Source organism: Argiope bruennichi, chromosome 3 (genome assembly GCF_947563725.1).
Source record: "Argiope bruennichi chromosome 3, qqArgBrue1.1, whole genome shotgun sequence".
Taxonomy (NCBI): domain Eukaryota; kingdom Metazoa; phylum Arthropoda; class Arachnida; order Araneae; family Araneidae; genus Argiope; species Argiope bruennichi.
This window is the reverse complement of record NC_079153.1, coordinates 107,857,377-107,929,465: the sequence shown is the minus strand read 5'-3', so window position 1 is coordinate 107,929,465 and position 72,089 is coordinate 107,857,377. Positions and strand designations below refer to the sequence as shown.

Below are 72,089 nucleotides of genomic sequence, written 5' to 3'. Positions count from 1 at the left end.
TGTTATTAATTTGACACTTTAACTAGTTATTATATGAAATAACTAGGTATTCTATAAATTAACTAATGAGAGACAGTTAAAGTGTAAAATAAACAATTTATCTAAAATGAAATTAAACTAATGATAGACAATTAAAATGAAAAAGAAGCAATTTATCTAATTTATGCAGCGTATAAATGATATTTATGGAAACGTACCATAAAATCATTTGTTACAACAAGGATTACTAAAATGACACTTGGAATTACAAAGAACATTATTTCTAAAACAAAAACATTTCTTGTTGACACACTGTGTTTTACACCAACATTTTTTAAATCCCTGACCAGTACCTAAACTTGGAGCTGTAGTTCATAAATGCAGTAGGGGTGGAAGGTAAATGTATTTGGCGTGCGAGATATATGATATAGATTATTTTACACTTTAACGGGCTGCAGATCGTTATTCTATGAAATAACTAGTTAAACCATGACATACAAGAGAGTTTTACACTTTAACGGACACGATCAGTTATTTCATGGAATAACTAAGTATTCTATGAAATAACTGCATTATATACTTTAACGGTAACATATATGTGCTATATCAAAAGGATCATAGAAGATCATGCAAAAATGTCATCTTGCCCAGATAACACGATGATTTTGACCTCGAAACAAGAGAACAATCCCGATAAAAGTTGAATATATTTTTATTCTTAGAAGTTAACAATTAATTATTGTTTAATACACTTTCTGGTTTAGTATGTAATAAAAGAGTTATGATGTTTTAAAAAATAGCAAACTATTAGCTCATAATAAATTAATAAAAAGCTTTTTTTAATTGTTTTTTGTTCAAGCCTTTTGTTTTTGTTGCTTCAAATCAGTAGTTACTAACTAGTAAAAATCTAATGATGAGGACGACGCAAATTGAATCATGTCAATTACCCTCCATGGGGCGGCGAACTTGCTGATTGGTATGGAATTCTCCCAAGCAAAGGAGAATCCTGGGATTCCCCACGGATATTTTTTGAAAATTAGAATGTTATAATTGGCATTTTTTTTCACTTTTAGCTGTTAAAACGCTCAAAATTCAGGAAAGGTAGATGAAAAAACAATTCTATCAACAAATCCTCATAAAAAGAATATAGGAGTAACGTACTCACTTTTTTTATTTCTAGCCTTTGTTCCTATTTCAATCTTTAAAATTTCAAACCCTAAATCTTACCCCATTTTTTTTTTGGCAGTCCTTTTATTTGGCAAGTTTTTTGTATGTGATACTGAATCCTCCGGTGGCTAACACAAACAACTGGTTGGAAATTATTGCTATAAATGTTCTTGCCGTACCTTATGCTTCTTCTTTGAAACTGTCGTACCTTCCAACGTTGAGATTGTTAAAATATTACCCACAAGTCTATGCGATTTGCAGTTTGGTTTTAAACAATTTATGTATCCTATTAATAAAAATAATCGCACAAAATAAGTAATAAATGCAAATAAATGCCAAATAGTATTAAAATGTATTTTAGACTATTTGAGCAAACGTTTTCAAACATTTAAAGCAAAGGCTCCCATACAGTGCAAGAATACACCGATTAGCTTGCCTCGTTTTGGAGCTCCGAAAACTAACAAGACTAAGATACAAATAAATTTAATTATAAAAAGTGTATTGTCTAAGGGAGTCGTTTATAATAACGAATATATCACAGCGAAAACTTATGGTGCAGATTTTGAAAATTACAACACGCCAGTTAAAATACACGAACATCATCTAATAAACTAAGAAACACGGCCATGGCTTCATAGTGCGAGTTTTAATACATAGCTCTAACAATATTCAGGTGAAGATTCGAGTAATATAAATACAAACTAAGACATTTGTTATCTTGCTCTGATCTCTCCTATTTAGGAGAGATCAGGATTTCGGATTCAATGCTGATTTAAAAAAAAGAAAAGAAAAAAAAAAAAAAAGCTGATCGCCCATTTGCATTCTTCAAAGGCGCAAGTTATATTCCCACAGATAACACAAATTTTTAAAAAGAGAAACAAAATATATCTAACTCATAACCTAAAAATAATAAGAGAAATGTCTCCCCCTTAGGGTGCGAACACAACGGACGGATGTACCGCGATGGAGACGAGATTCGGGATTCGCAGAACCCATGCTACACATGCCACTGCCAGGGCAGTTCCATAGCTTGCGCCTTTGTTGATTGTTTTTTTCGGGTCGATTGCGCCCCTGAATATGTTCCCGGAGAATGTTGCCCTCATTACAATCACTGCGCCTCTATAGGTAAGGAAACGTGTCTTAAGTATCGGGTTATATGGTGTAGGAAACATAATAATAATATTACGGTAAATGAGAATTTTTTTTGTTTTGTTTTTGAAATGAGATTAAAGCATGAGGCTATACAAGGGAAATGTAAAAGATATATAAAACTGTTTAGCTTAGTAAAATTAACACTAATACCACAGCAGTGTGGGTAAATTTAAGCTGTATCAGATATTGCTGCTGATACTTCAAGCTAGCACCCCACTCTCCAAATTTTCTCACTACTCAAACAATAGAGCACTTAACCCTCTCAATAAGCTATCAATCCCACTGTATGAGGATCGGTCCATGTCATGAGGGTTGTTGGAATCCCATAAGCAACAGTTCTGTGTGTTCAAAGCACCATCTAAATAAACCTCATCTGTTGATAAGTTATGCGATGGCCAGGATTCATTTGCTTAAATCCTCGCCACTACACACAAAACAAAATCAAGATCTGCAGAACAACTTGCACTTTCAATTGTTGCACGAAATGCATCTTGTAAGGATATAGTTTCAGAATTTTGTGTAAAAACAAGTGTACGGTTAACCACGAAATATTCACTACTCCTGATATTGAGCTGCCAATGACCCTAATATTTGAAGAACTTGCAGATGCTTCAGCTGTTCAAATTTCCTCCTTAATTGATAATTCTGTTTCATGTCATCCTCTTTCCGATGTAGCATCTAAAGAAATGGTTACTTCAAACTTACTTATCATGCCCTTAACAGTATTTACAAACATGGATCTTTTTTTTAATTTTATTTTTATGTTGGCAAGCACGGAGCTCACATTTTGATAAAAGAGTTTTACGATCGATGAGCGCTGGTTCATTGTGGGCGAACGATTTCTTCGAACCATACGTATCGCTTTTATAGCGAAATGATGTAAGCTACTCGTAAGCATACAATTTTAAGCAGAACAGCGCCGCCAAATGGAATAATTTCACACTATTCTTTTCGTTGGAAACCTCGGACCCATGCTGAAAGTAACAAAGATATGAAATTTCATTCGTATCCGTTCAGTGCAAAATCTTAGTACTTGAAGTACTTGATTACTTGTACTTGAAGTCTCCATGTATCGTCAGTTAAATTTTAACCACCTTATATATTAGCACATAAAGTTTCTGTTTAATAAATTCTAATAGCCTAATGATCCATAAAAATAAACAGTCATAAAAAATGTGTGCATGATTTCAAGAAAATTTCAGGAAGTTTAGATATATCAGGAAAATTCCCTCCAGTTTCCTCTCTCTTTTTAGTCTCAGATTTTATTTCATTAAAAACTGAGTGCAAATACTTGAACGCTGTTGGACCAGTGATCAGCTTTTTAGAATTCTTAATATTTGAACTAACTTCATTTCAAAATGCTCTTAAGATATTTAATTTGTGTTGAAATATGTCTGAATGAATAAATTTTGAAGATGTCAGAATTTTAGAGAGAAAGATACAAATGTTGTTTTAATTATTTTGAAATGTCACATCGTAAGTTACTTCATAAGACTGATTCAATTTCTCAAAAATAAAATTCCGTTGGAAAAAAATACTTTTTTATTTTATTTTTTTAATTATTTATACTATAAATAAACTGGAGAAAACCATAATTTTTTTCATATGGTTAAACATTCTAACTAATTGATTAACTTCTTTAATTGTTAAAATTTTAAAAAAAATTACTTTATTTATTAAGACAAAAAGAAATTGTTATTTATTCTATTAAAAAATTTTACCGTAGTATTTTTAGAAAATAATCTAGTGAAATGGCAATTTTTAACAGAATGAATTTTAGAAAAATAAAATGAAATTTTAGGAATAATGTTTCCTTTAATATTATTATTTCTTTCAGATTCAGATAATTCAACCAACGTAGACTTTGCACTCCCTACAGAGAAACCAGAAACTAATGAAGAAACCACAGTAAGTTCAAAAACTTCTGAATCACCTCTATCTTCAGAAATACCAGAAAACATCGCAGATACACAAGTAACGAAGAAGGAAAATGATAAGGATTCCTCTGAAGTATTGCCGCCAGAAAGCTTAGATTCATCGCTTTTATTTTCTGCAAATGAAGAGGAAGAGAGTAACAAAGACACTCAAACCACCAAAAAAGATGCTTCCTCTGAATCAGTTTCAGATGAAAATTCAGAAGAAATGCTCTTAGATGCAGCAGAATCCAGTGAAGAAAGCAGTTCAGAAAAGAAAATAGAAAATGTAACAGAAATACTGAATGCCGACTTTGAGATTATAAAGGATGAGGAAAAACCCACAGAATCTGAAATTAGCCCAGAACAGGGTCCTTCAGAGGTAAGTGCTATTCCAGAAACTTCTGCTGTGACAGATAAGAACGTCGAAATTTTTCCAGCTGAGGAATCGACAACTGCAGAAGTAAAATTCAAAACAGCCCCACCAGCTGAAGTAACTGGCGAAACAACTGTCTCTAGCACTTCAATAGTTCCAGAATCTTTTGAAGATCCCGATGATAAAGATAATGAGCTCAGCAAAAGGCTCCGATCACTTAAAAATTTAACTTCAGACGATGCAACTGAATCTCCAAAAGAAAATGCCGAGGTGAAAAATGAGGAATCTAAGGATGACAGTACGAAAGAAGCAACAGAAAAAGTGGTCACATCCCCAGTTACTGAAAAGCCCACATTAGTAAAATTGGAAAAAGAAATTGAAGTAAAAGACGTTAAATCAAGCGATGCAACAACTGTAGAAGTCCCGAAAACTGAAACCCTTAATTACAATTCAGATGCTAAAGTAGCACCAGAAACTGTTGAAACTGTTACTACTGTCGTTGAAGTAAAAGAACAAACAAGCTCTGAAAAAGTAGATGTTGAAACTTCTTCAAGTCCTGCTGTTTCAAATGAACCTGAACAGGTACTTTTTAAAGCTTTAAGTGGCGTGGCAGAAGAAAATAATAAACAAGAAACTACAGTAAAATCAAATGAAGTAACGACCAGTCAAACGACTGTTGAAGTTTCAGATTCAGCAACCTCAAAGGTAGCAGATATCTCAACACCTTCAAGTCTTCCACCTGCAACTGATAAATCAGAAGAGAAAGTGCCTTTATATGCAGATGAGAGCAAAACCGTACCTTCGACTGAGGCTCCCAAAGTATCAGAAGGCGAAACTAGTACCACAGTAGTTGCTGAAGTAAGTTCTGAAAAAGTAGAACCATCTAAAGATTAGGAAATTAGATTAGATCTCATGCCAGCAGAATTTAGAACAAAAAAAAGCTTGGAAAAAGACTTATCTTATGATAGAAAAAAAGAAAAAAGAATGGAGAGTCTTACTTTTGAACAAATGGATTTATCTGAACTGGTTGAAGAGGCAGGATAAAAAAAAGAAATAGGGGTTGGGAAAATTCCAAAATTGTATTATCAGGAAGCAGGTTTGGAAGGGGTATACAATTTTACTTGGATTTGCATCATAGATAAAGGTAATAAAAAATGCCTAATTTATTTGCTGGTAATGGGATAAAAGAAGCAATGTATTTCACTTAATTCTTGAAATGAAATTGACTGGATGACATTTTTATATTTTTGTAATTTATTTGTTTTATATATACCTGAAAAGTATAAGTCTTAATGTTTATAACCAGAAAAAAAATATGTAAACTTGAGTAGATCTCATATAGTATATCCAAAATAAATATAAGAAAATTTGTGTATTGAGCAATCAAGAAAAAGGAATATTAATCATTTTAAACAAATTTATATTTCATGAAATGTTAATTGTATTTTAGAAAACTGTATGTGAATCTAATTTCTCTTTTGATATCAATATGATATAGTTTCTATGTAAATTTAGTCATTTTATAAATAAAAATTTTCAAAAAAATACATGGGTGTTTTTTTTTCAAGTTAACGATTTAACTATTTTAAACGATGAAATTACACAAATATGGAAAAATCAATTTTAAAATTACTTCTTTGAAGTTTAATAACTGATTTTTTTATATTAAAGAAGGTATGTGGATTACGAACATAATTACATTTTCTCTATTACATTAGGATTTTTACCATTCTTTGCATTTTTTTTTGTGAAATAAATCAGGGTGATATAATTCATGCTCTATATTATAGGAAAAATGTTAAATGTTAAAAAAAATCCGAGTATAAATACGCGATATAAAATAATTAAAAAACAGTATGATGAAAATATCCATCGTCATGTAAATTTACATGTTAAGCTCAGTACAAAATCTTCAACCTCCCTCTCTTCTAAATTTCTCCACTCATTATCACTATTAAAAGCAAAAAAAATCTCAGATTAGTTGTAAAAAAAATATTCAAGAAATCGCGCTTTTCTTCAAACCACAACAAACAGTGGAATGACAAGTTCACACCCGCTATAACGATTGCGACATTTGATTTTTTTTTTTTTGACAGCTACGTTCTTTATTGCTCAATAGGCGGAAAAAAAGTTGCCACCATCATCATGAAAAGAAGGGTTAAAAAAATTGAGGTTTCATAACCAAATGAATTTAATAAGCTTAAATTTGAAACTTTGCAACGCTCTTGAATTAACAATCAGTAAATGGAATACAAAAATCCCAAAACATTAAAAGATTTAAAAACAACTATGATGTTCGCATTTGTGTCCAGTCAACAGATCTCTATAATTTGAAAGTAAAATTCTTATTTCAATTATTCTCTTATACACCTTAATAGAGTTATTAGGTTTTTAGCAACCAATCAGGACCAGAAGGACGATTCCTCATTTATAACCTAATATTTTTTTTTATTGATTCTGAATTCTACATAAAAAGTTTTTAATTAAATATACACCAATTCAAAGCTTGTTAGGATTGTTGACTTGTGAATAAATTGGCAACTGCAAAACAAAAATCAGACCACATTAATTTGCAGAGAGATTAGAAAACTTGGAAAAAACCAGAGAATAAAGTTCTAAAATTTGTATAAACAAGTTCAAATGCATAAATCTTGGAACTGAAACCAGAGCACAATAAAATATCCTAAAATAATGTGAAAAAAAACCAGTGGGAGTGGTCTTCCCAAAACTTTCTCGCATACTTTAATAAATTTGTCATGACAGAGAATCCCTTACATGGCATTAGCATGTAATAGTTACGAAATATTAACGTTTGGTGTGATTTTAGCATTTTAAACTGAATCTATCATGTCATCCTTGGCGAGTTATTTGGCGATTAATCCCTAGAATGCTTTAATAGTATCCAAAAATCAAAGACACGTTTTTCTCAATGGGGTGAAACAAAAATTTGACATGAAATTGTACTTACAATCACAAAATCTCATACCAAATTTGACATTTCAAGTCATTGCATTTACTTGTTTCTGTAAATACAGACAATAGACAGTCAACTATTAGTTCGATTTGGCTTAAAATTTGGCAGGCACCTTCACTATAGATGTTAAATTTGTGTATCGAATTTCATTTATCTATATCCTTTCGTTTTGAAATTATCGTGTTAACTTATTTTCGAACAGCCGGACTTCCTCTGAACAGATTTTACTCAAAATTTGACAGAAATCTGAAAATTTGGTGTAAAGATCGTATACCAAATATCAACCGTCTAGTTGAAAGTATTTCTGAGTTATCTTTGTCTCAGTCAGATATTTACCAAAAAAGGATTTTTTCGAACTCGGAAATATCTAAAACGTGGAGGTTCATTAAAATCTCGAGTTCGAATTTTTTGACGGTTCTCTACATACTGCATATAAGTAAAAAAAAAAAAAAAAAAAAAAAAAAAACTTGAGGTTTTTGCTATAAATTATAATCAAAAAAAATTTCATTATTCCTAATATTGGCTTTCTCTTCGTTTCATATCTTGATTAACCTTAAATCAATATATTAAACAATATTATATATTAAACGTGGATGCAGTCACTTTATTGTCTCATCTTTAAAGACACAGAACTTTAAAGGATTTATATTTCTACACTTTACTGCTGAAAAAATCTATCCCAGCAGGGTAATTCTCATCTTTCTTTTTTCACAAAAACTTACAGGACATGTTTCTTCAAAACCAATTGAAGCATTTTTTTCAGGGGGAGAAGAAAATGTTTGTTTTAAAATATTTATCTTAATCAGTTATCTGAACTGTTGTCCAATTAACTCCACCCCCCTCGTGACAGGTTTGGAAACTTACAGGAGTTTAAAGTAATTATTATGTTCATCTGATATTTTCATAAATTACTTCATTAAGCCTAACTTAGAAAGTAAAGGAAGCAGAAAATTGTTTCAAAATATATATATATATATTTTTTAGATCAATATGGAGCTGAATGTGCAACAACATTGTACAAGATGTTTTAACAAATTTTTTAATCAATAAAATTCTTTACCAATCTAGATCACCCCAAAAAGAATAAGCAAAATATTTCTTCAGAAATAAGAAAATAGTGTACATGAATCGATTATAAAAGTAAAAATATTATCACAAAATCAATAGTAAAATGAACCAAATCCCATTCAATTTCGAAAAAGATATAAATTAGTAGGTGATCAATTTTGGAATAAAATTATATTCATTATTTTTCGTATTAACAAAAAGATTAGATATTTCCAACCTCTACTGGAATACAGCATTGAGTTAAGAAAAATAATCCATTACTTTTACCTGTTAAAAAATGAAAAAAAAAAAAAAAAAAAAGTTTTTGTGCTCATTTTTCTTTTTTAACTTTATTCTTGCCAGACATATAAGTTAGAATTTATCCCCGATTAATTTTATTAGAAAAGACTTACAAAATTATGCAAAGCCTATGCCATTTATAGTTAACAGGTTTATATTTTTTTTAATGAAGTTTTAAACATGAAGGGATGATTCTTTTTCTTTGCATCAAAGTTTCTTTTAATAATTTATATAGAATGAATACTGCTTGTGTGACTTTATACAATTCATTTACAGAGCAATTTCAAAGGAAAATTTTGGTATACCAAAACAAATAGCTTTCTAGTTTTAAAATAGATATGTAATGTTTAATTTAATCATGACACAATAATACTTTCTACTGCCGGAAATAGGTATATTCCTCCTGTTGCAAAAATGTTTAAAATGAAACAGAATCTTTTTTAAGTTGCTTAAGCATGTTAAAAAGTAGTGACACCTCAATTTTCCCACAGCTGCTCCCTCAGCTCTATTTGTTATATTAAATGAAATAATTTTGATACACTAACATTTTCAAAACAAAAAGTCCAATCATATACAAACAAAACTGATCAAGTTATGAAGCAATGCATTTCATAATTTCAGTCAATCAATTGTCATTTTGAGAAAATGCCGCTTATTATTAAAAGTGGACCCCCCCTCCCCCATTTGGTTGTGACGATCTAAACTTGTGATGTTCAAAGCTTCACGATTCAGTCAGTTTTAAATGCAGAAGGAAATTTTTAAAATGTTAGTATTCCAAAAATATTTTAGAATATCAAACTAAAATGAACAGGAAGTAATAGAAAACTATAGATTTAATAATCTTTTCATCAGGACATTTAATAACTTAAACATAATTATTTATTTCATTTAAAGTCTTTTTTTAGTAGAAAGTCTATGTCTCTCTTTAACATCAGATATTTTATCATATTTAATCATAAATTAATACATAAAGAATGCTATTTGATCTAAAGTGATGTGGTTGCATTAATTATTCCATAATAGGTAACCATACAATTGTGACAAGTGGTTAAATATGCATTTAGGATAATGAACTACAGAAAAAGGGTAAAAAAACTATTCATTTGTTTAGAGAAAGAGTGCCACAGAAATACAGAATGATTCATTTGCCAAAAATTATCTGATGCTTTCACAACTAGTAGTTATGTTTGAAACAGGATATTTAACCAACTGTCATAAAAGTATCATCAAGGCAACCAAACACATATTGAATTCTTGTACAACTTGCTTAAGCTGTCACAAATGATATTTGTAAGGTCATCTCAATTATTCAATTCAACTGCAACAAATTTTTTAAAGAGAATTCTTAAGAAGTTCTGTGTATGAAACTCGATATAACTTTAGATAAAAACTGTTTACAAGAAATAGCAATATGAAAGAAATTTGGAAAAAATTCTATGAATTCATCAATCAATGAAGTGTGGCTGCAAAGTTTTTGGTTAACAGTTTTGAGGACTATCAAAATCATTATATACGCATTACTTAAAAATTATGTTTTGTTAATTATACATAAATTCATTTTTTTCCCTTTCATTACCATTGACCACATGAGCCCTTATTTAATACTTGTTCCTATGTAAAACTGATGTAATTTGGTATAATTAATCTAGCTTTAAGACGTGCTTGCATTCTTTCAAATCAGCCCCCACATAAAAAGATAAAAGTTGTCTTCAAATATTTTCTATTCATTCTAAAAATTTTAAATAAGACTATGATTTCTGTAACACTATGATTTAAAGACTATGATTATTTTAGATAAGACTATGATTTCTGTAACACTATGATTTAAAAATTTTAAATCATATTGTTACAGAAATAAAATTTAATTTCTGTAACACTATGTTTTATTTCAAATAATACATGAAGTAATGCTGCAAAAGAATTATTAAAATACAAATGATCACTCAGTGATAATAATAATTCAACAACAAAATGTTTTTAAAAAATTAATTTATTTTTCAACAAGTATAAAACTAAAATTCTTTCCCTTTTGTTTTTTACCAAAATGTTTTAAATAATATATACACAATGATGATAAAAGCCAGTAGTTAGTCTTCATGTCTTTCTGATGGTGAAATCGAATTTTAAAAATAATTCAACACAGTCTATAACACAATTTTACAATATTAACTTTTATTTGGCCATGAATATAAAACTATTGAATTTTTAGCTTCTTTTATTCTCCACCATCTACCTAAACGATGCTCTTGACCTATTCCAGCTATTAGGTACTTTCCAGATGGGGAAAATTTCATACTATTTACAAATCCTTCCTGTTAGGAAAGAAAGAAAAAAATTAAATAATCATATCAATGAAATAAAACATGACAGACACAAAAAAATTACTATTTTCTTTGAAAAAATTCTGATTATTGTGAAGTAAAAATTCTGCATAATTTCTGAAGTTATTTAATTTTTATTCTTTAACAATAAAAAAAGTTTAAATAAATCTGCTTTTCAAGAAATTCAAGGAACAGGTGAATAAATATTCCATTTATTAAAACCGAATGTTCAAATATAATTAGCAAAGCACTTGGCTTTTAAAATACAAAATTAGAACTTAATTCATGCAATTTATTTTTTCACAGCATTATGTTAAAAAATAATGATTTAAAAGTAAATCTATCATCTGATAAGTCAGAACCTTGTAGCAAAAGAAAGAGTGGGTAACAAAAATGTAGAATTGCTAACAAGAAGAAAATGGTTTATAGAATGTGAAGCATTTTGATTAATGTTCAATAAATTATCTCAAAAACTGTTATAAATAACTTTTAAAAAGAATTCGAAATGAAAAAAACTTTTTTAATCATATTTATCATCTGGAAGGAAGTCAGGCAATCAAAGTTCAAGGACAGGATATGTTCTATTATAATATCTATATCTATTTTAAAAGAAAATTTAATTTACTTAAAAAAAATTAAGATACTAAGTCAATATCTCACAAATCTGGAAAATTCAGATTTTAGAAATGTATAATAAATAAATAAATCTGGAACATCTGGATCATAATCCTTCTTAAAAACAGAGAGGAAAATGAAAACTTACTACTGGTATTCTAGAAATGGGGACAAGTGTATGAGTATCATCATCTCGCCTCCATAATCTAATGAATCCATCTTTGGAGCCTGTAATAAGAATAATACAAAAATTATTTTTAAAAAAAACATAGAAAAGGAAAAATTAAAATAAAATGAATTTGAAAACACAAAAACACAACCTGAAATATTCAAATCAAAGTATTGAATTTCCAACATATTTTATTGGATGTAAAGATTTAAATACGCCAAACATCATGTTGTGTACAAATTAATATACATAATCAACTGCCCTATACTGGTTTTAATACACTAACGAATCAATTATTTCAATTTCACAACTTTTAAATAATTATTTTTAATGAATGAATTTAACTCTTTTTTGGCATATAATTTGCCTCTGATATCAAGAAAACTTAATTGAGGAAGCTTAAAAATATAAACATAAATAGGTTGCTTTTGAATTCAACATAAAAATAGAAAAAGCCTGTTTCAACCTTCAAAAGTTTAACATGCCAACAGCAAATGCAAATTCAGGTAGCAAACTACGCATCATTCATAAACAAAAATATATTTAAAACTATAATATAATGTAATACAAACAGAAAAATTTACTAAAAGAGATTCTGAGAATACATTTGCATGTATCATTGTTATCACAATTAACTTGAATTGTAATAGGGCATGAAAAAAGTTTTTAAGATTAAACTTGGCTCAAAAAAGGAGAATCATTCTAGTGACATTGAAAAACAACTCCCATGAATCAATAATTTTGCAAAGCAATCTCCTGTCTACAACATGGTTTTGAGACAACAGAAACAAATTAATTATATAATAAAAGGCTTGGATAAAAAAAAAAGTTAGAAGTTACAATTTTTTGGGAGGGGGGGGAGGGTAGGAATTACAAGAACTAATTAATATATTTCCTTAAAGTAAACCAATGATCCATTATATTATTAGTCAATATCATATTTTTTAAAAATATAACTGTCACATACAGCTTTTTAGAAGCATGCAAAATAGAGAAGCTCATGCATCAATTTCAGAAAAAAAATGATAATAGAAAAGATGAAGATTGCATAGAATTATAAAACAAATATTCCCATCAGTATCTTGATATGAATATTTTTGTAAATTACCTAATATCTGACAACAGTAGAAGCTCATAACATATAATCATGGTAATGATAGAGATTTAACTTTATACTGGCGAATGATGCATAACAACATTGGGAGCATTCTTGCCTCTTAAACAATTTAAAATAATATTAACTGCATACAAATTAATATTGTTATAAATCTATAATACGGCTTCTTTTACAATAGTCTCATAGTAGGACAGTATCATCCACAGATTTAAGGTATGCCATGACACTTGGCAATGAAGAGAGAAATGAAAGTTTCAAATATGATGGAATCTTAATATTATCTCTATTAAGAGACAAGATACAGGACCCTTTAAAATCTTTTGTGACCTTGTTACAAGAACTAAGAAAGCAAAGGTACATACACTAGAGATGGAAGTCAAGTGAATTCTGTCTTTGGAATGCTGATCTGCAGCAAGTTTCCTCTGAGTACTTTGTGCCATTATGATAATTTAATAACGTGTGGATGTTGGATGCATGCTGCTGACTTTAGCAAGTGCTGTCTTTGTGCATGCTTCAGTTACCTTTTCATGGTTTCAAGTGAAATAAAGCATCAATTTCAAATAAATAAGCTTGTTGAATTTCTCACCATATACTTACTGGATGGATTTTTATAACAATATTAAGAAACGTCTAATTCATATAAACAAAATACAAACATTACCTGAGGCAACAAGATCTGTGTTTTGCAAAGAAGCTACAGAAACAATCCAGTTAGGCACTTCAGATTCTTGGTCTTCTCCATGGGCCAATGTTATTTTAGACATGGGTTTCTTTTTTTGTGTACCCCAAAGAAGTAATGATCTAAAAAAAAAAAAAAAAGAAAAAAAGTGAAATATATATATACATACAGTTTTAAAAGAATCATACGCATACATAATTCTTAACTCAAGAAATTTAATGGATGCTCTTTTGATATACATATTCAAATAAAACTATTATAGCAATCACTTAGTAATGGAAAAAATATCTGACCTAGATGACTGTGAGATTAATGAAAATGATAGTTTAGATGAAATACATAATTTCTAAAAACAATGTAATATAACAATACATTGTGTAATAAAAAAATCTCTGTTTATTGCATAAAATAGACAAAATTAAATAAAAAATATTACAATATATGATTTTAAATATAAACATGAGCCTATTCTTTATGTCACATCAAGATAACTTATGTCACATCTGGATATAGTGATTTGTTTTCCATTTTATGCTTCCCACTAGCCCATCTGAAAATGTCAGAATATTAAAAGGACTGCATTATAGAAAAGTCAATATATTACACTGACAAACCGTTGTCTCTATTGATGGTATATGAGATTATTGGAGCAAAGTTAACAATGAATTTATGAATTAGGAATTAATAAATATAAGTTGTAGCATAAGTTTTATTCTCTTTGTAAAATAAATAAAACTGGTTTCACTTCACATCTTCTATAAATCTATAATTTAATCACTAATAATGCAGTCAGAAACAAGAACTCAATACATTTGAGGTCCTGATATAATTAAAATAAAATCATAAAATCTATAACAATAAATTCTGAAACTTGGATTAATTGAAGGAAACTAGAAATAAGAATCCTTATCCAATTAATTTTTAATTGAACTAAACCAATTATACATCAATCACTTTTAAATATTACACTACATGCATTAAGACAGCAGAATAAATAGTAATTACCCATCATCTCCACCAGATACAAAACTTTGAAAACTAGACACTGCAACACAATCGATGGAGGCTCTAAAAAGTAAAAATTCACTTTCCTTAATTTTGAATACTAAACAGGATTATAAAGCACTAAAAAGTAAAATTAATCAACCTATAAAAAGTAACAACACATTCAAGAACAAATTTCTTTTATTTATCTTTTCAGAAAACATACATTATATTTTTCATATCATTAATATTCCACATACAAAAAAATCAATAATCAGACAAAAAAAGTTTACATCCAGAAAATAAATTGTTACCTAATTCAAAAGTATTAAGACAAAAGTATGTAAAGAACGCTTCTCCTCACTACATATATCTTTATTTCTTAACTGCCGTAACATTCACTTAAAAAAAATATAACTTAAGAACAAGTTAAGCACAAAAACTGATTCAAAAATTAAAATAATGAAAAACATGCAAGAAAACTTGCCACATTCCTCTAATACTATTATTCCATTATTTTCTGATGTGCTTTTACATCTTATTAAAACAATGATGACTAATTATTTTTTATTTATTCATTCAATAACAAGAGATAATGTATTAAACAAACCCATGGCCTTGAAAAACAAGTTGGGACTCCTCCGCAATTTTCCATATTCTGACGGTATTATCTCGTCCACCACAAGTGACAACATTCTCTCCAATAAAACAATCAATTCCATGTATTTCATCTTGATGACCAAATCTATATAAAGTTTAAATTAAACAAAAACTTTAATTAATTTGTAACAGTTATTTAAGTTTTATAATAAAAATCAATAGCAGATACCTTAATATTGCAAATAATTACTTCAACAACTTTAGATCATACATATGAAATAGAATCTCAGATAATAATTCAAATTTTTATCTTTTAAAAGAACATGCAAATACTAAAAAATAAGTTTTGATAAAGCTTTGGAAATTACATACAAAGTCTCGACGTATCCCATTTCATCAAGATTCCATAATTTTAATGATCTGTCACTAGATGAGCTAATGAGTTGATGTGTATTTCTTTGAAAGACAAGACCCTGTAACAATGACAAAAGTAAATAATTCAAATGATTTTTCCAAAGAAATTTGCAATAAATTTGTTCTAACAAAAAAATAATAGTAATAAGCAACTCTGCAGTAATAAGTTAGCAACTTTGAGATCAGTGCAACAGATTTTAATTGCATACATAGAAAAAAGACAGATCTTTGAAGAATGAATCGTAGTAATAACAATAAGAAAGTAATAATCAAATTGCTTTCATCCACAGCTTCCAGGATTTATAACAATGCTATTATACAGTAGGTTCATTTAATTTGATCTAAAAACTAATCCCAAAACCATTAGATAGGTATATATTTCAAGTTGGCAAAATATTTTACATTGTTTTAGTGAATAAATGCTATGTTCAAAAAATTTAAGATATCTATATCTTTATATAATCTCCTAGTTTTATTTTCAAACATATTTTAGAAAAATATTTTTGCCATGAAATTATTTTAAATAAAAAACAAAAACAATTTCATATTGCTATGGTTAAAACAGATCAATTTATAAAACTTTGAATGTAATAGGCATCTTTAAGATCTAAATTTTCATATTCATTCTGTTGTCTCAATAGCATTCTTAAGAGATCATATACAAATTGAAGCCATACAATAACATGCTATTAGGTTTAGATTCCCTCCCAATATTTTTTGGGAAGACCTTTAATATCAAATTATTTGTCAAAAAAAGATTAAATATGCCCTTTTTTAGATTAGATTTGATTTGACCCTTCCTAGGAAATAAATCTATTTTATGATAAACTGACTTTGTAAAATAGGAAAATATCAAAATTTTGGTAATTTATTAACTTCTAAAATCAGAAGAGATAAATAATGATAATTCAGGAAGTAATAAGCATACTTATCACTGAGCATTAATAAAAATATCTTAGAATGTTCATAAATATGCTTATCACTTAATTTTAGGCAAATCAGCTTTTTTTTAATTAAAAAAAAAAAGAAAATATGATGAGATTTTTGAAAATAAGTATTCACTTAAACAAAATTTTGAACATTATTTTGTATGTAGTAAGATAGCCATACACATGAAGAGCTAGCTACATTATGAAAAAATAAATAAAATGGTAAGATTTGTTATAATTGAATTAATAACATCTTATGTATATATTTTATTGAAGAGCAAATTAAAGCAAAAACCTCAACTTCGTAATATACTTAAAATGAAACAAATTAATGTATAAGAAAATTAATAGAAAGCTTTTAAAAGTAAATAAAAATTTATTGCATTATCAGCATATGTTATTTTTAAGAAAATAAAATTGAATTTAAATTAAATATATTTAATTCAAAATAATGAAAATTAGAAATAAGATATAAGAAAGGTCAAAACACTGCTTTTTCTTTACTGAAAAAAATCCCACATGGGTTCAAATTTAAAAATAAACAATAGTCCTATTACATATGCCAAAAAAAAAAAAAAAAAACTTATAATATACAAGTAAAACTGAATTTAAATTAAATATATTCCATTCAAAATAATGAATATTAGAAGATATAATAAAGCCAAAACATGACTTTTTTTTACTGAAAAAAAATCTTTCATGAGCTCAAATAAAAAACAATAGTCCAATTATGAATGACAGAAAATCATAAAATACAAACAAATAAGTCAATTTTGTAAAAAATATTTTAAGTGTGCTATTCTTTTTCAATGATGTTTTTAAGTCAGCTAACTATAAAACTATTTTATTCATTCATTCTAGAGGAGTCTGTTTCACTTTTGGATTTGTTTAAAATAAGATTTTAACATGACAGAGCTCTAGCTCAAAAATTTTTTTCAGGCACATACTTTCTAGATTAATTTGGAAATGACATCATAGAATACTGAGGTTCTTATAAGTGACCTACAAATTTAAATCCATTATATTACTTCCTATAAAATTCCATAAAAAGTACAGCCCATGAAAGGTAATCCACAAATAGAACACATTCGATAATTAAATTATTAGAGTGAGCAAATCTGTTACTTCAAGGATATTGCATATTGTGTAAGAATTTGTTTCACATAAGTGTTTCTACCCAAATGAAATTATTATAAGCAAATAGAATGAAAAAGTAAATTTTATTTAAAAGTTATAAAATAACTTTATACATCTTATTTTATAATGAAATTATTTACTTCTTTTCATCATGTTGTTTAGAGCATGCGTTCATATTATTTTTCTATGTATAAGTTGTGTATCTTTCTGATGTTTGAATGTTAATAAATTAACCAATAAAAGAAGTTGCAATGACATTTTTAACTCTTGCACTCATATTTGATGAAAAGTTATGCATCTAATACAAGGACTTGTTTATTGCTCTGAAAAAAATTTATCTACAATTGTTTTAAATTCAATTACCTCCCAAAAATTAATCTACATCTTACGACTTTGTAGTATTTTTAATAATCAAAATTAGAAAATAAAATTAAAAAAAAAACATCAAAATAATGCACTATCTTGAATGTTGCCTCAGACAAGACATCCAAGTATAAAAGGTGAGTTTCTTCTAAATATTTTACTCTTTCTAAAGCTAATAATTTTTCTTTGCAAACCTGCATGTGACATTTCTTTAAAAAAAATCACCAGTTTTAATTACAAATCAATGGAACTATTGTATATGTTGTGGCTTTTAGAGTATTTTCTTTTAGCCAAAAGATGAGGAGACTTTATAAAATTTTAAATTTTCTCAGCATTATATTTATTAACAAAAACAACAAAATTCTTTACTTCATTAAAAAAATTTTCTTTTTGGCCAAGATTAGAGTAAATAGCCTGTATATTAGTTACTTTTAGCAACTGGCTGGTCCTTCATGAATATTGATTTTCTCAGTTCATCTAAATCTTCAATTAGAGATAAAAACGTAAATAACATTATTTTAGTCATCTTAACTTGTTTCAGTCCTTATTTGGATGAACTTTTTTTAGTACTCAGATTAAATGTTGAAATCACATGAAATTTATAGCCGTTTGATATTATTTATTTCACTGCTATAATTTATTTATTCCAGATTTTATTAATTTTCATATTTTTATGGTAATGGCTCAATATAATTTTAAAGACCTATCTACACATAAATCTGACTACCTAATTTGTGCAAATTAACAACAACCTAACTTACATTATTTTATATATACAACAATTTATTGATATATTTTTTCAAAATTTTAAATTTTATAAAAACCATATTTAAATTTTAACAATGAATTAATTCTGAAGAAATGTATTCTTATTTCTTTATTTACAATCTTTTTATGAAAAATGAAAGTTATAAACACTTCAAAGTGTTCATGATAACATGCTTGGTAAAAAGATGCAATTTGTTGCATCCAAAAGAGAGAGAGAGAAAATTAATTAAAAACATACTAATTGATATAAAAAAATAACAACATTTGCCTTACAATGGCAAATCCTTAAATGCCTTATAATGGTAATATCATGAAATAAATATTTTATATGTATTATGACTCTTAATGTTCATAATATTATACTGACATCTTTGATACTTTTGAAACAGTATATAATTTTACATTAATAACCATTTAAAAAGAAATGGATTTTTAAAATAGGAGAGAGAATAGATATGTATAACTTAATTAACAATCGAAAATAATTGCAAATTAAATAAATATTAATAAGTATTTCACATGAAATTGTTACTATGTTTCTAATTACTAAATTAATTTAAATTTTTCAAAACTCATCTATTAATTAAAAGTTTATGGAAAAGCATTGTAAGAATAATATAAAATCAGATTAAGTCTCTTTATATAGGTAATTCCAAATACATTCCAATCAAAATCTCTCAATTTGGTTTAAGAGATATTTGAAATCAGCAGTAAACATTAATTTCTCTATTAAAGAGCATTCATCAATCAAATGCATGAATCCTTAAGGCTATCTTAATTGAACACCGTTCTTTGCATTTTGTAAAAGTTTATTTCATTGTAAGAACTTTTTAATTTCCTCCAACAAAAATAACGTTTATCAAGCAGAAATATTTGCATCTTTTTTCATTCATAAATTTTTGCTAATATCCAAAAAATTAAAAAAAAAAGTTCTTATATCCATAAATAAACAGATAAACAAGAGATGGTGATTTTTGTACACAAATACAAATTGTGAACGGCTGAAAGAAATTGAGACAGTTCTTACAAGAAAAAAGATAATAATTTGTTAATGAAAATGCACATATTTTAAACCACGTGATGAGGCACAAGAGAATGAAAAGTAAAACATGTTATCTGCAGAAAAAAAAAAAAAAAAAAGTATGTGATAAACACGTGCTTTTCTTTTATATGAATCAAGGAAAGCATGCAGACGATTTTGTCTCAATAAGAATAGTGGGTAAATCATAATAAGACATATATTAAATCAGAAATGTTGTTAATGATTTCAAAAATGCCAGAAGCATTTTTAGATGATCGTGAAAAATACTATAATACTGTCACTATTGCATTCACCACCTTTCCTATTTTAAAAGAAAGTATAAAAATGTAAAGTAAAAATGAAAGATGAAAATATTGTTTGTAATCTAAATAAAAACGTTGAAAAACAAACTAAAACAATTACTTAAACTGCATTTAATAAGTAGAAGATTAAAAACTTACAGTAATAGCTCCTTTATGACCTTTGAATGTTTTCAAATGTTCCAATGTTTCAGGATTCCATATATTGATAATATTATTACTGCAACCCGATGCCTAAAATTTAAAATAATATGTTTAGAATCTTGGCATATCAAATTCAGAATTTAATTTTGAATTAACATTGCAGTTTATTTTAATCACAATGAAGCTTGATAAAAAAATTTCTACCATTGATAATAAAATTGAAAAACACATTTTCTAGAGAATGTATATTCAAACTTTAGTATGAGAAATTCAGAAAATTTTCCTACCACTGGTTAAAATTAATGCTTTAAAGACAGATCATCATTCAAGAGCCCCATTAGCCAATCAAGATTAATATATAAACTATTAAGGATGGTTTATTTTAATGTTATCACTTTAGCTATTTTGAGAGATGCTTTGGATACTACTGAAATTGAATTTTGAAGGACGTTGCTCACAAAAATTATCTGTTATCTGCATTATTCTTCACAGCAGCATACAAGAATATATTTAATATGTTGTAGAGAACATCAGATTTGGTACAGATCTCATTGAGATAAAATTTGCTTCACAGCTTCACAGATCAATAGCAATATAGACATACTTTTCTAACCTTCATCTGGAGAAAACTAGACTAAGTACTTCTTCAACATCTGAAAAACAGACTGCGATGGAAACAAAGGATCTACAGACACATTGCTGAATTTCTTGTCCAAGATAAAAGTGATTACTCATAAATATAGAGATGAAATTTTGCAGGCCTACTTTTTAAATTTTCAGAGAAAATACTGATGATATTTTAGTGAGGGCCCATTGATAGCTGTGCTTATAGAGTTAACATGGTTGGTAATTTCATTAAAAGTAAGGATATTCACTAAATGGACTATTCAGTAGATTATTATCTATATTCTATTAAACACAATAGAATCCTCTAGATAGAGATACTGTAGCTTATCAGATTTACTCAAAAAATCATCAAGAGGTGAAAATTAATAGTAAGAATTAGACCAGTAACTCCAAGGATTCATAAATGGACTAACTTTCGTTTTGGCAATGTATTGTGAGAGGTAACTACACTTAATATAAGTAATTTTATATAAATTTTGCAATAGAACTTTAAACAGTACTGAACTGATGATACTTTTTGGTGATTATGAGTGAATATAATTCATTTTATACATGTATACAGTAATTTTTCAGAAATTAAAGAAAATGATATCCCCTCCCCCTTAAATTTGAATATAAGAATACTTATGATAAGATCATAGAAGATGAAAAGTAAAATAACAGTTTAGATTAAAATAGATGTGATAAATGAGGTATTAGCAGGAAACATAAATAGTAGAGGCAATTATATATTGAGAGAAAAGAAGCAATATTTAGAAAATAAGTCTCACCAGAAATTTGTCATCAGATGACAAAGCTAAAGAAAGTATGTGGCCGGAGTGTCCAGGCTTTGTTTCATCAGTGCCCTTCTTGACACAAGGTATAGCTTTTAATTTTTTCTTTTCTTCTGTACTCCCTAGAAAAATTTAATTTATCTATTAGCTAAGAAAAAATTACCAAGGATAGATAGATATCCATCAAAGAAAATTTTTAAAAGAAAAATACTGGCTTCATATACTGGTTAACCATCATCAATATAAAAATTCTAGATGGGCTGAAGAATAATCTATACAGTATCATTAGTTATTAACTACATTTGATATAACCTATAATATCCATTAAATTGAAAATTTACTTGTACAATGTTCTTTGTTCATAGGCTTCAGCATTGAAAAGCTAATAATAACTAAATCGTTTTACCAAAAATTTTTTTTGGACAATTTGGAATAAATGGAATGCTTTAATTACTATCCACTTAATAATGAGAAAAACAGATATAAATGAAGATATTTTTAAATACAAATAGAATAATAGAAATTTTAAGTGGAAAAATACTTACAAAATGAAGGGATCATTGTAATTTGAATTTAAAAAAGCAATATAATTTCAAATTCAATAAAGTGCAAAATAATTAAAACTATGTGAAAAATAATCAGAATGCAATGCATATGTATTTTCATATAATATTATCAGGAAAGCAATAAATATAATTTTTTTAATTATTAAAAATTAATTTGAATTTCATTGCTTTATTTCATAAAAATATTGACATCATTTGATTATCAAAATTGAAAAAAAAAAAAAAAAAAAAAAAAAAAAAAAAAACAGTTGCTAGGTAAACAAATTATTTAAATTATGGATAAGATAGGTTTTAAAAACTATCTTTTTTTTTTTTTTTATTTACCAAAATTGCAACACATACACACACTATCACAGTCTGAATTTTAGAAAGAAATTTATCACATTTAAAGAAATGCTGGTGCTTTTAAGAGAGAAGCTGTTTGACATTTCATGATATTCATGATTCAAGGAGAAATTGTCATCCTTGCATAACTTTTGTGACTGGTAGATATGCTGTAGATTGATCTCATATCTTTTCAACTTTACAATAACTTATTAATGCATAAGCATGTACTACTTAGTGAGATAATTTCTTATATAAAATCACAGAAAATATGACCAAGTGTTATATAGTGCAGTTATTCATGTTTAAGTACATTGTTTGTTATTATCTTGACATATTGAAGCAAAGAAATCAACTGAAAATTTCACAAAAATGTTTCACATATACAATTTTTCTACAGAAATCAAAAATTTGCTTCCTGTCCTTGAAACAAATCAATCAATATATCAATCTTGGCTTGCCTTTTTAGATTGCAAGGATGGAATTTTGTAATTGAATTCTACTGTCTTTCTAAAATGGTAGAGTTTAAAAATTTCATACTGTATTGAAGTTTTAATGAGTTATAGCAGCTATAAACTAATTAATTTTTATTTGAACTGGATTTAAAATTAGAAAATGTTATGTAGTAATAAATTTGAAATGAAAAAAAATTCTCTAAATAAAAATAAGAAATTAAATGAAAAAATTTCAAAAATCTATAGGTCAAGCAAAACTTCGTAAAATATGAGACACTGATTGAAATACTAAATGAGAATCCAAATCATTTTCATAATATAGTTAAATTTCCAATGAACAGGGGTGTTTGTGGGACCCCAAAAAATCCCCTGAAACTTTTACGGACTTACTACCGACATTTTGGAGTTTCGAGAGGGGGGGGGGAGGAATGAAAAATTACAATTATGAAGTATTGAATGACCTAATTATAAAAGTTCAATGAATTGCTTTTTTTGCAAAATTAATAACCATACATTTTTAAACATATAAACTACTACATTTTATGTAAATATTTTAAAGTACCTGAATTAATTCTTTAAAAAAAATTATCTAATTTCTGCTGCTTTTTTTTATTTTCTGATGTTTGTGGGCTTGTCTTTCTTTTGTGGTGAACTTCATAATTGCAGGAAGGTTGACTTTTATTTTCCTCGAGAACTGCACATGCAGAGGTAGAAGCAGTTTCTTTTCTGCTAATGTAGAAGGTTTTTCAGAGACTTTTATAGGTGACTCATCTGAAATACATGTTTTTAAGTCCTCTTGATATGTTTTCCAACTTCTGCTCATATTCAGTAAGAGATCTTTGTGAATTGGATCAGTCATTGGATTTTTTGAGCCATATTTTTCACATGAGGTTTCTTTAGAAGCCATTAAATCATATTTAATAGTCTGCACTGCATCTAGGGAATCAATCTTAAGAGAGGTTCTATAGTCAGTGACAAGTGTATCCATTAAGTTGAATGCACTTTCCACTAATGGGCTATGGAAGCAGCTAAGGCAGGCTTTGACCAATTTAGCCAATGTAGGATACTTATAATCATTTGTGAAATCATCTTTTAAATTAAAAACTTTAGACCAATATTTATCAATTGTACACTTGACTTGATTTCCACTTTCATCAGATGTGTAGAGCATTTCTTTGGTGATATCAATATCACTCTGGTATAACCTTATTTCAGCTTCTACTTTTGACTTTTCATTATCACTAAAAATATGGGACATAAAAGATGATAATTTTTCAAAAGCTAATATTGTACTGGTTTTACCTCTTAGCTCTGGATCTAATGCTGTAAAACTAATTAGATATGAATTTTTAAGGGGTAATTTCTGTTTCATATGCTGTGCTGTATTAGTAAAAGCTTTCATCAGAGAAATTTGAAATTCTTTTGCTATTGGATGATTTTTTGATAATTTCTTCAGGAGAGTGGAAGTTTCTGCACCAGTAAATATTACTTTGCTAGGTAGATGGAATACTGGATTTGTGACATCAACCTTTAATAAATCATTATAAGATGTGCACTCTATATTTTTTGGCTTCATAAAAAAAGAGAAAATTTTTGCCATCAATTTAGAAATACTGGAATGTATTAAATGAAGCATTGGTTTTTTTGTTTCAAATAATTTAATATATGTGTTGAACTCTGGTAATACTGCTGAATATAATGCCATATGCAATAAAGTTTTGTTTTGCATAACAAATAACCCATTTAGTATTCTTTTTCCCCGAGCTAAAGCATCCTTTGTGAGTTGTTGGGAATGCAAGCAAGAATACACCCCTTCAACAATTTTTTTCTGAGCTGCAGAAATATTTCTTTTATTGTATACAGTTTCAACATAAGAAAAATAATCCCCTTTATCAGTTTTATCCAAGTAGTGAAAATAAAATGCAATAAGAGCATCCCACAGATCTTTGATTCTTTCTAAAACACATAAAATGTACACCCACCTATGGTCTGGTCTCTTCAAGGGCTTAAGTTTTTTAATGGCAAGGGATTCACAGATTTTGAAAAAATTCTCTTTTACTGCAGCTTCTCATCATCAAACAAATCTTCTAAGTATCTATCAAAACATGAAGCAAATTTTTTTGCACAGTTATTAGCTGTGTGACATGTGTCACCATCAATATCTAATAAGTGGGGTGCTTTTTTTGATCGTAGTCTGGTTTCAACACCATTTTTTTTTTCCCACGCATGGTGTTACATGAGTCCATTAATACACTAATTAAGTTTGCCCATGGAATATTATTATCTTCAATAGTATTAACAACTGCTTTAAAACAGCTTCTGAATTGCAAGATTCCATCTTTAGAGATGCAAAATGATGAACTACAACTTCATTTTGATTGTTGTCATAAAACTGCACCAATATTGCCAGTATACTTTCTTGAGCATTGCTAGTACTTTCATCCAAATTTAGAGAAAATGGAGTCTCCTTTAAAGTTTTAATAATATTTTCCTTAATAGTTTTTGCGAGCCCATATTTCATCTTATAACATGCAGTAGTCCTGGACATTTCCAACGAGTTTAGTGCCGTCTGATCGAAAGTTGCGAAGCGATCAATGACAAATAGCTAATACGGCGAAAAATCCCCCTTCTCTACTTATTGGCGCCACGCCAGGAGAGATAAGACCTTTGAACCCAGAGTCACGTGATCGCACATCTGGTCGAACGAAGTCTCTCCCTTTTTTTTTTCTGCCGCAGCTACTTGCCGAAAAGAATCCAGAAGAGAATGTCCGAGAACCGGGGGAATGAGTCATAACTCGCAATAAGGAAAGAACAAAAAAGAAGCCCCCCCCCCCTTTTCACGCATTATCACTGCCTTTGGAGAAAGAAAGGAAAAATTTTCACCACACACACTGACCTTGCGTTTTCTGCTTTCAAAGCAAACAAAATTACCCAGATCAAAATAAATAATTCATTATTATTCCTACTTCCTTTTGAACGACGATCCCCGGAACTTCCGGGTATCGAAGTTCAAAATCCCCGGAATTTCGGGGTTTCCCCGGAGCACAAACACCCCTGAATGAATGATTAGGAGTTTTGTTCTTATGATATTTATTGTCTTTATTAATTATTTTCAGCAATTTATGCTAACATAATTTTCATTCCCATTAAAATATTTTCATATAATATAAATTATAAAATAATTTCCCCATAGAAGAAAAGTACCAATATCATATTAAATAATTACTTTTAGATTTTTTGAAATTTAAGATTTTATTCAGACTTTTAATTTTTTCCTAAAATTATGATTCCAAACAAGTTATCACACTAAAATAAAACTTTTCAGTGAGGTTTCTTTCCTTAAATTCCTAGACGTGCAAATAAAAATGTAATAATTATTTAAATAACTATATATATATATATATATATATATATATATATATATGATTTATCTGTAATACTTAATTTTTTTTCTGCAAATGTTAATATATTTTATACCCAGAGACCAGCATAAATAGCTTATACAGTCAGAATTCACTTAATGAGCAAAACAAAATGTAAAAAAGTGATTTGCTTAACAAGCAATGTTATACAGAATGAGTGGCGAGAAGACACTGTGACATCACATGCTGGATTGGCCTGTATCAGTCTGTATTGAGTGTTTATTTGAATAGAATTTTTATAACAACATGAAGAAGTTTTAGCCAGATAGTGTTGTTGAATGCAATTCCAAGCATTGAAGCCTTAATGAATGAGATTTTGATTATGGCCATTAAGTAGATACAGGATAACAGGAACTATATCAATTAGCTTGAAGGAGAACTTATAGTGCTGCCTTCTGCATTGCAGACTCAACAGAGCAATAACCTTCATGCAAAATAAAAAAAATGTTGAAAGAACGTGAACTCATTGCAACACTCCAATAAAGCAGTAGCTGCGCATGCTACAAATTCATTTAAAGATAATGTTGTGTTTAATTTTTGCCAAATTTTGAAGCATAGCCAAAGAAAAATGCCTTTAGACAATTTTTTTTTTTCAATAAAAACATACAATATAACTGATAAAATATTAATTTGTTTGAGTATTTCTTTCTGGAATGAAATGCATTTTCCTTTTTTACATGGATTCTTATAGAAAATTGTTTAATTTAATAACTGTTTTAGAATTATGAGTAAGATATCAGAAAAAATTTTGCTCCTTAAGTGAGAAACTGCTGACTGTGCATGCTCACATCTTGATGCGTAGCAGAGAGTAGAGACGAGCGACTTAAACACCTGCGGTTCTATGAAGATGTTACGAAATACAATGTTACGAAAGACCAAGGTGCGGTAGCTCGCCTAATTAAGTTCTGTAACTTTAGGAAAATTGGTTTATAGTGCTTCCTCATTACTTTTCACCAAAAACACATCTGTAAATAATTGCAGTTTTTTAGATCTTGCATACATTTATTTATTAAATTTTTTTCTGTTTCTCAGTTAATTGAAAATCCCGCAAATATAAGCCTGAATGATGAAAAAATCCTATTTATATACAAACAAATAAATTTATATATATATATATATATATATATATATATATATATATATATATATATATATATATATATATTGCAAAGAAAAAACATGTTATACACAAAAATGAATTAAGAAACGACCAAAACGAAAGATGTATAAAACAGGATAAGATTTAATATATAAACTGAGATATAATTTTACAGAAGTGTATAGGAGCATACAAACTGAATCATTGTTATGAAGCCACTTAGTAGTTTGTAAAATCAATTTTAAAATAGTACTTGCTAAATATTATATCAAAAATACTTTATATAATATGTATTTAATATCAAAAAATGTATAATAATTAAACAAATAAATTAACTTACATTTTATAATAAAACAATCTTTCGCAGCACTAAAGAAAAATTTTTCAGAAGTTGACATAGCTAAAGCTGTTATACTTAATTTATGCCCCCTAAAAATGGCTGCTGGTTCAGGAACAACATTTTCATACTGCAAAAAGAATATATATAGATATATTTAATGCATATACAGCAGGATGCACAAATATTTTCAAATAAAGTAACTTCTATAACAGAATTGAAGAAATACACATAAAAAAATGTATTCAGTTTCATCACAATTTTTTTTTTTACTTCATAATATTTTATGGCATTATTCGAAATTTTATTCAATCACATAATTTTTCATACTTTGATGTGGAAAAATAAAAAAGCTGACATTTTCTTTAATTTCATATAATATGTTTATCACATAAAAATATATCCCACTTTAAATTTTAAGCGATAAACAATTAATCATACATTCACTTATTAAGAATTAATAAACATCTACATGTATATTTAAATACATGTACAAAATTTTGTCAAAATATGCATCATGTTGTATTATCAATTCACTTTTCTTATTTTTTTGTTATCATTTATCATATTTCATAAATATACAAAGAAATAAAACAACAACCTTTAAGTGCAATTATGCATACATTGATGGTAAAAAAAAAGTGTATAAAGTGTAAAAAAGTATATAAGTATATAAAGTAAAAGTATATAAGTAAAAGTATATAAAAAAGAAAATATTAAAAAAAAATATTTTTATGTTAGCAAATCATTTATATTGTTGCTCAATTCTTTTTTTTTTTTTCCCCAATAAGAAATGCTATTCTTTCTATTTTTCAGTTGTTTAATCAAAGAGGGAGGGGGAAGAGATAATTCAGACATATAAATGACTCTATTTACCTCATGAGCTTTTTTCTTTAGCAAACGCCCAGCTTCTTCTAACTGAAAATATATTAAAAATACATAAATCATTAATAAACACTAAAAATAATCCAAATACATTATTTTAAAATACTAATTTATATATACATTAAAATGTACTATATATATATATATATATATATATATATATATATATATATATATATATATATATATATATATATATATATATATATATATATATATAGCAATTTAAATACGGTTGAAATTTAGTAAGAAGAAGTGTAGAGATTGTAAGAATATCTATATTTTGCTGGCATTTCTAATATAGTTCTTTATAACTGCATTCTTAAAAAATAAGTCCTGTGTAGATTTAAATTTCTAAACATTTAAATAAAAATTTAAATGTTAAATTGCTTATAGAGTTCAAAAATATAAGTAAATTAGCATATTTGTAAATTTTCTTACCACTATTTTTTGATAATTTAATAACTTACTCCCTTTATATAAAAAATAGCTGATACAGTCTTATTTTTATGAAATTATTTAACAGATATCATTCTGAATTCTATCTATAGGTGTGTTAAGTAAAATTATTAACAAATTTTTTCATCTTTAATTTAATAAGGCAGCTCAAAATTTACTCCATTGTAAAATTAAAAATAGTATTAAGATCACAGCTCATTGAGATAAGTGCTAAAATTATACATTTCAAGCAAAGCCTTTGAGTTCTGTATAATTATCATGACTTTTATTAACATTTATATTACTATTTTTCTTAACATTTCATGAAACATTAGATTTTTATTAGTAATTTTCAAAAATTCAAAATGAAATTGCATGTATATGCTTACAGCTTCTTCTTTCAACCTTTGAGCCACCGCTTCTCTAGTATCATCAAGAGAATTTTTTTCACGTTCTAAAAAAGATAAGCAATGAAATAAAATCAATAAATATAAGTATGTAACAATCATTGATTAAATTATGATAATACGATAGCCATTTTACACAAATTCATTTACATATTTTATCTAAAATTTTTTTAAAAGGAACCTCATATAACTATAGGAAACATAGAATTTTCTAGCATACAAATATTTATGGAATTTATTCCTGATTTGCAGCTAGTTCCTTACTAATGGTGCAGGTACTATATCGTTGGGAATTAAGATTTCATACAAGCTCTTGGTGCAAACTTGCTGTGCACAGCTACCAAATCCTTGTAAACAGCATTATTCTGTAAACTTGACATGTGATGAATAGATTTTCTATTTTATATATTAAATAATTTAAAAGGGGAAAAAAAGAAGCTTTCATTTCCTTAACTGAAATCCTCATTTTGAGCATATCTTGGATTTTACTTAACCATAATCTACGAGTTTTTTTAATTATTATTTATATACTGATAATGATTTTGTAGAAATTTATATACAAAAATAAAAGGAAATAAATAAATAAATGGATAAATAAAGGAAGTAAACCAAAAGGAATAAAATTAGGATATAATTCCATTTATAATTTATAAATAAATGTGCAATAATCTTATTTATAACAGATTTACAAAATTATTTTGATCCACTTGAATTCAATGTGGGCGAGCTGTGCAATCTTTAATGTCTTAGGTTCCATAGATTTCCCACATATCTGGGAATGTAATAAAAGTAAATTTAACTGTCTTAAACTACTGCCCAAGTAATCCCAAGTAATTAGTTTTGGTTCAGCATCACTCCCGAAAGCAGGAAGACGCCCCTTCTGAACTATTAAAAAGTCACGAACTCACTGTTTCATCCTCTTTTCATTTTATATTCTAAATGGAGAAGTTGCCCAAGATTTCTTTCCCATGATTATAGGGAGTACTCGCTAGTAACAATATAATATATATATATATATATATATATAAGCATATATATATATATATATATATATATATATATATGCTTTTTATCAATGATGACAATTTCAAGATTATACAGTGCAATTATTTATCACCTACTAGCTGGTACCCAGTGTGTTGCTGTCGCAGAAGAAATAACTATCTTGTTTAATTGGGAATGACATTTATTTTCTTGTTGACAATGAATACATTTGAACTAGAATAATGTATAAAGGAGAAGTATAAATAATATTTACTCTTTTTCTTGACTTTATTATTCAAGTGCTTTAGGGTAGACAATATATACACATACATGCAATTACAAATTTGTAATGTTGTCTCCTAACATGGTTAATTCAGTCACTGTAAAGACTGTTTTACGTTCAACTCTGTTGGATGCTGATCGGATGCCAAATCAGTGATCTAAGGGCTTGGCGTCGATTTTGGCGAAAAAATAGATAGTACTGGAAACTTCCAGAATTTTAGTGATTGGGCAAATAGGAACTGGGTTATGCCTGATTGTTCCAGAACCTTTTCTGCCCACCTCCTGGGAACTATAAAAGGCTGGAAGTCTCAAGCTGCAGTCAGTTGTGAAACAAGTTGTAATTATGGAAAGAGTCAATGGCAAATAGTTGGATTAGTTCAGCAAATAGCAAGTATTGTGAGGAGCTCAAGCAATTGCTGAATTGAGCTGTGTGCCAAGTCCTGGTGTTTATTATAAAAGCAGCATCGAGTCATGCGAGCAGTAGCCAGTTGTGTAGTAGTGAGTCAGCAGTTGGGTACAGCTAAAGCGAGGAGACAGTGAAGAATTGCAGACATTTGAAGAGATCGTAGAGTAAAGCTACGCAGATCCCCCCCACCTGATAAATTCTGCCTGGCCGCTTTATGCGCTGTGGTTGTTGTTACTACTGATTACTACTTGTGGGCTGTTGTTTATTGTAGAATGCTGCTGTGTTCGTCTCAGCTGTATATTTGCTTCCTTGCATTAGTGTCTTCGGGTTAATAAAAGTCGTTTTCTGTTACTAAAAATCTGTTTATTTCACCGACCAACAAATCGAGAAAGAATCCCGGAATTTCTGTAACTATATATATCGGATCATTAGGCAATTGGGTAACCATTGTACTGCAGTGCATAAAACACTAACAAACAAAAATTCATTTTTATATAAAATAAAATAACTGCACTATGCTTATAACCTTCATGCAAGTGCAACTAAGTTGACCAAGTTCCATTGCAAGATCTCATAAAATATGACCAAACAAAGAAATTCATTTTTATATATTAGATTAGATTTTTTAATAATTTTTGACTATCACAGAGTTTGGATGGTTTTGCCTTTCTCATCACACATATTAGCAACATAATAATATATAGCCCTCAAATATGTCAAAGTACAACAGATTTTTCACACACGAGAGCAAAGTATCAATGTTAACAATAAAATAAAGGTTAATAAAGGCCTCAACTGGTAAATTCAAAAGGATTCAAGCATACAAATAAAAACAGCAAGCCATAATGTTAAATAAAATATTAAACACACATTAAAAAATAAATATTTATTTTTAAATGGTTTAAAATTTCAGATATTGATTTTAAAATTATTTACCTTCCTCTTCTATTTTAGCAATATATTTTTTTGCAAGCCTCAGTTTCTTTTCTTGCTCGGTTTCCTCTTCACTTGATGATTCTTCAGGATAGCCAGGATCATGTCCACTGAAAATAATAATAATAAAAATTTCTTATGAAAACAAACTTAAATAACATGCTGGTATAAAAGCAACTAGATAGGTTATCAATATTATGTCAATGTAATTCAAAATAAAATTCAGGTAACCATTCATAAAACAAAACAAAACAAAAATTAAATATTTAAAGAAGCTGTCTTGTTTGCATTTTTTTTCACTTATGAAATATAAAGATAGTTTAAAGTTTGGCAAGAAAATGGTTTTGAAAACCTCACTGAAATGTTTCATATACTTTTTGAGTTGTGCTTTTTATTGGTAATTTAACCAATTCAACTTTTTAATAAATGTTTAAAAACTAAATTTTATATGATTAGATACTGATATAAAGATGGCACATGTTATAATACATTAAAAAAAATACCTACATTGTTTTTGTTAAACAAAGAGAATATGAATTTTTTTAAAAAAGTTTCTTTCTCAAAGCATGAAATGAATTGCTTAAAAAGAACAAAATTTATTGATATTTTAAAACATTCAATAAATTTTTCCTTCGTCTTTATTTTTTTAAAGAATAATTTAACTTAAAATAAGTCACCCAAAAATCATATTTAACAGCTTTCTAAAAATGGATTTTATTCTGAATAATTCAAGTTAATCAAACTCTGACTAATAAATAAATTGTGTTCTGACAGGTCATTCTAAACAGAAGAATGATATCGAAATTATAGGAATGCATTAATCAATTCCTGTATCTCAGATAACTGCTTATAAATTTTTTATATCAGTTCTTAGAACACCATATATTAATCCAAAATTATCATAAACCATTAAAACTATTACAAAATAAATAAATACAATGATAAATATATTGTAGAAATTTTAATTTCAATATATGAAAGAGTAGGGTAATCTCTAAGTATAATCTTTTAAAACTCTCACCTATCATCTTCATCACTTGAGATTTCTTCTTGACTTGGCTTAATCTTTTCATGTTTTTTCTTTTTATTAGAAACATCTGCATCATCCTATAATTAAGAAAATATTTTATAAAATAGATAGTATTAAAATTAATACAGTATTATAAAAATGATTCAATTGTTTTAAAATCTATGTATAATTCTTAAAAGATAAATGAATGATAGAAATATGAATATTAGAAAAGAAAGCCTTTCATTTAGAAAACAACATCATATTATTGCAAAGGAAAAACAATTTCTCAATACTAACTTTTTAGTATGAGTCAAACTTATAAGCTGAATTCCTGTTTCTTAAACAAAATGAATAAAACAGTATTTTTATATTGCTTTGGATGTCCTTAACATATATGACTAGACATTCATAAAAAAAAAAAAAAAATTACATATAAAAGTATGCTAATTTAAATAATATTGACAAAATTATTATTTTTATATTGCAATAATAATATATATTACAACGATTTAATCTGATATAGAACTATTTTTTATTCAAGAAGCTTGCATAAATTATATGCAATTACATTGTTATTCAGATATATAATACAAGACCTTATGAAATGGTAGAACCTGGATAATAGGTAAATATATGATTTTCCACAAAGTGGACAATGAAGCACAAATAGAACAATAGAAGTAAAGAACATGGTTTCTCTAAGGTAGAAAGGCTTCATTTCTACATATTTCTTCAAAAATTTCTGTCTGATCCTAAAGGATGTTAGTAGATACAAGAACATGAAGAAATAAAGCAGTTAAAAACAGAAATTCTTTTCAACTAAATACAATCCTACATTGCTGAGGAGTAAAATATAACGAATCTATCAATTAGTCATTAGATATTTTAATATGAGCACAATTAATTTCTTTTTACAGCTCTATCTTTACAATTCCTGGGCCAACTTTTTTTTCTATATTAATAAAACTATAAATTTTTCATCTGATTAGATTGTTTTATGTTGGCAACAATTCAGTAATATGGGTGGGGGTGGGGGAGATTGAATACTTTTATATGAATTGCTCTTGAACAGATATTAATCTTTTTAATTGAATAATTTTAAATTAAAGAAACACTAAAGGAACACATATGTATCTATAATTTATAAATTCAGTACATAAAGCAAAGAAATCACTGAAGCCTCAAACAGCCTCAACATCAGAATTAGTACTTTTGCAACAATTATGAGCAAGATACTTATCTTCCACACCACATCTTTTGTACTGTAAAACCTACATTAAATGGTTAATTATTTTCATGAAATAATTTTAAGCAACAAGAAACAGAATTTTAAAGATGCAAACAATTTTTTTATTAAATATTTAAAAAATGTAAACTTAATAATTTGTGAAGTAGGGTAATTTTTTTTAAAGGAGATGGTAGTTATTTGAATTCAGAAATCATATTTAAACTTGATATACTTAATTTAATTGCTGCAGATTATTATAAGAATTTAAGAGAAATTTAAGATTTATCCAATTCACGACTACTAGTGAAAAATGCAATGCATGAAATTCATTGATGATGAACTCAAAGCAAGAAGAGATAGAAATACACACAAAGCTTTCAACATCTCAGAAGAGAGTTTCCCCTTTTTTGGGAAGTGAAACTGAGGTCTAAGCAAAAAGAATTTATTTTAAAATTGCAAATATACTTAATTTAATGTAAGCTAATATCAGTAAATCTAACCAAACTTAGATTTTTTACAAAATTTATCTTGAAATTTCAATTTTATGATAGGCAAACATCATTCATTTAATTCTTTAATAAGATTCCACAAGCAAGATGGAGTTATACTAGATAAATGAAATTTGGGAGGTGTACTAATATATAACAGAAAGATGATGTCAGTTCAAATTTCATGTTAGACAAATAAAAGTTATGCTGATAGCATCACAGTGAGCATGCAAATTCGTGTAGGCTTTGAATATGAGATATTTACTTTCTAATCAATACTTATTTTCTACATAGAGCACTGTGAGCCATATTTGACTCAAGAATACCTTTAATGAGATGAAGAAGTCAATATAAACTACTTATGGAGAGTGAAAAAGCTGTGTAACAGGATTGCAAGATATAAACTTTTGATTTTCTTTTTACAATACTCCAAAAAGTCAATGAATTATTTATAGAGTATGATTGTAAGCAAAGAAGATTGGGATCCAGCAACAAATGAGAAACTACTAAGAAGGAAGACTACCATATTTCCTACATTATACTATTTATAATAGAAATTCAAATATTTGTTAGCAGAACACTGTCTTAGTTTCAATGATAGTTATATGTTGATAGAAGGCCAGGTGAGCTCAGTTTAACAAAATTATTTATGAAAGTTTGAAAAAAATATCTTCTTAATATCTAAAAAATCATGTTTGTTCTCTCCGCCAAATATGTTTGCTTCTCAACAGATTTATCATATTTACAGATATAAATTATAATATCTTTTATTTTTTATCCTTTTTTCTTACATTATTAATTTTTTTAAGGACAAATAATTTTCTAATGTAAGTAGTTTGTTTCCAATTTTAGGATAGAAAAACAATTTTCAGCAATTCTGTATGTGACACACAATTCTAAATATAATCATAATAGTATGAAACGTAATGTAGTAATGACTTAAACTTCATTATTTTTATATGATTTACAACACATTATTTATTGTCTATATACTGAGATGTTTGTGTGTATTCATGCTTCTTCTGTGTTGTGCTTGTGTGTGTTTTACTTTTTGAGCCTTGCTTTTTAAATTAGTCTTAATTTGTACTAAATTAAAAAAGATCAATTTTAATGTGACAGATCATTTGGGTCACAGTATGTTTTTGGTGCTTTTGCAGTTGCATGTTTCCATTTTAATCATTTAATTGTTTGCACTTTTGGTAGAAGTTTACAATTGGGTGTTCCTTGATTTTTTGGCATCAATATCGGTAACCTAACAGTAACATCAATGAAAACAAAACATTGCGGAAACCACTGAAATTTGGCACAAATCGAAGAGGCATCCAAATCTATACTAGAACTGCACTTTTATATTATGTATGGTTTTGAACTTGGATTTCTGTATTCATTGATGTTACTTTTTTTAAGTGTGAACTCTTGTTTTCTGTGTGTTTTTGACTCATACACTCTATAATCATTCCTTTAACAAGTTTATTGTAAATAAATAAAATATTAGCAAAATTAATTAAATATTTCAGTAATCTAAAAAAAATAAGAAAAATTTCGTATTAGGTGTTTAAGTTTCTGATGAAAAAACAGAAAAATTAGCATCAATAAGGATCATCTCTTAACAAGTGTTTTAAAATTATAAATGATTTAGTTTGGGTATATTACATAGTCACTTCTATATAATATATCACTTTTTATTTTTTATGAATATTTCCAGTTTTCAGAGCAACAATCAATAAAAAAAATTACTCTTTTTTCCATAAATAAAAAGATGTTAACCTTGGTTTTCTACTTATAAATAATATGCCCCATAAAAAGTTGTGGAATAGATCTGATGAGAAATATTTGGCATTAATGTGAAAACAAATTCACGTATTCTGACACAAAATATAAGAATTAAATTCCTTAAGAATAATAAATTGCAAACAGACAAAATGAACTGTTACATTATACCAGAGCTCTAAGAAATTACAAAAATGTATGATAAAACTTAAGAATTAAAAGCAAATAGATATTTCAGAGTCAAAAGAAAAGGAAAAACAGAAGAAACAATTAAAAAACGTACAATACTTTAAAATTACTTTCAATCAAGAAACGTACATAACTTTAGAAACAAATATAAAACTAACCTTTTTTCTTTTTGTTGAAGCAGATTTGGCTTTCTTTCTTAAGAAAAAATTACTTGGCATAGCTATTTTAGTTTAAAACCAAAATTATTAAATTTGTAAAATAAACACACGATCAACAAAATCTTATAGAATCTGGCACATGGGAAATTCGTAAAAATCGCGTGGTAAGGTTCAAATGAAAACAAGAGTATAAATTCAGTTCAGTTCATAGTCAATGAAAATGGTTATGGCTTAGCATTAGCACATTTTTATTTAGAAGCTTGCGGTAACTGGTGAGCGAACCCAGACCAGATGATAGTGTAGGCAAATCAGTAAAATCTCAACAAGTCCTTACTCAGCTTATGTCGTCTTTATTTTTTTGGTCCTGATAAGGTCTTGTACATGCATTGTAAAATAATCCTCCTTTACCTGTCACCAAATTTTATTCTGCTCTGGATAATTCGTCATCCTCAAAAATTGGACAAAAAACAACTTTTTTTCTCCATTATGTATATCATCATGTTGCATTTTCAGCCCCGCTCCTTCGCTTTAAGAAAGCCAAGTCTTTATGGAGAATTTTCGATCACTCTTGTCATTTCAGCAAAACACTTACAGATCTCTATTTTTATTAAGCATTCGTTTCTATACAAGACTCATTTTGAGAATTTGGTTCGAAGGTTTATCCCTTTTGGTTTTAAGTTCAAGAATCAAAAATGGGGCTATAATCATTGTGAATGAAATAGGCGTCATTAGAACTACCATAAAAATTATGCTCGAAGGCAAATAATTAAAAAAAATTGTACTAAAAAGACCCCACCCCACCCCTCGGCAAAAACATTGTGTAATTTCAATATGACAAATTCTTCGAATATCAGTCACATTTCTGTTGAGGATGCAATTATATTCTGATTTCTTGCGGTTCTTTTATACAGAATCCACATTAAAGAAAAAAACCAATAATATTTTTGATATTATACAGTTAATGACAGCAAACTGCAGAAATAAGTGAAAAAAAAAGACACTTTGAAATATAAAAGTAGAAATCGAACCGTTTATAACGATATGAACATCTGGGGTACTAACAACATATGCAAAGGACACATAAAGCTTTTTTCTAAAGGTGCATCTTTTGAATTCACAAAAAGTTTTTCTACTAAAAGAATTTTTTAGCTAAAATTATTTTACTGAAAAAATGTCTAATAGATGTCTATAAAATGTCTGCACATGTCATTAAATTGTAATTCTGCATGCTCTTACATTCTGATTTATCTTCAATATTTTCCACTGATTTAAAAATAAACACAGCAAACAAAAGTTTTTTTTTTTTTTAAATCCTGATAGGATGGTTCCAAATTCATGGTACAGACTTGGAGGGAAGGTAAAAAACAAGATCATTACAATATTCACCCAAGAGAAACATGTCTATATCCCAGAATGTATGGGTGTCGCTGACATGCACAATGCATAGATGAACTGTTCAAAATTGCATCACCAACTTCGATACATGTTTGGCAGTGGAGCTATTGGCGTACACTACCTAACTTACTAGGTGCCAGGTATTTAATGAACAGGTGAGGTAGCAACTGATATTCGAGCAACGAGATCCTTAGCTGAATCAATATGAACCTCGTAAACAAGACTCTTTAGATCTCCACCCGCCCCTCATAAAAAAACCAATCCGATGCTTGATAAATCTTGCGATCTGCAGGGTCAAGAAACTTGTTACCACTCTCAACACATTGCAACCGAGCCACCTACTGCTTTCTACCAGTAGCGGAATCAAGAAATAGCTCAATTTATTTTTTCTTTCAGGTAATTTTCTGTGTTTGTGTATCATCGCGTCACTTGTGCCCATACATTCCTATTATAATAAATGATTGTTTTAAATAAATGTCCACTATTGAAAATTTTATAAAAATATCTCCACTTGTGTAGAAGTTAAAAATTAAAGATCTTATTTCAGCGGAATTGGGACACACTGTTTTTATGACTAAAGAAATGGATTGCAACTTGGGTTTCCTATCTGAATATTAATAATAGTCTTGTTCTCTATCTGTCCTCCAGTTTGATCCCATGAATTTAGGATCGCCCTGTATAATTGTAAACTGAAAATTAAAAAAATTAATAAATAAATAAATAAAATAAAAAATAAAGACAGATAAAGACAACTAAGAGATAAAAACAAAGGCAATCGAACTGGAGTTAATAGCACATGCATCAGGAATAATAAATGTACGACTACAAAGATAGCGAAGTTATTCAAATTATATTTTTTAATTCATTAAAAGATCTATAGTAAGTAGGAAATTCGGGAGCCTTGTGCTATTTTAAAGTAATAAAGATTGCACATCTTAGTAGAATTTCCATTGAGGAAATAATTATCTTCTGAAAATTTAAAGTTACTTTACACTGGGTCCTCAATAAAGGAAACAAACTAATGATGTTTTTAATATTATCTAACTAAATACTGAAAAAATACAAAAAAATATTAAAAAAATTCCTTTTGGCAAACTGGAAGGCAAAGGTAGATTCCTTTACATGTAAGTTACTATCTGGCAAAATAAATCCTTCATATTAAAAACGGTAAATATAAGGGCTTAAAAATCACTTTTCATTCCCTAACTGTTAAGATATTACAGTTATAAAAAAACTTTGAATACAAAATTTGTTCGTTTTAATAAGACGCTTACTTGACTAATTGGATTTATTTTTCTATCTTAAATATTAAGAAAGTTATAGAGAAATGAAAATCCCCCCCCCACCATTATTTCCACCTTCTTTGAGCCAGATGGAACATTTAAGAACTCGTCCGAGATTTTTACATTTCTAACAACATATTCCAAGCCAGTTAAAATGCAAACGAATTATTGCAGTTATTCTGTTTACAAATTAACATGGGCAAAGCGTTATACGCAAATTATATACTTATATACATAAATTTTTGAATAAAGGGTGGTTTGGGGTTCTAGGGACCATGATCGGCGAAGAACTGAAGGAAATTTTACGAAGTCTTCCTATAGAAACTACCTGAGACAAGCGATTATGAAATGAAAAAGCAAGACTTGAATCTCCGTTAACTATAGGCACATCAGGAGCACATAACGAAAAATGCATGAAAGAACACAATTTATCTATTGAATTTAATAAAAAACTAATAACAAGCAGATATAAAGCTAATATAAAGCTATATAAATGCTTAATTTTAAAGTGACAAAAACTGTGCATGTCAGCCAAATTTCAACCGAAAATATAATATATTCCGACAGCAGTTGTGCTACAGCAGCCGATCATCATCTTAGAAATGAGAAATGCCGCAAAAATATTTGTCAATAACTTAAAATTTTAAATAAAAAAAAAATGAATTTTGTTTTTATCAAGCATCGTTATACCTATTGCATTTCTTGAATGGTTTTCAGAATTTCAGTACTTTTAAAAAAATTTCAGCAAGATGATGTAAATTATTCAAATCAATAGTGCATGTGCAATCTTCACCATAAAATAAAGGTGAGAAATCAAACAATGCTTTTTTTTTACACATAACGAATCATGCTCAGAATGAATTTGTCTGCGAGATTTTCTCTGGTACTGAATTTTGTTGTTCGGTGACTTTTCAACAATGTCAAGTTCAGTATAGAGAGAACTATATATTTTTTTTATACCCACTTTTTTTACTAAGTGAAAACCAGAGCAATATAACTTCTTGAAGATCTGCAACCTTTATCGTTTTTTTACATGTAATAATTACTACCAATTAACCCTTCTTTATAAACGTTTAAAAAAATCTGAACAGCATTTTAAAAAATAATCTATATGCTTTTTAGAAGAGCGAATTCTAATAAAAGATGAACAGTCAATAAATCAAATATTTTTCAACAGAAACAAAAAGTGAAACGGAAATTCATAAACAGTCAATGAGATAACGTAGGAAAAAAGTATTGAAAGAAAGAAGGTGGAAGAATATTGAAAGAAGGAGCGTGGAAAGAAAAAGGTCCAATTCCCTGCAATTCAAAGAGGATCTAATGGAATAACAATTCTGATACCTCTAAATGCAAAGAGAGAGAAGATTGGTTTTGTCTTCATATCAATTGTTTGTATGTACAGTGGATGTTCATGGACTGTCGGATAAGTGATTTTAACATACCTTTGCTATTTTTATTAATATCTGACAGATTTTTTCAAGCTTTCTTTTTCATTCTTTTAATTTTCCATTGATAATCGGACTCTTAAAATACTAAAGTAAACATAGAGAAGAGTAATTAGATTTTTTTTTTTTTAAGGAAGCGTAAGTTAAAAAAATTTTAGAGGTTGCTGCAATTCTGACAGACGCTATGCAGGAAGGGATTTGAAGAAAGCTGACTTTCAGAAATTCATGACGAGAATGTAGTTGTTTTGTATCAAAGATATTTCAGTATTCCTATTGGATAAATAGTACTATTGCCGATATTTATGATAACGAAAGGGTTAGGAAAAGCGGTTCATTTTTTCCCCTGTGATTTATTAACTTCTATTCAAACCCCGTTACAAAAAAATTGAAATTATGGCAGTGGAACTTGGTCTATTTGAACGGTTTCTTCTCCCCCTTTTTTTTCTTTTCTTAAATTTGAATTCTCTGCTAGTTTAATTTTTCCTATGCCCCAAAATTCCTTTTTTTTTTCTCGGCACATTTCTGAATTGTTTTCATTAGTTAAATTGTCAGCAATCAATGATCACGAATGAATGGCTTTAACTTCTGAATTCATTTAATGATTTCTATACAGCATCCACAAAAAGGAAAAATTTCTGAAATTTTTAGATTTAATAAACTTAATATCTCAAATAAAAGTAATAAAGTCATTAAAATTTTTAAATAATCAGAATGAGATTTTAGTAATTATATATTATTTATTAAAATTGTTAAATAGTAAGTATAATCTTCCTTACTGAACTTATGTTTTGTTTAAAAATTCTATTAACGATCTGTTTTAAAGAACACTAGGCTATGTTAGGACGAACCTCGTAATTTTGAATTCCGTTCAAATGTGGATGACAGCTAAGCTGGCACCTATCTCTCTAAATGTCAGCATCACACCAGAAGGAGGACAGGATTAGTATGCACAAGACCTGCCTCCATGGTAGTTCTTTGATAGAATCAGGTGGGGGAAACCTTCCGATTTCAAAGCGGTAAACTTACTAAAAGGCCACCACAACTTAAATTTTTGGATAAATAGAATTTATTGCGATTCCTTCAGCTTCAAATTTATCAAGTTTTTTCGTCTTTATTATAAAAACGAGGTTTGCTTTATAAATTAAGAAACTTAAAAGATATGCAAATGTAAAATAACTACGGTTATTTAAAAAGTTCAAATATTTAGACGAGAAATATTTTTCCATTTGAATCTCCTGGATATGATGAACAGAAATTCAGTTTGGTTTGGATGTCAATTCAGAATACCGAGTCCACTTTTTATTTCTTTCATAGCAATTAGAAATTTTTGCTTTGAAATTACCATTACTAATATTATTTCAATCTATTAAAAAATTAATAAGATTAAAAGCTTTACTACAGAAACGTTAAAGTAATTTGAAAAAAATTTTACGCCTATATAAAAAATGTTTATTAAGTTTTATATTCTTCCGATTCCACCGAAATACGTGCGAGGTGCCTGGAAAACGAAGCTATTCAGATTTGCTCCAAATAGGCCCCTAAACTCTTAAACAGGCTCTAGCCATGAGTTAAGGCATCAGGGCTAATTAACGACCACAGATTTAAAACTACTAGTGGTTATGTGAAACTTAAAGTGGGGAGGTATTACTAATATTAATTTTAAAAATAGTATACATATAAGAATTTTATGACAAATTCCCAGATTGTATGAACATTAAAAAAAATGGAGTACTTGAACATCTACATAAAATTCTTACCTTTTAATTCATTCTAAATATTCCAGATATGTTAGTCTTCAGTTGAAAAGGAAGGAATGCATTCTCCTAAAAGGAGTTATAAGCTTAATCTTTCCACAGCACGATTAATCATATTACTACTCTGTCAATTTAAATAGCAGTAAATTATTCACTCGAATTGTTTGCTTTAAAATCGGAACGATTCAGACACAGGGATTTTATGTAAACATTCAGTTTGTTTAGAGTACGCCAAGAGTATTTAAAAAAATAATTATATACAAAAATTACAATACAATACAAGATACAAAAATAAAGCTTTATTTGCAACTTTGCGATACAAAGACAATGATTTACAAAATCATTACAACATAAGAAGTGAAATATTCATACATTTAAAAGATTCAGTACAAATGGTGAATACAAAATTTACTAATGCTTATTGTACTTAAAAATACAATTCATATTTTAAAAAACAATTATTTAAATTATCTTGTTTTTACCTTTTACTTTTTAAATTTATAAATATGATATCTTGAAATCAATTTTTCTCAAGTTCACTATCAAGAAAAACCACTAGTGTGGAAACAAATTGCAATTATATTGAATAATTGATAATAAACTCCTGACAGCATTAAAATACATTATACAAAAGGAAAATAACAGCATAAAGTTTCAAAATTCTAATGCATCAGGAAGGGAAAGAAAATAATTGATTACAGTACACCATCAAACTCGAGTTTAAACAATAGTCAATACATTTGCTTACTATTAGCATTTAAAATCAAATAAACATTTAAATTGCTTGCTAAAATAAGCATTTCAAAGCATACATTTTCTCTATATTAATTCTGTAGATTTCTTTATGAATTCTGAAAGAATTTCATTGAGAATAATTGAATACTTTAGAAATGTAACATTTTGATAATTTTGGTGGGAAAAAAAATCTGAAAAATTTAAATTTTAATAGAAGATTATTCAAAATTTAACATTTAAGAATTTAGATTTTAATAATTATAAAAAACAGCCTGCAATGTTACTTTTAGTTGCATTTCTAAAAATATTTTATTGATGGAAAGGTCTTTAATATGAAATTAAACATTTCTAAGATTTAATTACGCGATTATGTTAGACTTTCATTAAAAGTATCTTGATCGCCATGTTGATCAGGCATGGTGATCACATAATACTTTCTTAAATTTAAATTTAAGGATTCTTGATTGACTGGCCGGCCGAGCCAATCAGTCATCCTTATCCGAAAAATTTAAATTATAAAAAAAGATTTAGAATGAAACTAGCTGTTTATTATTTAATATGCCTCGCATTCAAAATTTAAATCACTAAGATAAATTTACTTTTAACCATAACAAAAGATAGATTTGAGACTACTTGAAACTAACAACATGCAACTAACGAATAATATTTTTAGCAATTTGTTGTCAGAAAATTTTGAAAGTTGGATATTTTAGCTAATATATTATAGGTATAGTTAATATATTCTTACATTCCAAAAAATCAAGAAATATTAAAAGACATTAGAATACATTCTGATACGTAGACGGTCCTGAAGCCAGAAAGGAATTAAAATTTTATAAAATTATAACCCATTTGCAATCGCAAGTGAAATATTTCTGATAAGTGACTGTGCAGTATCAATAACTACAGAATATTCCATTACTACAGTATTAATATTTAGCATCATTAAAACATTGCACTAGAATATTATAGAAGGATTGGCGCCTTAAAGATTGCCAAATTAATTACGCTTAAAAGGATTCAAATATTTCAATGAATTGGGTATAAAAATACATTAGTTGTGGCAACTTTTAAACACTAATTTCTATATATGTTATAAAATGAATTCTCGTCTGAAAATTTCATAACCATCAATGGAATTAATTTCAAGTTAGAGGTCTTTAAAATCAATACTCCAAATTCTGGCAGATATTTCTTTAACACTGAAAATAATAAAATGAACAAGGATAATGTAACTAATTTGTATAAAAATATTGATTTTGACTTCAAGAATTCTTTAACATTCACAAGACTATGAAAAGTTAATTTATACACAATCGTGAAATTTTATTTTCTGTCAAAAATAAGTAAATTGAGAAACTAGGTATATGTATAAAATTTGATAAACTCAATTTACACATAAGAAATAGCACAGATAAAATTAAATTGTTATATTCCTATAAATAATTTTTTTTAGAAATACATCATAGCACTCTGATTTAAAGGAATAAGCAAATTCATATAAGAAAAGACACCTTTTTTGACAAGATAACAGGATTCAGACCTTTTTCTTTGAATCTTATCCCATTGATCAGAAAGCAACAGCAATAAAATAGTAACAGAAATAAAAAGACAAACAAAAACAAGATTGTTTAAGAATTATTCAACATAATTATATCTTTTAACCATATATTTCGTAATAACAATATAACCATTATACTTCGTAACAATGTAAATTCAATTCTAACAGTTTTATTTGATGAATAAGAATTCTGTATAAATGTTAAAGCAAAATCTTACTACTTTAAGATAACTTAAAATGCAGGAGAATAATTGTTCTCTTTCGAACTGTACACTTTATTCAACTATCTTAGTTTTAAGGATTACTAGGAAAAATACTAATGAATTTAGCATTTTTTTCCCTAGGCAGAAGACATAGCAGAAGATATCCCTAGATTAAAGACGTCGACTCTTTTAATAAACTAGTCGATTCAGCGTCATATTTCATTATATTTTTAACTGAACATAAATGATTTAAAGTTATTTTTATTTTAGTAATATTATGAAAGTACACTTTTTTATTTATTAATTTATTATTTATTCCACCACTGACATACGTTCTCAGTATTATTTAAACAGAGGTTTGGTATTCGTAAAAATAGCAATAATGTGAACATAATAAAACGTTCGGATAAGGAACTGGCAATTATATGTGAGAACATAATATTCTAATATTTTATATTAATAGATCTTGTATTAGTTTCTAATTCTGCAAATAGATTAATAACATCTTTAACTGATCCATTTACGCAGCCACCTCAGCCCAGCGTCTTTAACGAAGTTTCTAAAATCCGCATTGCATAAGAGGAAATAAGTACCGTTGGATTTTAATAAATGGGAATTTGAAAACATTTCGCTACTCAAATAGTTTACTTTTTGAAAACCATTTGATATCCATTTTCCTTAGAAATTTAGAATTTAATCGTTTCAATCAAATTCAGACAAAAGCAGAGATAATGCAACGAAATGTTAACCGAGAGGTAAATGCATTTTCCGAATTTCAGTATTTGAAATATCTAAATTGACCAAAAAAATTGTTTTAATTATTCAAATATTATACAAACTTTCAAGATTTTGAAGAAATTTTTTTGCGTGAAAGTAATCGTGCACAAATAAAAAAAAAATAAAAAAAAAAATAAAAAAAAAAAAATAAAATAGCAAGGTTTCAATGATGCAAAAGTCAAATATGACTATGCTACACTAAGAATCTAGAAAAATTAATGAAACGCTTAACATCAGAGGTAATTAAGGCCACAAACTTTTCAAAGGATTGTAGACCATTTAGAATGTATTACATCCCCAATGAGTGGATGGATTTTCGGTACATGTTTATAAATTTTATTCTATACATATAAAAAACAAATTGGCAGGAATTGGAGGAGCTGGATATCCACTGTCCATTCGTATTAGCTTAGAAACGGAAGTAGATGCACTCAACCGGAAAGAGTACTACGTTCACTGAGGTGATGGGATGCATAATAAACAGATCTGCAAACCTCTACTCACCTCAGGTGCATGCAACCTTCGCGAGATCCCAGCAATGAAGAGGAAGCACTCCATCTCTCAAGTCAGCCATCCTCTCAGGGAAAGTAGAAGAGCTTTATAACTTTGAACTAACCTTTTCCCTAAGAGTCCTGCATAGGCTTTTCAGCGCTTATGGAGTTGCGACTTTATCAATTCTGGAACTCTCTCGTTACATATAGTCTTGTTCATTAGTAGAAAAATATCTAACAACGAATACGGAACTGACGATTTTTTTTAGCTTTGCTTCTTTGACGAATAGCATCCCAAACTCTGGCAACAGAGTCCTTAAGTGACTGCGAAACTCCATATTAGTGGAGATTGTAGCAGAGCTACTCTGACTTCACGGCTGGGAGCCTATTCCTCCTACGCAACGGATCTTCATAAGGAATGGATAATTGGCGGTCATGCCAATTTTAACTTGGTATCTAGCACAGGAAAGCAGAGAGAAGGGTTTGATCTCTCTAAAGGGACTATTAGAACTTGTGGTAAGGGATGTGGTGAATACAAGAAAGGATTCATAGTTCTTTTCATCATAAATCCTATGCTGCGTTTCATTACGTAGTGACAGGAGATGTCAGCCAACTTCTGTGTAGTTCTAGTAAAGGCCTGCTATCCCAAGAAGTTCCCGATATTGGTTCGAAACAAACCAATAAGACTACCTCTCGATGATTTCTTTATGTCGTGTTATCACCGAGTAAGATCTGGAAAACAATGTATTGAGATTAGATATGAATTCATCAATCGCAAGCAGGATAAAAAATATGAATGATACGATATTGCTCAGTTATCTATGTCGGTAATTCAGCAGTTTATAAAGAGAGCAGAATGCACAGAATTCTAGTATGGTTGAAACGGGTAATAGAAATAGGATCTTGACAAATATTTTTAGTTCCATTTTTAATACAGATCTAGGAAATATTTCAAGTATGGCATAAAATCGTCATTAAATCCATTACTGAGCCCCATTTGTAGACGTTTTAATAGGCGGAGGGGAGCAAATGTTACATAATGAAAAATTAACGGAATCTACGAAAAATTAAAATGATCCTAAGCCTTTTGCACTTCACTGCAGAATTACAGGAACAAGGGGTTTCATTTATCTTTAGGCTTAAAATACTCAGTAATCATTTTTATTTAAACAATATAGATGAACCTTTATTGAGATAATTACAAATTTTGATTACTAGTTAAATTCTTAAGGAATTTAAAGACGAAGAGCCTAATCATATAACTCGTATTTGGATGGCTTGCATTGTTAAAAACTAAAACTTTGTCTACGATTGTTCAAAATGCAGAAACTTACCTAATCTCCTTAAAACAGGACAATGTCGATGCCAATTACAAAAAAATGCTTATTTATCCAAGAGAGTTGACGTCGAGATAAGTCTGGAACGGGTAAAGTATCCACTCAACTGGCAGAGATGAACTTAAGATTGCATCACGAGAAAATGAAAAATCTCCACTTCCAATGCTTTTAGAAACATTCTAGGCTTGAAATCTAGGAGTAGAATCCAGACCTGAAGCTAAAATTCTGCAAGAATGAATTTTAGAATTCCTGAAAATAGTATCCTAAATTTCTAGACGAATGAAGTATTCCAAGCAGTTCAGAATTTGGAACGAATCCATATCAAACAAATTATCATTATAGTGGAATCGGGGAAAAAAAAATCAGTTTTCCCCTGAAAATTTAAAGTGCACATCTTCATCGTTATTAGTGGACAAGCTTCCAAATGAATCAAGTTTCTAAAATGACTAATTCATTTTTTCCCCAAGAATTTCAGAACTTAATTATGACGCAATTATTACAACTTCAACTATTCTAAGAATCACTGTTGATTGGTATTCGATATCAATGCATCGAAATTTATCAATTCTTTCTACAAATCCATTATTCTGATTTGGGATCTTCAAGTTAATTTTTGTAACTAAATTCAGATTTCATTCATTATATAATTATTTTTAAAGATATTTTAGGATTTTTCAGGTTTATTTCGTCCGATTCTCACATTCCAATTTTGTATGTACCTCAAATTCTTTAGAAGATAACGTGAAGCGACTCATCCAATATATCATTCATTTGCAGTTTCGAAGAGCACATCCAATAAAGTGTCCTATTAAGTATCTTAGGTAGAGTTTTTGTTTCAAATAGCTCCGAGTTTGGAATTTATTGGCATTATTTAGCCGCCATCTACAAACAAATAAGTCAGAGGTGAAACCAACTTTCTAAAGAAACTATTTTCCAATCATACACTTGGAGAAGATTTTTGTTCTTGCACTTCAAAATTAAATTTGCCGATTTGAAATTAATGGTCCTGAATCGATAAATAATTCCATATCACATAAGTTGTAATTTCAATTGGACAATACAAAATTCGATTCTTTCCAATATTTTCTTTTATCAGTAATCTTTTAGAACTTGCTACATGATCATGTGTAATACAAGATTTTGGAATCACCACCGATTTAGTGGCTTTTAGAAATTGCTATTAATTAATAAAACTACTGTAGAGTATGAATTAACTATTTGATTTTTTTGGATGCATTAAATAAAGGATTGATAAAAAATTACGTTATTAGATACCTAAATGCCCATTACTGGAAATGATTCCTTTATAGATAAAAAAAAATTCCGTATTTGAAAAGCCTTTCATTAAATTTGATTAACAAACTAAGAATTTATTAATCGGAAGTTTATTTTTACCAACTATTGTACGCATTATTGCTAAATTTAGATTGGAAAACAATGAATTCATTTCATTAGATACTAAAAATCTTCATTTAGTGTGTGTCTAAGTTGTTTCAGATAAATTAAAACTATTTTATATTGGAAAAATTTAGAAGCTCTATTTAATACATTTATGGTTCAAAGAGCTACATTCCGACTTTGATTCAATTAATTTGAAAAAACACCATTAATCGGAATTTGCATTTGATGCACCATTCTGTGCACGTGACAATTAAAACATTACTTTACGATTCAAATGGAAAGAGGGCAAAAATGTGTTTAGAAATATTTCTAAACTCATCATGAGTGAGAGTTGATACATCCTGTATATCCAGATACTCCGATCTCACTTTCTAAAATTGTTTTTAATCATATGGACAATGAAAATACATTTTTAACAAATGAAAGATATCTTGGAAAATAACTTTCTATGGGATGTGAAATGTCTCGCCATCCAGGATAAAACCTAAAAAAAATTGCCCAACACATTTTAAATAAAATATGGCTATTAAATGGGAACCGAAACAACGCTATGCCCAGTTTTTTTTTTGCGCGCGAAATTGCAGAAGTCTTATCCCATAGTTGATACCATACTAATTGAATTGCAAACGCGGGATCAAACATGAAGAAAATACACGGGAGTCTGAAGCCCTAACCACTACTTCCTCTGATACGCTTATGCAAGTCAAGTATATCCACATGTTAATATTCAGTTATAAAAACTGTATAATCGCTTTTTATCAGGAAAGTCACTATATAGATAAAAACAAAACTTTAAATATAAAATTTAATCCAAATCGTTAGAGCCTTTTTCGAAATAAATTTATATATACACAAGAATTGCTCGTTTAAAGTCGTAAGATAATAAAATACGAATACTCTTTCAAAAAGCACCTTTCTGTAAATGTGTTTTTTCAAAATGGTCTAAAGTTCCTTCATACTAAATCTAAGAAAATAATTTAAAAAAATATTTACTTCATAATCGAAGAAATTAACAATTTCAGATTTTAAAAATTGATATATATAAAAAAAATTAACTTTTATAGTTTTCGGATTGAAACTTTGATGTTTCAACAATTGTGAATTGAACTGCTGCATGATTTATTTTTAGCTAGATAATTTTCGAATGTCAATTATTCTCGGATTACGAATCCAGTATTTAAAAGTGCAACGCAAGTTCTAAAAATTCTGCTAATTGTTCTATGGATCGTGAAATTTTATCAAGCTGGATTTTATCAAGTTCGATGGATTTCACATCGAACTGAGTAGTAATTTTCGAAAACTAAAATAATTTCACACGTGAACTAAAGTATTCTGAAAACTAAATTTCGATATCTTCCATTTACCTCTTAATATTTTTCTTCAAGCAAAATATCAAATGGTGAATTTTTCGGATGTATAACTTTCTAATCAATCTTACTGTTACCAATTGTAATTCACAATTGATTTTAGTGAAAACTGAAGGCAAGATGGGTTCTCTCATCTTTATCATAAGAACTGAATATTTAATAAAAATTTAGTCGAATTTCTAATTATTTTACCTCTAATTTAAAATCAATAACAATTGAATTCCAATTTTTCAAGTTAAACGAAAAGTAATCTATATTCATTTGGCTTCAAAAATAATATCTAACGAAATCCGATACTTATTTCTGGGAACCAATGATATCAAACGGAATAAAGTAAAGACTCATTGAATAATGCCGTAATGCTGGGAACTCTTTTTTTTTTAATTCTTAAATAAGGAATTCGGAGTAAATTTGTCAAAACCGTTAGATTTTTAAATGTTTACGAAAATTAAAAAATAAGTTTGGAAAAAAAAAGGGAGCGAGTTATGTTATAGCTAGGAAAACACTCATTGCTAACTTAACAGGATAGCAAGATTCAGTTCTTTCCTTAGGTGCTCCCTCATTTCTATCAAATGATTTTTTTTGTTTACAATTTTCGTAATCATAATTTTATTACCAAGGCGCTAACTGGATGATAGCATCTCAAAAGGCCTAAATGCGTATTCTTTAGCCACTGCAAAAAATTACACAAATGCATTGAAATTTTGTTTAGATATACCTGCTCTTTAGGATATCAGAAAAATGATAAAATTCAAAATGCATCAAAGTGCGAGCAGCAGATGTTATTCCCTTTTCGAACTTGCATATTAGAATTGAATGCACATCACATTCACGACCCCAAATTTAAGCTTTAGTTTCCCCGTACAATTCCGAAGTTGTTGCAACATTGGAAAAAAAAAAATGGAAATATCTGAAAAGGCTTTATATATTTACAAAGATAGGACATACTAAAAATTGGGTATTGGATCATTTTATTACCAACGAGCATCTTGGACTGATTATCTTCGAAAATATAAAACGACATGAACGCCCAAATTTTTTTTCATTGGATATCGTGGTGTTGATTTCTTTTAAGCCAAAATCTTAGAGAAGGTAATTCTTTAGTTTTTCTGGCCCAAAGGATAATTCCGTTAGTCAAGATAATTTAAAATATTCAAATTTTAACTAAACATTTTTGAAACTAATTTATAGGTGAAAACATGAAGGCTTTCGGTCGCATCTAGTTTTTTCAATATAAGCATATTGTTAATGCAGGTAAGTTTGCGAATTTAATCATTTATATCAACAAATGATATAGACATCGTATGTGATTTTGATGGAATTTATAATATTTACTCAAGTTAAAAGAGGTATTTTGGTATCTCGTAATCTCGATCTTAGTCTGCTAACGTTATCAAGACCAGCATTTTGAAATGCATATAAATTATACAATATAAAAAAAAAATTGTATCAATGAAGCATAGTTACATATAAAACAGGATACCTCTCTACACACCATTTCCACACTCCACTCATTCCCCGCACCGACAGACCATTTCCACACTCCACTCATTCCCCGCACCGACAGACCATTTCCACACTCCACTCATTCCCCGCACCGACAGACCATTTCCACACTCCACTCATTCCCCGCACCGACAGACCATTTCCACACTCCACTCATTCCCCGCACCGACAGACCATTTCCACACTCCACTCATTCCCCGCACCGACAGACCATTTCCACACTCCACTCATTCCCCGCACCGACAGACCATTTCCACACTCCACTCATTCCCCGCACCGACAGACCATTTCCACACTCCACTCATTCCCCGCACCGACATAATTCTTGCTCTACGCATTTTCATCCAAAAGAGAAAGAAAATCTGTATTACAGCGTGCTGTCAAGTGTCAAATTCTCTGCCCACACTACCTCGATCACAACTTCAACACTTCCATTTACCGCCACTGAAACCATTCACCGTATTCACTCCATACATTACTTTATTATAAATAACCCACTACCCACGATACCCATAACTACCCACTACTACTCCTCACACAATTCACTGCCACGAATAACATTTCCCACTCTTCCTCACACAACGCACAGCCACGAACCACAGTTCCCATTCTTCCACAAGCAACCCATCTCTAACTCCATATTTCTCAGTTTTGAAACTGCACGTTAAAATCACCGCCAAGAGCCAGATTTCAAGAATTGGAAACTCAGTTTCGATTGATTCAAAGACTGATTTCAACCATATAATTAATTTTTTTCTATACACGCCATTAAAAATTTTCTGCACACATTATGTATACTCCAATTCCAGAGGAAAATATTAGACTTAAAATATTTCGAAAGAATCGAATGATGTCATTTGTAGTCATCTTTTAAAGAATGCTAGCAAATTATCTTCGTACTCTTACCATCTCACGAAATGCACGATTTCAAGAAATTAAAGGTACGATAACTTTTACAAATAGTCAGCGGTAATCTTTCACAAGCACGAATGTAACAAGATTTGCCCCTTTTTATGTTTTAGCATTTAACTTTTGTAAAAATAGAATTTTGTAATCAATTTTTATTTTGCTTCGAAATAAACTAGTTCGGAAATTTTGAACAATTATGCATTTTCGATTATAATATTTGTTAAAGTTTCAAAAGTGAATACCAAATAACATTGGTTCCTTTCCGGTGGCGCTACCTGTCAGAAGTCTTAAGAAAATTGTTTAAATTCCATAATATTAAATTTTAAATACTTTAGTTTTTAACATTAAAAAGCACCTCTTAAATTTTTATTAAATTTATTAAAAGTTTTCCACATAGTTTTAAATTTGAGATTAATTCATAGATTAAAACTCAAATTGTTTGCTGTTTATTTGAAAGAAGACTAACATCCTCTATTAACCATTTTGAATCATTCTAAAAAATATATTATCAGTTTTGCTGGACCAAAATTGGATACATCAAAATACATTTCCGAGATGACAAAAATTCCAATAGAAACAGACTTCTTCCCATCATAAAGGGATAATGAAAGCTACCTGTTTGGCTATGAAACAATTCACGGCAGATCAAATGCTACTGAGATATTTAAATCCTGCCTTATTCATAAAATATTTTTGGCAATCGGTTCACTTTACTGTTGAAAATCTTGACGTAATGAAAATCTAATTGCTATAAATCTGGAATAGTTTAATACTTGGATGAAAAGTCCTAATTAATATTTAGTGGTTTTCACATAATATTCTAAGCAGTCAATTCAATTATTTCTAGTTTCCAAATTGAATTCAAAATTTAGTTTTCCTATTTAGTTATTTTCCTTAAAATTCCATGGATAAATTATTGAGATCTCAGTTTCGTTTACATACCAAATTTCAACAAGCATAAAATTAATCGATTAAAATAGTCGAGAGCATAAAAGGTTAAATCTCAAATGAAAAGCACAGGATGCTGAAGCTTATTAAAAAAATTGTAGCTTTCTAGATTTTAAAACTTGTTAAATATTTAAAAGTATCAATTTTGAAACGTTTCGCTCAAGATCCGGTATCTATCAGAAAGTTTACAGTTTCCTGCATTATGTCAAACTTTAAAGAAAAGATATATCAATTAACGCTGTGAATTATTTCGATTATTATCATTAAATGGAAGAAATGCCCGCTTAGGATTGTATAAGATATATTTAAGACAATAAATATGGATTTTTCTTCCATTTAGCAAGGAAATTTAATTTTAGTTAAAAATTTATTCTAATTTAAAATCGATAATTAAAGTTATAGAAATTCTCTCTTGAATTAATGGAAATTCAGCTCATATGATAAATGAGAAACTCAAACTCTCAACTCAAGTCAATTATAATTGTTACAGCTGATAATAGTAAGAATAATTAACAATGTTTTCAAAAAGTAATTCACTTGATATTTTGCTTCTATAGAATATTCAGAGGTAACCGAAAGAGGGGGAAAATTTAGTTTTCAGAATACTTTAGTTTAACATGTGAAATTTTAGTTTTCGAAAATTGATTACCATCAAGTTCGATGCGAAATCTATTTCAACAAAATTTGAAAACCCATAAAATAACCAGCAGAATTTAGAACTCACGTTAATCTTTTTAATATCGATTCATCCACTATGATTAATTGGAATTCGAAAATAAATATACTAGGTATAAATCATGCAAAAATTTAATACACAATTGCTAAAACCCTACAGTTACAATTCGAAGTTAACTTTCATAGTTTAATTCTTTATATCTATTCTTAATCGGCGTTAATTCTTTTGTTCATGAAATAAACGTCTGATGTAACAGTTTTAAAATGGCGCAATTCTGAAATTTGATCCCTTGATACTTTCCGAATGTTTTCTTGCCCCCTCCCTCAAATCCAAATTTAAAAAATAGTCTAATGAGTCTTTTTTCGGATTTCTAATAATTATCCTTCTTGGCTTGACATGCCACATTCCATTTAAGGTTTGGTTCGACACAAACCCGGACAACCTTTAACCTTTATATAAGTATGTTTAAAGGAACATTAACGAGAAGCAAATTATCTTAAAAAGGATCCGAGTAACTGAATATACTCGGATGATAAACTCCGCTCATTGCAAGCTTAGGAATATTTTAAACACGTTTGATAGTTTAATAAAGGGTAGGGGAGCAATAACAAAAATTAGGGGGAACGAATCAGAACTAACAAGTTAATAGGTGAATGATTTTATTTTGAATCAAAATACATTTTTGGAAATTTATCTAAGTTGTTTAAAGAAATAGCATCGTATAAGAAACATTGAAATTTTTTTCCAACTATTCAAGAATTATTTCCTACAAATGGGCATGACTTCAGCTCCTAATTTGGCGATTATATTTCAGTAGCTTGATTTACATATTAAATTAACTTGATTATCTTAATTATAAAACGGAATACTTATTGCTAAGATTCCAAAATCTTATGATCCTACTTGTAGCCGAATGCGATGAGATTGCAGAAAGTTTTTGCCCTGTTGCCTATATATGGGAGTAGCACTGAATCATGAGAGCATCGACTGTTCTTAGAATCGTGATCAACCAACTATCAAGAAGTGTAGTGTCCTAGTTGCAGAATGTCATCATCAGAATATCTTATTGAAATATTGTAAATGAAACTTGACCTGGATACAAGGCAGAAAGTTCCACTTTATTCTCTTCCATTTTTCGTTGCAAAATTTTTTCTGCATGACGTTGAAGCTGAAAAAAACAACATCCATTTATCATTGCGAAGGATAGACAATTTGCTTTATATGCTCAATAACTACTTTTATAAGAACCAACAGACGCAACAAATGTCAGAGATCAAAGTTTAGTATAAATACTAAATTTAGTTTTAGGAGCATTAAATTACTGTGTATCGCAGAATATCAAAGTTTAAAAGCAAAACGAATTGAAATTTTAAAAGTATTCATAAGCTGGCATACTATATTAATTATCATATGCATAATGCAAAGATCATTCAAAACGAATCACAGGACAGAAAGTTGAACCAAGAACTACCAAATTTTGCACATATGTCTTTAGTAGATGCTCACTAGGATATGGTTTTCAAAATTAAAAATAGAATTTAATACAAAAATCAATGTAAATTTTCCCTCAATAATTTCAAAGTGTATTATTACCCAGAGTTCATTTTTGCATCGTTTTAGTACAATTATAAAATAAACATTTCAGAGATACCAGCTTATTTCAGAACATTCCTTCCTAATTTAATAAATTATTGAATATATTTTAAGTATAATTTGCCAAAAGCCTTCCTTGTTTTATTTACTAGATTTAAACTTATTGTGACGAAATTAAATTTGTTTACTTTATCACTAATACTCAACAAGAGTAAATTTTGGAAATAAATAGTTGAATCAAGTATAAATAAATATTCATGCTAGGATGTTTCAAATCTAAAATGAAATTAAAACCTCTTTAATCCCCCCCCTTTGTTTTGTAAATGAAATCTTTAATTTACTTACAAATAACTACTAAATGAGAGAGCATGGCACGAAAGACTACGAATTAGAAATCAAAAGTTATTAGCTATATCATCCGGTTATCTTAACCGACATTAAGTAGTGTTTACATTAAACTAGTATTCTCATGTGGTTAAATTGCATATGCACAAACAGGTATGAAATTAATGACAAGTACTTGCAATTTTCTGACCAGAGTTTCACTTTTTTTTTTATCTATACATAATCTCACTGGTATGACAATATTACCATAATAAATATTTTTATTCAAAAATTGATAGATGAATGTGTATTTAATTTCTTTCCGATAAATTTTCCAATCACGCGAAATCTAAATGCAGATGAATATCCTCGAAGTTTTCAAGAAAAGCAACATATCAAATTAATCCTAAACCACAGTTATATTTCAAGTGATATGTAGGTGCTTCAGTATGGTTTTGGTCAAAAGAAGATGCCACGTTTCCTCAGAGTAATATTTTTAGTTTAATTTACGATATCGATTTTTAATATCTTTTCAAAACTCGGCTCGACGCTACCTATATGAAATAATCCAATGTTTTATCTGCGAACAATTGTTAGATTATTCACTCTAAATATTCGAAATTGAAGGGAAGAAATAGCGCAACTTCGAGTTCGCACAAGCAGAGATATTAATACCATAATTGTCATAGCTTTGTGTCATACGGACATGGAATTACCGCAATCAAAATAAGCTGAAATTAAAACACACAGAAACGCTATCATTCGATTCAATAATTGCACATTATCCACAAACATCTCATATATCCTATGCAATACCAATTTAATTAGTACATTCTCAAAATGCAGAGTATCATTAAATTAGATTATGAGAAACGAGAGTAGAACTGTTAACATTTAGAGAAATGATGAAATTCATTTGAGTGCCCCAAAACATTTAAATTCCCAATGCAACAAATTAATAGTGACAGATTTTTTTCAATAGAAAGAATTTTATTATCATATTCCACTAAATCAAAATTAAAACGAATTGACTAATACTAAATTGCAACATAACGTATACAAATAATGCAAGAAAAATCATACCTTGTTATTATGGCTAACATGAAAACAGAATTTTCACTTAGACTATTTAAATGAAATAATGAGGATTTTGAGTGGAACTCAAAGGCCGAAAATAATAGTTTCCACTAAAGACAAGAAATTAAGGCTTCATCCGGGAACGATTGAGCAATGAATGCAAAGAATTTCGATGTGAAACCCTGTTATTACATAGAGATAGACATAAGTCAATCATCATTCTCTTCTTCCAAAATATTTTACTAGATAATCGCCCTGAAGGCATGATGATTAAAAAATTATAACATTTGCCAATCAGATTCGAATTTAGAAGGAATTTGTGCTAACCTACTAAAAGATCTTGAGCGATTTCAGCTGGCATGGAAAATTAAAGAAATATTTAACAATATTTCAATAATACATCAAAAAATAAATTGCCTAGCTCTCGAAGAGAGGTTCGAAAATTAAGGAACAGATTATTGGTTAATCTTTCGATACCATGTTGTCACAGTGGTAAGTGTTAGTATCAATGCCAGTAGATTACAGGCTTGAAAACCGATTCCCCCAAGCACTTATGTTGTATGTTCATCGATTATGCATTGAATAAGACGTCGAGTATCAAACGTTTTCAAGCCGGTGTGGTGCAGAATCATGGGGAGGACTCAAATATCGGCCTCAACATCTGAACGACGTTCGAAAATTTCAAGCCAACCTCAAAATAATCCTCGAATCCGATCCTGGGGTATTAAAATGGGACGTTAATATAATTAAATAAAACTTCATTTATTAATTTTACATGATAATAACTGTAAATGTTTTTGTTTTATTATTTTCGTTTAGAAAGGATAAAAGACATTTACCTATCAACATAAAAATATAAACATTTTTTTCAAACTATGGCAAATTCATTAATAACTTTATTTGATAAAGCACCTCACCTTCACTTTTTTGATTATTTAACGTCCGTTAAATTTTATTCCCACATTTAAACTTTTGATTATATTTTAACGAAATATAATCAAAATTATATTTCGTTAAAATATATAATTCGTTAAAATATATTCGTTATAAATTTTGATTATATATATATTTTTTTCCATTTCCCTTCATAAAAAAGTTTTTTTTTCCCAGATTGGTATGATTTTGCCTTGTATAAAATCACAATCATGGCTTTTGTGCGCAAAAAAAAAAAAAAAAAAAAAGTAAATAGAGCATGAAAAATAACATTTGAATTTTTTTCTTCGCATTTAATCACTTGCTGGTAGCTCTAAAATTTGAATTAATTCGCAGACAAGAAATAGAGAATTTTTGAGATTCATAACTGGAATCGCCTTTATGTTTATTGATTTAACAGAGTTTCAGGTTTCAATTTAAAAAAAAAAACACTTGTCTCTTTCGATATACGAGTCTTATTTAAACAGTATTAATTTTTCTAAATTTACGCTAAGAGAAGAAAGAAATTTAATAATTCAAAGAATTAGGTTCGGAAGAAGAAAAAGGTTTTTATTGTTCTGTTTATGTAAAACAATGTGCTATTACATATCAAATTGTGAATTTATAGTATATGAAATTTCACATTTCATTTATTAAATAGATGTAGTTAGCTGCATAGGGTTATCAATATTTGGATAATGAAGTGAAGAGGTGCAACAAATGCTTGAAAATATTAATTTCTGGTTGATCTAAATCACATTTTTTAAGTTTATATATATAAATTTAACTGAGTTTTAGATGAAAATATTTTTGGTTTTCTTTTCAAATAAATTCTTAATGGAAGCTTTAAATATATATAAAAAATGAAAACGTGGTTAATGAGAAAGGAAAATGCTCATTCATTATTAATAGTTTTTTCAAATTCTATCCATTGCATTAATATATTTCTTCCACAATAGCAATATAACTTTTTTCATGAGTAATTTTATGAATATTTTTATATTTTGTCTATAATTACATTTGAAGCAGAAAATGTTGATTAATATAAATATCAACGTGCAAAAAATGAATCATATACTCTGCTCTCGGTGAAATTGTTTACCTTCATGATCTAATTATTACAGGTAGAAAATGTAACATGGTATAAATAGATTGAGAGTAAGATTGCTTTATTTTTCTTTTTGTTGACTCCTCTATGGCATCTAATCATTTTCCGACTTGCTATGTAACAAATCTTATCTTTTTTGAAGTAATTTGATAAAATTGTCGCGTGATAAAATCACAATAAAACCATGTTTAGTTTCATGACAATTTTCTTTTAGTTTCAAGTAAGTATTATTTTAATTTTGTGGGTATTAACTATTCCAAAAAAATTTCCTAGTACTAACTGTAAATTATGTTATGAAAATTGATTGACCAAATAAATCAGAGGAAAAATATTTTGTTAACTTCTTTTTTTCACCAAAAAAGTTCCAGTTGCTTTTTATGCACAGTTTATTATAAGTAACTATTTGTGCAAAATGTGTCTATATATCCTCTTTGTAGTTCGTATTTTGGATTAAACACAATGTCGTGAAGATAGCAATATTGTAATACAATTTATTTTATTAGGAATATCTTGAATATGTTCATGCATTTCTTGCCGAGTTCATGAAAATGATAGTACTTAGCAATAAAATGTGTATCCGTTGACGCCCAGAGTGTATACTTTGACAGATAAGATAGGAAAAGTGTGAAATCACTGTTTCAGCTTAGAATTTTTTTAAATAATACAAAAGTTAAAAAAAAAATACAAATAATTTTAAAACGTCGAGTTTTCAAAATTCTTCTTCTGGCTTTAGGAAACAAGAAAAATAGCAATAAGTAATAAAAGAAAGTCAAACTATGATTAACATTAAAAAATGTTAAGAAATGTTCAAAAAGTTAAAAGCAACAATATCACGATATTTAATGCTCTTCTACCATAATGTTTACCTTTGTTTTAAATCGATTCTTCTTATCAATTGTTCAAAAGTTCCTGATTGATAAAAGCCTTAAAATGATAACACACAACGCTTTTTCAGCAAATTAAATTTAAATTTGCTTTTCAGATCCCGAGGAATGATGCAGCAAACAACAGTCGTGGTTCAGCAGCCACCAGGTATGATCTATTTCTTCAATCATTTTATGTTACGAGATTCGGATAAGATACAAAATCGCTGTAGCTTAATAAAAATTATATAATCTAATTCTGAAGATAAAAGTATTCATCTTTTATGAGAAGAGAAAGCCCAGTACAGCAAAAGGGGAAAAAATGCAATCAAAGCGTATATAATTTCAATAGATACATGCAATTTTATAAACACACCAAGATTATACCTTTAATAAGTTATTTAAATAAAATTTAGCATGGATTTAGAGAGCCGCTAATCCCTATAAATAGTTTGATAGTGTATGATGAATGTATGTTCATAATCTGTTCAAATTTTTAAAAAATATCGATATTATTAAATTTACAAAACAACAAAAATTAGATGGACGAGTCACAATATTAGGAAGGGAACAATGCACATCCTCAAATAAGTTTTTTTTTCTTGTAAAATCATTGGAAAATGTTTTGGAAGGTCTGAAATTAGATGGATTAATTGTGCTGGCAAGAATATTAATATTATTGGATTAACTATTTGGGGAAGTGATATTAAGTGGAGGGCATGATGAAATAAAGTAATTTAGATGACCAGGAGATACTCTGGATTGTCAAACTACTGATGATGATATAGCACAAAATGATTAAGAATAATCAATTGGAGTGTTCTCTTCTCAATTTTCTGGTGTACTTAGGGAGACAAAACCTTCTTTTATCTTTCACTATATCACTTTAATGTATAAGGAATAGAGGGATAATGTAGGAAGGACGTCGATAATGTTTCGGAGATATGCCAATAAGCATGTAATGGTGCCGCCAGTTTCCGACTACTGCGTGCAATTACGCTCTATGGAACATTTGTTTTTCGTAATTTAATGAACATACATTTTTGTCACTTTCCTTTTCATAAATTCAATCAATAATTGATACAGATGTATAATTTTGGCCATTATACTACTAAACTACTACTTTTACAACTACTAAATTATATTTATCTTCATTATTGATCTATTACTTCAAGATACACTCAAAATGTATGGAGTTTTGACTGAAAACTTAATATAAAGCAACAATTTCGATGATATATCTATATACCAAATTTCATTCAAATAGTTCAGCACAATTTTGAATTATTACCAAATTTTATGGTAAGACTGCATACCAAACTGCACCATCTAATTCAATATACTTTAAAATTATCTTGTTCACAAAGATATAATTTTAAAAGAGTTTTTTCAGGTTCAGGCAGGCTGGTAACGTAAAGATCTATCAAAAATTTATGGTTGAATTTTTTGGTAATTACAATACTTTGTCTTTGCTGTATACTTCAGATACGAGACAATAAAAATGACTTGTGTATAATATGGAGATGTGCTGGTTTCTATGAATAATGATAAAAGAAACATAAGACTGATGCTTATAAAATCAGGCATGCTGAATTGTTCTTACTTTTATCTTATAAATGATAAAAAGATTTTATGGAAATACACACATTTAGAAAGTTTGAATGTAGCATTTTAACAAATGTGTTGGAAGAAAATCCTCCAATAAATGCCGAATTGGCAAAACATTCAATAATTTAAAACCCAGTGTGCAGTACCATTCAACCCACTTTGATAAACAATAACAATATATTGAACAATACACTAATGAATTGTTGAGGAATAACTATCGATAACTAACAATTTAGGAATTTTTTAATTGCTCTCTTTGAAATAAGCCCTGAGAAAAGTGTTTGCCTTTTCCCTTAATGTGATATAAATATAGTTGGTTTTATCCGATTCGGTTTATGTCGTTAAAATTCTTTTAAGTTTGAAGTGTTCACATAGAGAGCAGCTGCTGTAACCACTAGTATTTTTTTCACTGCATCGGCATCGTTTTTCCATAAACGCAATTCCGAGGTTACAATCAAAATGATCCTGGCGCCATCTGTTGGTCAAGATTCTTACATCCTGCAGAAAACTAAAATTTTAAGCAAACAATGTATTTTTAACGCAAATATTTTTTGTGTGTATTTTATATCCGAAGTCGTTTTTTTTTTAAACTTATCATTGATTAATCTTTTAAACACAGTAAGTTTGTAATAGTTGAGGTAAAGAGATGTTGACTGCAAGAATAATAGTCGGAGACTTGCATAATGTCTGTCTTTAATTTTTTTTTTTTTTTTTGTTTTTTTTTTTTTTTTTTTTTTGTTTTTTTTTGTAAACGCTCTAAATAAGAATTTAAGGATTCAAATTTTCAAAGTATTTTTCTTTTTAAGTGAAAAAAAAACAGTTAATCGATTTTTTTTCCAGCCTACTCTCCTATAGATACTCATGGCTACATGATAATCAATCCAGTACCCTTATTCGGTGAGAATTCTATGACAGTGGTGTGTGGTAACTGCGGACGCCAAGGCCCCACCAAAATAGTACCTGAAAATGGAGTGTGCGCCCATTTATGCGCATTCATGTTGGCCTTCATTTTGTAAGTGACGTTTACCATTATGTTTGATACTAATTATACAAATCACAAATAGACGAAATAGATATAATGGTTGAACAATACAATAAATGAAAATTCTTTGCTCTGAGAAATTAAATTTTAAATATCATTATTGAGACGATAATTTCATTTTACATTGATTAAAGTTGAGATGACAATGTCATTTTATATTACTGAGTTTTGGAATTGCTATTGTTTTTAGCGTTTGAAAAACTCAACCGCTAATTTTAAAATATTCATTTTGAAGTAGTTCATATATATATAAACATATAATTTTTGAAGCAGGTTCGTAGCCGTATAGAGAGAAGGCACCTTTGAATTTTAAATTTCACTTTTATTCCATTCCGGGAGGCATAATATTATCTATAAGAAGAGCTGACAGACTGGCGGCAGTTCACAGCACGGCATAAGAGAGAGGAAAAATATTTTCTCCAGTGTTTATATACTGTGAGATTCTGATAGGGATTTCTTTACACGTGTCGATTTAGGGAGGGGGAATTTAGGTATCTTTTAAAAAGAATTTAGGAAAGTTTTTTATCACTTCATTAGGAGTGTGAGAACTTGTCAACTTCAGCAATTTTAGAACTCGTGTTGAATTAATTAAATAAAAAGGTGGAAAAGGTTTTGGAATGAAGTTAATATGGGATAAATTAAGTTAAAAATTAGGATATATATATATATATATATATATATATATATATATATATATATATATATATATACACACACACACACACATACAGGGTTAGCAAGAAATAAGTCACCCACTTCAGAGGACTCTAAAATTCGTTCTATTGGTTCAAATAAGATAAAATTTGAACTACAGATAATTTGGATAATGCGCTTTAAATTTGTTAATTAAAAAACTTAGTACAAAAATTCACCAATAGATGGCGCTGTAACACAAATGACAATTATTTGCATATATTGAAAATGTGAAACATAATTTGTGTTACAACGCGTGTCTATTAACATTTTTCTTTGGATAAAAAGAAGGCGGATTTTGCATGAACATTTGTTTCTTCTCTGTTTGTCACGCCTACGTTGCAAGAAAAAGCGCTATTGGTGAAATTGCACTACCAGAACCAACAAAACTCCGTTGTTGCTCTAAAGGAATTTCATCGTATGAAGTAGATACGAAGAGGTCCAATGTCTCCAGGTGCCCTATGCAAGATGAAGAAAGAATTTGAAAAAACTGGGCAATTTGGCATTCTTCCAGGTAGAGAACGAAAAAAAAATCCCGTCTTCCAGAGTCGAAAATGTTGCGACCGCGCTCGTTGAAGCCAGCATCAGTCACCACATAATAGTGTGAGTTTCCCAGTTGTTTCCCGTGTTCTGGATTTGCCGTATTCAACTTTACGAAAAATCGTACGATATATTTTGCATTTTTATCCATACAAAATCAAGTCTGTGCATCTGTTGCAGGACGGGGACTTAGAGGTCCATAAAACTTCCAATGAATTATAATTGTAATTGAAAATTTAAACATCTTAAGTACAGTTTTATGAATTTTTGAGTACACTTTTATGAATTTTTGTTGCTTTGAATAAGACAGCCTGTTCTCTTAGGGCTTCTAGGCCCCTTCCCACATTATTATTAGTAGAGATTAAACAAAGTATGCAAAAGTTTACTGAACAATGCATTGTAGGTATTCTTTGAAGTATTACAGTTTTGTTAGAAATTGTATGCATTCTTTATATATAATTGAACTGCTATTCGAAAAATCAAAACATAAACGCAAAAAATATTATTAATTAATGACATGATGTATCTATTTGATTTTGGATTAATAGCTTAGATACTGCTACAACAAAATAGAATTTGTATGGAATTTCTTCTATATTTAAACATTGATTCATCGATTAATGGATGTTAAGCGCCTTCAAAAAAATAATTCTATACTGGATTTTTCATGGCTTATTTACACTTTTATTACATCTCATTTTAGAATTCTCAATAAAGAAATTTTCAATATTTTTAAGTTAATTATATTTGTAAAGATTAAATAATGAACAAATAAAATATAAAATATAGTTTTTCAAGTCTTCAAAAGTCAGATGACTATTTTAGACAAAACAGATATAATAAAAATATATTGTATACAATATATATTCATATGTCAGATTAATTATATATGCACAATTCTTTTTATTTAAATAGCTTACCTTGTGCTTGCGTGCCGCTGTGCTCGGGATCTTGCAAAGATTACAGCCATTATTGTTCTTCCTGTAATGCAAAGCTAGGGACATACAAAAGACTATAGAAAAAAATTGCAAGAGAAATCAAAATGGAGAAACAAACGAGATATATATGGTAAATGTATTAATGCTTTTTGACATGTTTCTATTTAATGTAACGTTTTTATGTTAATTTATCTTTAACTTTTATCTTTTTATGTTACCTTTCTTATGAATTAAAATCTTTAAATTTTGTGTGTGCGTGTGCGAATGTATGTATTGTGTTTTCTTTATGTATATTTTTTATGAAAATCTAACATTTTAATATTTTCTGAGAATTTTCCTTTAATTCATTAATTTTAATTAAATTCAGGATTTTATGTAAAAGATACCATCTGATAGTGAATTTAAAATAAAAAATATTTAATACAAAATTTATTTTAATATTTTAATGAAGAAGAGGCAAAAAAAAATTGTTTTTAAGTTTATGAAAAAAATGAAAAAAAAAGTATTTTTATTTATTGATTAAAACTTAGAAAATTATTTTAAAGCAAAAATTGAGAAAACAAAAATTTTAAAAAAATTAACCTTTATTATCACTAGAAAGAATATTCCAAATAATTCAATAAATATTAAAATACATTATAATTGTGTATAAATTTCAGTCTATATAAAATTTTTTCTCATATTTGCATTTTTGTTTTAATCTCTATATTTTTGATGAAAAACATTTATTTTCTACTTTCTACTACTTTAGACATTCAGCTTTTAAGAATTTTTTTTATTTTATTTAAATTTTCTTACATTTAAGCATAATTCATTCATTATTATTCTATTATTCTATTCTTTGTAATTACTGATTTGATTCTAAATTTTCTTACATTTGAGCATAATTCATTCATTCATTAGTTATTCTATTCTTTGTAATTTCTGATTTGATTCTAAATTTTCTTACATTTAAGCATAATTCATTCATTAGTTATTCTATTCTTTGTAATTACTGATTTGATTCTAAATTTTCTTACTTTTGAGCATAATTCATTCATTCATTAGTTATTCTATTCTTTGTAATTTTTGATTTGATTCTAAATTTTCTTACATTTAAGCATAATTCATTCATTAGTTATTCTATTCTTTGTAATTACTGATTTGATTCTAAATTTTCTTACATTTAAGCATAATTCATTCATTCATTAGTTATTCTATTCTTTGTAATTACTGATTTGATTCTAAATTTTCTTACATTTAAGCATAATTCATTCATTAGTTATTCTATTTTTTGTAATTACTGATTTGATTCTAAATTTTCTTACATTTAAGCATAATTCATTCATTAGTTATTCTATTCTTAGTAACTACTGATTTGATTCTAATACAATTGAGCATAATTTTATAAATTATTCGAAAATTATTTTTTTGGCAGATCAAAATAGGTTTTAGAGTTATGAAATATCAGAAGGAAATGAATTCTTCTTTTTTTTTTTTTAATTCTCATTAGCTTCAATAAAATAATGAGATATTTGTCGCGGCTCTATTCTTAATATTGCTAAAGAGTGAAATAGGAGTCTGAACATTTGAGTTTCCATGGAAATTAATAAACAACAGAGTAAAGTAAGACTGGCATATATGTCATTATACAGAATGTCCACAATAATAGAGACAAATAGTTCATTTCAAAACTTTCAGCGATAATGAATTTCTTTTTAGCAGGAAGTATATGTTTAAAATACGTGATGAATGATATTTTATATTGTTTGAGTTAATAAATGCCCTTGTGAGAAGTTGAAACTTTTATACAGTCCCAGTGTCAGGTTATTGATTAAAATAGAACCAAGGTCTTATTACTCACATTTTGTAAAATACTCTTAATATATTTGCATTTTAATTAAACAAACAAAAAAAAATAAAGAAATAAACCAATTTTGCAGTAGTTTAGTAATGGAGCTGATCATCTTAAGGAAAATCCACGAATCAACAATCGGAGCTTAATCTAGCCAAATTCGATTGGCTTAAAATATAAAAATGAAAATTTCATATCTCGAACAGTTTGGGTCGTAAGAGAGTGAATCTTTTAATCGTTAGGAATATTGCTATATTAAAAATTAAGAAAGACATTGAGCTTTATAAAAATTTAGGTGTCATAATTTTTTCATAAGCTCATTTATTGATTCCAAAAGAATAAAAAATAATTCCTTGCGTCCTTTAAAGTGTATTTTTAGTTGAAAATATAATATTCTATAAAGATTAAACTTTCCGTTATAGCGATTTAGAAAGTACAAATTCGTCCTCTATTTATACTATACTTTCATACCACACTATACTTTCGTTTCTAGAGCTCATGTGGCCTCTTTTCGGTTTGGTATAGATGTAGGTGGACTTTATTAAAAAAATAACACAACAATCAATAGGAAAGATTTCTATTAGAGTCTATATCCTATATTAACTATCCATTTTCGAATTCACACACAGAATATAGAATTTAAACTCGTGAATCAATCATTGTGATACCATTAATGTGTTAATTACTTATTAATGTCTGGCTATTTTAGACAAATAAATAGCTAATATAATCTTAGAAATACAAAATTCCTCCTTAAAATAAACAACCGTTAAAGTACAAGTAGTAAAGTGAATATATCGTATTCACTGAAATTAAGACGAAGGCCAACCATTATTAATGGTGTACAGATAGAAAGATACATTTTCCCATTATATTTACTTGGTTTGCAGAGAAGCAATTAGCGTTTAGTAATTAGTAAAAATTGAATTCAGAGGAAATGAAACTAAATAATTAAATGCATATTTTATATTTATATAAGATGAGTTAATCTATTTACTATGAATATATCAAGCAACAGATTTCCTAACATTACCAGCATAAACTTTTTTTTTCCTTACAGGTAACTACAAACGTTAAGAAGACTTGCTTGAAATGTTCTTCATATGGTACTTAACAACCAGTAGTCCTATTTATTTTGACTGTAGAAAAATGAAATGGATCTATAAAAATGTATATTGAAACTAAAAGTTTGTACAGAGCAGTGGCATCAAATTTAATGTAATTTAAAAAAATAGAATAAATTTTTCATAATACAACAACCTGAAAAAAATTATCTAAAAAAATCTGCTGCTTAAAGAAACAAATTGATTCTAAAAACTTTTATTTGAACAAAGCTGTATTAAAAGAAATTTATTTGATTATTTGAATAATTTTTAATCTGTATCCATATCTTTTATTAAATAACGATACAGTATGTAAATAAAATCAGTAGCTAAGTAATTAAATTGACAAAACTTTTAATAAGTTATTTTAAATGATAAAAACTTACAACAATATATATTATAAAATCATTGTCAATAATCTATACTTATAATAAAGCTCAATGTGTGTGTGTGTGTGTGTATGTGTTGGCGCTCTACTGGCCAGACCATTCAACTTACAGCTACCAAATTTGGCACGTGTATACCTTGGAGGCCGGGAATGTGCACCTGGGGGTTATTTTTTCGAATTTTTAATTAGAATTTTATTAATTTAAAAATTAAGCGAAATTTTGGCGTGTTTCTGCTATAACTTCCGAAAATATAACCGCACAAAAAAGATTTTTACATGAAGTTAAAGATCAAAAATTTATCTTTTAAATGATACCAATGTTTTAACCTTAAAATTAAATTTCTATTTTTAATGAATTTTTAAATAAATATTTTAACTATATTTTTAACAATTTTTTTCGTACAAAATAAAAATAAAATTTAAGCTGCACGAGCACGTTTCACATTCATGGGGAAAAATTAGCTTTTTTCAAAGTGTTGCCATCACATTGATTAAAGCTCCAATTAAAAATAAATTAAATCTTTTTGGAAATGAAATCTGCAAAAATATAATATTCGGCACGTGTCTGTAGGAAATGAGACAAATATGAAATATTATTTTTTCTAAAAAATAAATTCAAGAAAAATTATTTTATGATCTTTTACACTCTCTTATATTATTAATCCAATAAATCAGTTTTATTTTAAGGCAAGTTTTGTTTAATATGAACAGGATATCCATTCAAATCAGGGCCACACAGCTAATTTGTAAACCTTTAGTAAGACACAGACATGCTAAAATGGTCTAAATGGAAAATGATTATATTTCATGTAACTTGATTCAATAAATGCTCTAATAAATAACGAATTTTTGGTTTTACATAAAGCTTCTGCTGTAGAAATCATGATTGACAAAATGTTCTTGAAACTCTAATATTTTAAATAAAAAGAGTTAATTTCCAATCAACTAAATCAATCACTTAAACTGACTAATTAATGAAAATTTGAATATCACTATTCAATAAAAAAGGATAATGTTAGATTTTCCATCGATCGTTTCAAAGAAAATACGCCAATCAGCGCGCATGTTTCTCAAGATTAATTGGCCTAAGATTATGAAAATGTTGAGTTTTTCTAAATTTTTAACATTTAAAACTTCATAAATAAGTCTTAGTTGATCGTGGAAAATAGAAATATTCATTCATTTATTTAAAATTTGGTGTGTCCAGAATATTTCTCAGAATCTGATACCTTACTGCATTAAATTTAGACTTCATAATTTTTGAAATATATTTATAGGCCGGAACAAAATATTATTATTGATTTCATTTCAATCCTTTTGAAAGCAAAACTAAAAACTGAATTTTATGCTGCATCTGAGAAGTTTTTGTTAATTATTCTTTGAGATATTACATAAATTATGAAAAATGTTTTGTAGTTCACATAAGACTTAAACACCGAGTGATTCTGTTTGTAATACTCATATTCAATAACAATAATAATAAATAAATAACAATAAAGATGATAAATAAAATAAAACGTTTGGTTTTATGAAAAAATATCTTTATATTAATTGCAATTTCATTATTTACACTTTAAATTAAAGTTGATGTTTTACCGGAAATGACAACAAATTAGCAAAATATATATAGTAAATTGAACGAAACGATCTAAACAACCGTATAAGTTTGGTATGACTATCAAAATTTGAAGATTAAAAATATTTTGTTTGAGAATCTATTAAGAGACCAGTTACTTAAAATATTTAATTGAAAATTGTAGCTAGCGGTAATACTGGCGAACCGGCTGGTCGCCAAAGGCGGCTAGTATGTTATAAAATCATTGTCAATAATATATTATAAATCATACTCAGTGATTAAAAGCATATTTTAGTAAATGTATAAACAATGGCGCATTGTATGTAAATGGTGTCTGAGGCAAAGTATGAGTTTTCAGCTATAGCTGTCATTAGTAGATTAGTAAATATAAATGGCGTCTGGGGCTTGATACTATTTTTTCGCTCTCTCTTTTCCCTTCTAAAGTGAGAATAAGTGACCAAATTCAAAGTTTTTGCGTCCAAATCCCCATTAAGAATGATGTTTGGAACATCTGAATTGTCTTATCCATCCTCTTTACTACATCACTACAGTAGAACCAATATTATCCATTATTTTTAATTTAAAACTTTCGAGACAGCCGATAGGTAATTAATTGCAAATGCACTGGGATTCCTTAAATTAGAATTAAAAAAAATACTAGAAATGTAACCATTCCTTTATATATTCTTAAAATTTAATTCCTCTCGGAAAAATCTGAGGAAAAAAATTATGCAAAAATTTAAGATCATTACATATAATATTGATCTTTTAAGCATTAATTTTCGACTCCATCACTTGTATTATGTATATATACATATTTGATATAATACAATTAACTCATCAATTCACTCAATTTAATACATTTGTAATCTGCATATAAAAATAACAACGGGCAACGATGGTATCTTTAGGCGATCGGGGCAATACTGTTATTAAATCTTCAAGGATTGAGAAAAAAAATTGAACGAATAATGTAAAATCATATCTGATTATATTAATGTTTTGCAAAATAGTTTTGACAACTTTTGTACAACATTAATGTCATTTGCAAAACAATTACATGTACATTTGAGTTAATGTAGATACATTATGATCTACAACATGCAACAAATGTGTCATTTGCACTTAGAGATAACATAGAATATTGAGAGTTTATCCTGGCGCTCCGACAATGCAATTAATTGACCTTCTTTAAAACAATTGCAGGTATGACAATGGTCTTTTAACCATCAAACTATCTATTTATTAATACGAAGATACTGTCTTTCTTTCATTTATTGTTCACAAGGTTGCGACAAATTCAAAATTTGTTGATTTGTACATTGGATTTTTTCAACAGGTACAGAACCAATACAAATGAATATCTTGTGATTTTTTATTTTCCCATTTCTCTTCTATTTACAACTTTTTATTCGAATTTTACTGTTCAA

General features: G+C 28.2%; 2 protein-coding genes and 1 long non-coding RNA gene across 4 annotated transcripts in view; 2 read left to right on the top strand and 1 right to left on the bottom strand.

Moving 5' to 3' along the window:
* The window catches only part of LOC129964155 (probable serine/threonine-protein kinase kinX), a 23,184-nt gene extending 17,181 nt beyond the window's left edge, over positions 1-6,003 (top strand). The window contains exons 5-6 of the mRNA XM_056078865.1: positions 2,080-2,271; positions 4,136-6,003. Of these exons, the coding sequence (XP_055934840.1) occupies positions 2,080-2,271; positions 4,136-5,481 (1,538 nt within the window). The 3' untranslated portion in view covers positions 5,482-6,003. The remainder of the gene's footprint in view (positions 1-2,079; positions 2,272-4,135) is intronic.
* Positions 6,004-11,063: 5,060 nt separating this feature from the next.
* LOC129964160 (U3 small nucleolar RNA-interacting protein 2-like) lies at positions 11,064-37,442 on the bottom strand. The gene is made up of 14 exons (XM_056078870.1): positions 37,273-37,442; positions 33,449-33,534; positions 32,431-32,537; positions 29,805-29,869; positions 28,969-29,010; positions 28,096-28,222; positions 21,887-22,011; positions 20,487-20,579; positions 15,766-15,866; positions 15,404-15,538; positions 14,815-14,877; positions 13,792-13,931; positions 11,993-12,072; positions 11,064-11,220 (listed from the first exon to the last, which is right to left on the bottom strand). The coding sequence occupies exons 1-14, from the start codon at positions 37,330-37,332 to the stop codon at positions 11,074-11,076; spliced, it is 1,371 nt and encodes a 456-aa protein (XP_055934845.1). The 5' UTR covers positions 37,333-37,442; the 3' UTR covers positions 11,064-11,073.
* A 22,776-nt stretch (positions 37,443-60,218) lies between these two features.
* LOC129963633 (uncharacterized) lies at positions 60,219-68,953 on the top strand. 2 transcript variants are annotated; one of them, XR_008784003.1, is made up of 5 exons: positions 60,219-60,294; positions 61,057-61,106; positions 63,386-63,557; positions 65,736-65,888; positions 68,653-68,953. It is a non-coding gene; the product is annotated as an uncharacterized LOC129963633 (long non-coding RNA). The 2 variants fall into 2 exon arrangements; XR_008784002.1 differs by lacking the exon at positions 60,219-60,294 and adding an exon at positions 60,451-60,469.
* Positions 68,954-72,089: the final 3,136 nt, after the last annotated feature.

What these genes read in the sequence shown, in the direction of transcription:
- LOC129964160 (XM_056078870.1), bottom strand. Translation starts at nt 37,332, where the DNA reads ATGCCAAGTAATTTTTTCTTAAGAAAGAAAGCCAAATCTGCTTCAACA. An exon ending in CTTCAACAAAAAGAAAAAAG is followed by an intron (nt 33,535 to 37,272) that starts GTTAGTTTTATA and finishes TCTTAATTATAG; the next exon opens with GATGATGCAGATGTTTCTAA. An exon ending in AGATTGTTTTATTATAAAAT is followed by an intron (nt 22,012 to 28,095) that starts GTAAGTTAATTT and finishes AAATTTTTCTAG; the next exon opens with GGAGTACAGAAGAAAAGAAA.